Source organism: Aquarana catesbeiana, linkage group LG06, assembly GCF_042186555.1.
Source record: "Aquarana catesbeiana isolate 2022-GZ linkage group LG06, ASM4218655v1, whole genome shotgun sequence".
In the NCBI taxonomy this organism is placed as follows: Eukaryota; Metazoa; Chordata; class Amphibia; order Anura; family Ranidae; genus Aquarana; species Aquarana catesbeiana.
Genome location: NC_133329.1, coordinates 5,359,062 through 5,431,150, shown reverse-complemented (window position 1 = coordinate 5,431,150; position 72,089 = coordinate 5,359,062). Strand labels below are relative to the sequence as shown.

The 72,089-nt window shown below is 44.2% G+C and overlaps 2 protein-coding genes across 2 annotated transcripts; both read left to right on the top strand.

The window, feature by feature from the left end:
• Nucleotides 1-29,810: 29,810 nt before the first annotated feature.
• On the top strand, nucleotides 29,811-30,716 carry LOC141147427 (taste receptor type 2 member 9-like). Its single transcript, XM_073634662.1, has one exon. The coding sequence runs from the start codon at nucleotides 29,811-29,813 to the stop codon at nucleotides 30,714-30,716; it is 906 nt and encodes a 301-aa protein (XP_073490763.1).
• A 17,045-nt stretch (nucleotides 30,717-47,761) lies between these two features.
• LOC141147426 (taste receptor type 2 member 40-like) lies at nucleotides 47,762-48,667 on the top strand. Its single transcript, XM_073634661.1, has one exon. It carries the CDS (start codon nucleotides 47,762-47,764, stop codon nucleotides 48,665-48,667), a length of 906 nt encoding a protein of 301 aa, XP_073490762.1.
• Nucleotides 48,668-72,089: the final 23,422 nt, after the last annotated feature.

Below are 72,089 nucleotides of genomic sequence, written 5' to 3'. Positions count from 1 at the left end.
CAGGGGGAGCATGATTGCCAGATTGCTGTCCTTCTTGGGCACCCCCTCTGTCCGTGCTCATGTTACTGCCTTCATCGAGCTCAGTATCGTCATCAGAGCCTTCCAAACACTGGGCATCCTCCTGGAGCATGTACCCAACACTGTGGTCAAACAGTTCGAGGGAATCCTCATGAGGACATGGTGGAGCTAGGGAAGGAGTCACTGATGACATTGAGCTGAGGGAAGAGGCCGCTGCTTTGCCAGACAAAGCACCCTGGGCATGGGTGAGAGAGGATGAGGAGGATGAGGACGGCTTGGTCATCCACTCGACCAAGTCTTCCGCATGTTGCGGCTCAACACGGCCAGCTGCCGAAAAAAAGGCCAAGCGTGTCCCATGGCCACGTGCTGATGAGGATGCACCGTCTCCACGACCAGCACTAGACACAGAGCCTGCTTGCCCTCTCTTATTGGCTTGTGACTGTCTGCCTCTCCTTCTTGGCCTTCCAGACATACTAATGGACTGTAGCTGCACTAAGCTGGGATAGAACACCTGTAATTTTCTTCAAGTAGCTTTATATACTGTAACCAGACAAGCCTGCCTGTCAGTAGGAAGATAACAGGAACGGATCTAGCTGAACACTGTGAGCAGGACGCACTGTACTAAATGTAAATAGTCTAGCTGCCTGACCGTGGTACTAATAGGATCAAATAGAACACCTGTAATTTTCTTCAGGTAGCTTTATATACTGTAACCAGACAAGCCTGCCTGTCAGTAGGAAGATAACAGGAACGGATCTAGCTGAACACTGTGAGCAGGACGCACTGTACTAAATGTAAATAGTCTAGCTGCCTGACCGTGGTACTAATAGGATCAAATAGAACACCTGTAATTTTCTTCAGGTAGCTTTATATACTGTAACCAGACAAGCCTGCCTGTCAGTAGGAAGATAACAGGAACGGATCTAGCTGAACACTGTGAGCAGGACGCACTGTACTAAATGTAAATAGTCTAGCTGCCTGACCGTGGTACTAATAGGATCAAATAGAACACCTGTAATTTTCTTCAGGTAGCTTTATATACTGTAACCAGACAAGCCTGCCTGTCAGTAGGAATTTAACAGGAACGGATCTAGCTGAACACTGTGAGCAGGACGCACTGCACTAAATGTAAATAGTCTAGAAGATAACAGGAACGGATCTAGCTGAACACTGTGAGCAGGACGCACTGCACTAAATGTAAATAGTCTAGAAGATAACAGGAACGGATCTCGCTGAACACTGTGAGCAGGACGCACTGCATTAAATGTAAATAGTCTAGATAGAAGATAACAGGAACGGATCTAGCTAAACTGAATACAGTGTATATATATATATGCAAGAAAAGGGGAGAGACACATACTGAGAAGATATAAAGTGCTGCACACCCCGATTAATGTCAAAAAGAAAAAGAAGATATCCCCCGTGGGGTTTTAAAGCAGCAAAAAATTATGAAAATAATAGGTTGTTACTTGAAAGAGTTTTTTTATTAATGGAACTTGACCATAATGGTTAAAATAGGAGCTGTGCTACAGGAGATAACACAAATGAAGCTGGCACAAGTATTATACAATGATCAAGCGCTAAAATAGGGTGATAATCCTGACGCGTTTCGACCCCGTTGGGTCATCTTCAGAGGATTGAGGCGCTGTGACAAAATTTGCGTATTAGAGTTCATGGATGGGACCATAAAAATACAATATAATATATATATGTTTAACAGTATAATTACCAATCACATTGTGTTTGAGCAGTTTCTCCTGAGCTTATAGTTCTCCGACGTCTCCCCAACCGGGTCCCGACAAGAGTCCCCGGCCGTCCACCACGTCAACAGGGGAAAAGGGGGGGTTTATCGTCCATGCGTGTCTTACAAGGAGTCACACCAAGTGGATATCTCCCAAAACTGGGGAGGAGCGTGGGGGCAAGCGAGCGAGACCTGCAGCCAAAGCATCAAATAACAGACAACTGTACCATCAGTGCGTTCGGTTTAGCACGGATAGAGATATATGTATCATGTGTCATTTTTTGAAAAAAAGAGATAACTCTGTAATTTATATAATTAAATATTTGTTGGATGTTGTCTGTGCTTGGGGTCAGCAATGTATGAATATTCCTATAGTGATGATGGTAACAAAAGGGGGGGAGGGGAAGGGGTTAACAAGGGTAAGTAGGACTGCATATAGATATCAGTATATCAGAGTATGTAATATAATAGGTAAATAGTGGTATCTATGTGTTAGCCGTGAAACAAGTGACAAAGTAGGGTAAAAATATAGGAATGTAAAGAAAAAGGCGAGTGTGGGGAGAACATGTGAGGAAAGAAGGGGACGGACAGACTAGTAGGGAAAAAAAAAAAAAAAAAAAAAAAAAAAAAAAAAAAAAAAAAAAAAAACCAGGGGAAAGGAAGGGGATGGGAAAGAAAAAACGGGAAGGAGGGGGGGATGGTTAAAGGGAGAATGGGAAAAAAAAAAAGGATCAGGGAGTGAAGGAAAAAAAGCTTAAGAGGAAAAGATCCAGGGGAAAAAAGGGAACAGATAGGTGAAGTGTGAGGATAGTGCAGGTGGGGTGATGCATGTGAGTGGAAGGGAAGCATGGGGGTGGGGAAATGGGAAGGTGCAGTGCAAGGGGCCAAATAAAACAATCAAAAAGCAGTGAAAGCAAAAACATAGGCAAAAAACATAATCCAACCGTGTATAGGTGAGAGATGGGTGTGTGTGATAGTGTACTGAAAAATGCATGGGTGCTGGAAAAGGGGTCATGAGGTGTCAAGATGGGAAGAAAATGGGACAGAGGTGAGACAAAGAAACACACAAGGTGAAGTGCCATAAAGGTGGACATGTATTGAGGGTGGGTAGAATCGGATGTAAATTGTACAAGATAGTATAACTAATCACAGTGGGAAGGAATGACGTGACAGAGACCCACAATACAGGGTATGTCAGGTCCAACTCATCAATGTGTTCAGATACTGGTGATTACCTGTCTCCAGAGTATAAGTCAGTTGATCAGTCTGATGAAACAGTAGGAACTAAAAGCAGATCCCCCAATCTGCTTGGTCATTATAAATAAAGTGCTGGCCGCTGATTGGATGCCTAATTAGGCTGCAGGTGCATGCAGGCTGTCCCCACCCCTCCTCCTCCAGCAGGGATTAACCCTCCACATGTGGCTCCCCCGGCGTTCAGGAAGATAAATATCCCGGCACAGCTGTCACATCCGCCGTAATAGCGCGATGTCGCGACGTCGCACGCACGCAGCATCGCGTGCCCACAACGCCACGGCATCCGGATGTGATCCGGAACGCCGCTGGCAGGAAGTGATACACCTGAGGGTGCAGAAAGGAGGCACGGACCCTTTAATTGTGCCCCCCCTCTTTTCCTGCCAGGAAGAGACGCAACGACGAAGCCCCCATCCCCAGGACAGGTCCACGGCCCATGGGACCCACATCGGGCTCCGGAAGGGAGAGAAGCAGGGGAACAACACAATGCAGACAATATGTAACAGGATTATAGAAACCTATAAATTGCATTCTAGTGTACAAAGATCTAGAAAGCTGTGGGTGGTTGGAATGCATTCGAGGCAGCCGTAGGCTACCTCCATTGGATTTGACAAAAAAACGTACATGTGATGCTCCAGATGGTAGGGGTTGTCATTACAGCAGAATGAAAATACTAGCCAATGTATTGTAAACATATTGAGTGCGCCTGAGGGGGCACACTAAAGTGTCCAGTATTATGATAGATTAGTGAAAACAGGAAAGAATAACAGATAATTTTATCCGATCTCACCTGTTATAAAATATTAACGTGTAATTACATGGGGATAGTCCAATCATCACCTATACATATACATTGGCTCATCCTGTAAACAATGTAACACAATACTTATTCAGTAGAAACAGTCACAATAAAAGTATTACAAGAATGCACAATTCAACCAGAATCATCCCACAGCTCATATCTTAACTCGAGTGTCAAAAAGTGGGGGGAGGGGTGTTTAACCACCCAATATTCGAGAAAAGGGGAGAGACACATACTGAGAAGATATAAAGTGCTGCACACCCCGATTAATGTCAAAAAGAAAAAGAAGATATCCCCCGTGGGGTTTTAAAGCAGCAAAAAATTATGAAAATAGGTTGTTACTTGAAAGAGTTTTTTTATTAATGGAACTTGACCATAATGGTTAAAATAGGAGCTGTGCTACAGGAGATAACACAAATGAAGCTGGCACAAGTATTATACAATGATCAAGCGCTAAAATAGGGTGATAATCCTGACGCGTTTCGACCCCGTTGGGTCATCTTCAGAGGATTGAGGCGCTGTGACAAAATTTGCGTATTAGAGTTCATGGATGGGACCATAAAAATACAATATAATATATATATGTTTAACAGTATAATTACCAATCACATTGTGTTTGAGCAGTTTCTCCTGAGCTTATAGTTCTCCGACGTCTCCCCAACCGGGTCCCGACAAGAGTCCCCGGCCGTCCACCACGTCAACAGGGGAAAAGGGGGGGTTTATCGTCCATGCGTGTCTTACAAGGAGTCACACCAAGTGGATATCTCCCAAAACTGGGGAGGAGCGTGGGGGCAAGCGAGCGAGACCTGCAGCCAAAGCATCAAATAACAGACAACTGTACCATCAGTGCGTTCGATTTAGCACGGATAGAGATATATGTATCATGTGTCATTTTTTGAAAAAAAGAGATAACTCTGTAATTTATATAATTAAATATTTGTTGGATGTTGTCTGTGCTTGGGGTCAGCAATGTATGAATATTCCTATAGTGATGATGGTAACAAAAGGGGGGGAGGGGAAGGGGTTAACAAGGGTAAGTAGGACTGCATATAGATATCAGTATATCAGAGTATGTAATATAATAGGTAAATAGTGGTATCTATGTGTTAGCCGTGAAACAAGTGACAAAGTAGGGTAAAAATATAGGAATGTAAAGAAAAAGGCGAGTGTGGGGAGAACATGTGAGGAAAGAAGGGGACGGACAGACTAGTAGGGAAAAAAAAAAAAAAAAAAAAAAAAAAAAAAACCAGGGGAAAGGAAGGGGATGGGAAAGAAAAAACGGGAAGGAGGGGGGGATGGTTAAAGGGAGAATGGGAAAAAAAAAAAGGATCAGGGAGTGAAGGAAAAAAAGCTTAAGAGGAAAAGATCCAGGGGAAAAAAGGGAACAGATAGGTGAAGTGTGAGGATAGTGCAGGTGGGGTGATGCATGTGAGTGGAAGGGAAGCATGGGGGTGGGGAAATGGGAAGGTGCAGTGCAAGGGGCCAAATAAAACAATCAAAAAGCAGTGAAAGCAAAAACATAGGCAAAAAACATAATCCAACCGTGTATAGGTGAGAGATGGGTGTGTGTGATAGTGTACTGAAAAATGCATGGGTGCTGGAAAAGGGGTCATGAGGTGTCAAGATGGGAAGAAAATGGGACAGAGGTGAGACAAAGAAACACACAAGGTGAAGTGCCATAAAGGTGGACATGTATTGAGGGTGGGTAGAATCGGATGTAAATTGTACAAGATAGTATAACTAATCACAGTGGGAAGGAATGACGTGACAGAGACCCACAATACAGGGTATGTCAGGTCCAACTCATCAATGTGTTCAGATACTGGTGATTACCTGTCTCCAGAGTATAAGTCAGTTGATCAGTCTGATGAAACAGTAGGAACTAAAAGCAGATCCCCCAATCTGCTTGGTCATTATAAATAAAGTGCTGGCCGCTGATTGGATGCCTAATTAGGCTGCAGGTGCATGCAGGCTGTCCCCACCCCTCCTCCTCCAGCAGGGATTAACCCTCCACATGTGGCTCCCCCGGCGTTCAGGAAGATAAATATCCCGGCACAGCTGTCACATCCGCCGTAATAGCGCGATGTCGCGACGTCGCACGCACGCAGCATCGCGTGCCCACAACGCCACGGCATCCGGATGTGATCCGGAACGCCGCTGGCAGGAAGTGATACACCTGAGGGTGCAGAAAGGAGGCACGGACCCTTTAATTGTGCCCCCCCTCTTTTCCTGCCAGGAAGAGACGCAACGACGAAGCCCCCATCCCCAGGACAGGTCCACGGCCCATGGGACCCACATCGGGCTCAGGAAGGGAGAGAAGCAGGGGAACAACACAATGCAGACAATATGTAACAGGATTATAGAAACCTATAAATTGCATTCTAGTGTACAAAGATCTAGAAAGCTGTGGGTGGTTGGAATGCATTCGAGGCAGCCGTAGGCTACCTCCATTGGATTTGACAAAAAAACGTATATGTGATGCTCCAGATGGTAGGGGTTGTCATTACAGCAGAATGAAAATACTAGCCAATGTATTGTAAACATATTGAGTGCGCCTGAGGGGGCACACTAAAGTGTCCAGTATTATGATAGATTAGTGAAAACAGGAAAGAATAACAGATAATTTTATCCGATCTCACCTGTTATAAAATATTAACGTGTAATTACATGGGGATAGTCCAATCATCACCTATACATATACATTGGCTCATCCTGTAAACAATGTAACACAATACTTATTCAGTAGAAACAGTCACAATAAAAGTATTACAAGAATGCACAATTCAACCAGAATCATCCCACAGCTCATATCTTAACTCGAGTGTATAATACTTGTGCCAGCTTCATTTGTGTTATCTCCTGTAGCACAGCTCCTATTTTAACCATTATGGTCAAGTTCCATTAATAAAAAAACTCTTTCAAGTAACAACCTATTATTTTCATAATTTTTTGCTGCTTTAAAACCCCACGGGGGATATCTTCTTTTTCTTTTTGACATTAATCGGGGTGTGCAGCACTTTATATCTTCTCAGTATGTGTCTCTCCCCTTTTCTCGAATATTGGGTGGTTAAACACCCCTCCCCCCACTTTTTGACACTCGAGTTAAGATATGAGCTGTGGGATGATTCTGGTTGAATTGTGCATTCTTGTAATACTTTTATTGTGACTGTTTCTACTGAATAAGTATTGTGTTACATTGTTTACAGGATAAGCCAATGTATATGTATAGGTGATGATTGGACTATCCCCATGTAATTACACGTTAATATTTTATAACAGGTGAGATCGGATAAAATTATCTGTTATTCTTTCCTGTTTTCACTAATCTATCATAATACTGGACACTTTAGTGTGCCCCCTCAGGCGCACTCAATATGTTTACAATACATTGGCTAGTATTTTCATTCTGCTGTAATGACAACCCCTACCATCTGGAGCATCACATGTACGTTTTTTTGTCAAATCCAATGGAGGTAGCCTACGGCTGCCTCGAATGCATTCCAACCACCCACAGCTTTCTAGATCTTTGTACACTAGAATGCAATTTATAGGTTTCTATAATCCTGTTACATATTGTCTGCATTGTGTTGTTCCCCTGCTTCTCTCCCTTCCGGAGCCCGATGTGGGTCCCATGGGCCGTGGACCTGTCCTGGGGATGGGGGCTTCGTCGTTGCGTCTCTTCCTGGCAGGAAAAGAGGGGGGGCACAATTAAAGGGTCCGTGCCTCCTTTCTGCACCCTCGGGTGTATCACTTCCTGCCAGCGGCGTTCCGGATCACATCCGGATGCCGTGGCGTTGTGGGCACGCGATGCTGCGTGCGTGCAACGTCGCGACATCGCGCTATTACGGCGGATGTGACGGCTGTGCCGGGATATTTATCTTCCTGAACGCCGGGGGAGCCACATGTGGAGGGTTAATCCCTGCTGGAGGAGGAGGGGTGGGGACAGCCTGCATGCACCTGCAGCCTAATTAGGCATCCAATCAGCGGCCAGCACTTTATTTATAATGACCAAGCAGATTGGGGGATCTGCTTTTAGTTCCTACTGTTTCATCAGACTGATCAACTGACTTATACTCTGGAGACAGGTAATCACCAGTATCTGAACACATTGATGAGTTGGACCTGACATACCCTGTATTGTGGGTCTCTGTCACGTCATTCCTTCCCACTGTGATTAGTTATACTATCTTGTACAATTTACATCCGATTCTACCCACCCTCAATACATGTCCACCTTTATGGCACTTCACCTTGTGTGTTTCTTTGTCTCACCTCTGTCCCATTTTCTTCCCATCTTGACACCTCATGACCCCTTTTCCAGCACCCATGCATTTTTCAGTACACTATCACACACACCCATCTCTCACCTATACACGGTTGGATTATGTTTTTTGCCTATGTTTTTGCTTTCACTGCTTTTTGATTGTTTTATTTGGCCCCTTGCACTGCACCTTCCCATTTCCCCACCCCCATGCTTCCCTTCCACTCACATGCATCACCCCACCTGCACTATCCTCACACTTCACCTATCTGTTCCCTTTTTTCCCCTGGATCTTTTCCTCTTAAGCTTTTTTTCCTTCACTCCCTGATCCTTTTTTTTTTTCCCATTCTCCCTTTAACCATCCCCCCCTCCTTCCCGTTTTTTCTTTCCCATCCCCTTCCTTTCCCCTGGTTTTTTTTTTTTTTTTTTTCCCTACTAGTCTGTCCGTCCCCTTCTTTCCTCACATGTTCTCCCCACACTCGCCTTTTTCTTTACATTCCTATATTTTTACCCTACTTTGTCACTTGTTTCACGGCTAACACATAGACACCACTATTTACCTATTATATTACATACTCTGATATACTGATATCTATATGCAGTCCTACTTACCCTTGTTAACCCCTTCCCCTCCCCCCCTTTTGTTACCATCATCACTATAGGAATATTCATACATTGCTGACCCCAAGCACAGACAACATCCAACAAATATTTAATTATATAAATTACAGAGTTATCTCTTTTTTTCAAAAAATGACACATGATACATATATCTCTATCCGTGCTAAACCGAACGCACTGATGGTACAGTTGTCTGTTATTTGATGCTTTGGCTGCAGGTCTCGCTCGCTTGCCCCCACGCTCCTCCCCAGTTTTGGGAGATATCCACTTGGTGTGACTCCTTGTAAGACACGCATGGACGATAAACCCCCCCCTTTTCCCCTGTTGACGTGGTGGACGGCCGGGGACTCTTGTCGGGACCCGGTTGGGGAGACGTCGGAGAACTATAAGCTCAGGAGAAACTGCTCAAACACAATGTGATTGGTAATTATACTGTTAAACATATATATATTATATTGTATTTTTATGGTCCCATCCATGAACTCTAATACGCAAATTTTGTCACAGCGCCTCAATCCTCTGAAGATGACCCAACGGGGTCGAAACGCGTCAGGATTATCACCCTATTTTAGCGCTTGATCATTGTATAATACTTGTGCCAGCTTCATTTGTGTTATCTCCTGTAGCACAGCTCCTATTTTAACCATTATGGTCAAGTTCCATTAATAAAAAAACTCTTTCAAGTAACAACCTATTATTTTCATAATTTTTTGCTGCTTTAAAACCCCACGGGGGATATCTTCTTTTTCTTTTTGATATATATATGCAACACCTGGGATGCATATATATACACAATACACTGTAAGTGCAGCTAACTGACTGACTGTTCTGCCTAATCTATCTAACTCAAATCAAATGACACTGTCTCTCTCTCTATCTCTCAGCACACCGGAACACACACTACACAGGGCCGCCGTGCAGGCGGCCTTATATAGTGTGGGGTGTGTACTAAATCCCCTGAGCCATAATTGGCCAAAGCCACCCTGGCTTTGGCCAATTACAGCTCTCTCTACTGACGGCGCTGTGATTGGCCAAGCATGCGGGTCATAGTGCATGCTTGGCCAATCATCAGCCAGCAATGCACTGCGATGCCGCAGTGAATTATGGGCCGTGACGCGCCACACGAATTTAGCGCGAACGGCCCATAACGTTCGCAATTCGGCGAACGATCGAACAGCCGATGTTCGAGTCGAACATGGGTTCGACTCGAACACGAAGCTCATCCCTAGTACTGAGTGTATATAATAGTTAATAAGAGACATAAAGCTGCCAGTCCTGAAGAGGTTAGCTATTTCAGTATAATGGAAATGAGTCAGAGATTGTATTACACGGGTTGCTCCGTGCTTTAGATGTTAGTATTGAAATGAAATCCATCACATCAATCACGAGACGGATCTCTGAAGGCTTTTTCCATAATTCAAACTCTAAATCTATCATTCTGTCTGCTATCACTGGACGTGTCCCGTCAGCAAATTGCCATTCGGCCGGGACCACAGATTTTTTAAATGCTTAAACAGCTTGAGGTTTTTATGTAAAGAGACATGAAAGAAAACATCACTGACGTTTTACAGGTGCAGTTTTAGATGTTCAATTATTGGGTTTACTTTTATAATGTTGTAATGCTGTAATCCACACTTGTATTCTACATGTTTCGCCATGAGGCTTCTTCAGGAAAAACATGGAATCTTATTTACTAAATAGAATATACATATCAGGTAAATATTTTTACATTGTTCAAAACACAACACAAAAAATAAAAAAATAAAATACATGAAAGAAAAATATAATTAGATGTATACATCTGGGAGCACCTGGGAATGCTCCCAAATACAAGGTTCCTACCAAATGGTGCTGAGGATCTGGGACTAGGTTATGGCCTGAACAAGAGGAAGGTGTGTGAACCGCTGGCCCTAAGCATCCAACCAGTTGATGGTCGCGATCATCAACTTGTTGGATGCTTAGGGCCAGCGGTTCTCATGAGCAATCATCAACTGGTTGGATGCTTAGGGTCAGCAATTCTCATGGGTGATCATCAACTGGTTGGATGCTTAGGGCCAGTGGTTCTCATGCCTTCCTCTTGTTCAGGCCATAACATGGTCCCAGATCCTCAGCACCATGATGTAGGAACCTTGTATTTGGGAGCATTCTTAGGTCAGGTGCAGTGCTGTGTCTTGGCCTAGGCCGACTAGGCCTAGGCCTAGGGTGGCAAATTGCGGGGGGCGGCGGCCCCCCGACCCGTTCTCCCCACGTCCCACACAGATTTAGCACAGATTCAGCCTCCCGCGGCCAGCTCCAGCTCCGATACAGCCTCTTGCGGCCGGCTTGCCTTGTTATATATTGTGCACTCATCAGCACTGGCACAGTATGGGCGCGTACTTGGCCGAGGGGGAGCGACTGCCGCCCCCCCATAAAACGGACCGTGACTAACTCTGTCAACTTAACTGGTGGAGGCAGAGCCTAATGCTCCGCCTACCCACCTCCGTGCGACATCATTGCATGCAGTCCAGCTCGGGGATTCAGGACGGGTCTCTCTGGTTAACACAGGAGAAGGAGTGAGAGAGAGGAGGAGGACGACGACGATAGGAGGTAATTGATTTAAAAACTTGTATACCGTAACCCAGGCAGCTATAGTAATGAAGCCACTGTGCCCCCAAGCGCATCCACTGTGCTCCCAAATGCAGCCACTGTCCCCATCAATTGCCGCCCTGTGCCCCTCAAATGCTGTCACTGTGCCACATCAAACGCAGCCACTGTGCCCATCAATAGCTGCTACTGTGCCCCATCAAATGCAGCCACTGTGCCCATCAAACGCACCCACTGTGCCCATCAATTGCCGCCACTGTGCCATCAAACGCAGCCACTGTGCCCATCAATAGCCGCCACTGTGCCCCATCAAACGCAGCCACTGCGCCCCCATCAATTGCCACCACTGTGCCATCAAACGCAGCCACTGTGCCCATCAAACACCGCCACTGTGCCCATCAAATGCAGCCACTGTGCCAATCAAACACAGCCACTGTGCCCATAAAACGCAGCCACTGTGCCCATCAATTGTCACCACTGTGCCATCAAACGCAGCCACTCTGCCCATCAATTGCCGCCACTGTGCCATTAAATGCAGCCACTGTGCCCATCAATTGCCGCCACTGTGCCCATCAATTGCCACCACTGTGCCATCAAACGCAGCTATTCTGCCCTTCAATTGCCGCCACTGTGCCATCAAATGCCGCCACTGTGCCATCAAATGCAGCCACTGTGACCATCAAACACCGCCACTGTGCCCATCAAACCTAGCCACTGTGCCAATCAAAGGCAGCCACTGTGCCTCCAAACGCATCCACTGTGCCCCCAAATGCAGCCACTGTGCCCAATAATAGCCACTACTGTGCCCCATCAAACGCAGCCACGATGCCCCATCAAATGCCGCCACTGTGCCCATCAATTGCCGCCACTGTGCCCATCAATTGCCACCACTGTGCCCATCAAATGCAGCCACTGTGCCCATCAATTGCCACCACTGTGCCCCATCAAACGCCGCCAATGTGCTCATCAATAGCCCCCACTGTGCCCCATCAAACGCAGCCACTATGCCCCATCAAACGCAGCCACTGCGCCCATCAATAGCTGCCACTGTGCCCATCAATAGCCGCCACTGTGCCCCATCAAATGCAGCCACTGTGCCCATCAAACACAGCCACTGTGCCCATCAAACGCAGCCACTGTGCCAATCAAATGCAGCCACTGTGCCCATCAAACACAGCCACTGTGCCCATCAACTGCTACCACTGTGCTATCAAATGCAGCCACTGTGCCCATCAAACACAGCCACTGTGCTCATCAAACGCAGCCATTGTGCCAATCAAATGCAGCCACTGTGACCCATCAAACACAGCCACTATGCCCATCAATTGCTACCACTGTGCTATGAAATGCAGCCACCGGTCCTATCAATTGCCGCCACTGTGCTATCAAACGCAGCTGATGTTCCCATCAAACACCGCCACTGTGCCCATCAAACGCAGCCACTGTTTCTATCAAAGGCAGCCACTGTGCCCATCAAACGCAGCCACTGTTCCAATCAAACGCAGCCACTGTTCCATCAATAGCCGCCACTGTGCCCTATCAAACACAGCCACTGTGCCCATCAATAGCCGCCACTGTGCCCCATCAAATGCAGCCACTGTGCCCATCAAACACCGCCACTGTGCCCATCAAACTCAGCCACTGTGCCCATCAAACACCGCCACTGTGCCCATCAAACACAGCCACTGTGCCAATCAAATGCAGCCACTGTGCCCATCAAACACAGTCACTGTGCCCATCAATTTCTTTTTTTTTTTATCAAAAGTTTTTATTGCGCACAGAGTCAAAATGTATACATTACATCTGATACTGACGTGACATACAAATCATAATAGAGGCGTACATTGAACAATTTAACCTTCATTAGTAAAAAATATATTTCCGTGTTCATACATGTAGATTCCTGGGTTCGCCGTCCTTATCACTCAATCAGTATATGTGCATTTTTTAAACCAGAACAAAAAAATAAAAACAACCAGCATATTACAACCAGCAACTTCTCCCCTCCCTCCCTCACCCACCCATAAGTCTGTCTTTGGTAGAATGGTCCACAAATTAAAGTGAACCAGAAAAAAAGGAACAACCACCCTCTCATCAGCCCAAACAGAAAAATTGAGCTCACTATCATCCGTCCTTTGCCTATTCACTTTCCTGAAATAGGTAAAAAAAAAAAAAAAAAAAAAAAACCAGCCTCCCCGCAAAATATTTATCCCTTGCCTTCCAGGGTATCAGCAGAGTCAACCCATCTAAACCATACTTTTTGAAATTTTTTTGAGGCCCCCCTAGCTTCATAAGTCATTTTATACATCAAGACATCAGAGTTAATTACTTTTTTCCACATCCCCAGTGTCAGCGGTTCATCATGTATCCATCTTCTGGCAATAAGCTTTCGTACTCCAAAAAATAAAATTCTCAGAAATAATTTTATGTGTGTACTCATTTGTTCTTGTCCAAACACCCCTAGGAGACACCTTAAGGGAGAGCAAATATTTGGCAAATCAAACTGTTCCGAAATGAATTCTGTCACCTGCGACCATAATGGTCTTACCTTTACACATTCCCAAGTCATGTGTAAGAAAGTACCCTCTGCTCTCCCACACTTATGACAAATAGCCGATTCCCGTCTATGCATTCGATACAATCTAGTAGGTGTATAGTACTGTTGATGTAGGTACCGGAATTGAATCATTTTATCCGTGGAAGAGACTACGGATATTAGATATGTATCCAACACCTTCTGCCACATTTCTTCCGACAGCTCAGGGACAATTGTGACCCAACGTTCCATAGATCTAGAGGTTGTAGTCCCCACCCCTGGGCCCACCGCCCCATAATATCTAGAAATTCTTTTTTTCGGGTCCGGATCCATCAGAATCCTCTCTAAGTCAGTATTCTGAACTATAATTTCATCAGCGCCAAACTGCGCAAGCGCAGCATGGTGTAGTTGGACATACCGAAAGTACCAGTTCCTCGGTATTTCAAAATTCTCTCTCAGCTGTGCAAATGTACAGAAGCGATTGTCCTGATATATATGATGTAAGTATTTTATGCCATGTCTAGCCCAAGAGTTATGTCTGTCAGTTAGTTTCAAAAACTCTGCAAGTGTCTTATTATACCATAGGGGATTGTTCGGTGACAACCACAATGGATCATCCTTCCTACGTCTGGAGCATATATAGAACACTTTCCCCGGTAGTGCCATTACGGATCCCACCTCTCTCCCTGGTATCCCCTTCCTATACAGCATATTTTGAAGTGTTTCCTGCGAGGAGGCAACAGCAGCCTCCAACAGGGCAGTAGCATTGGGTGTTAAAGGGAAAAATCGCCAGTGCAGAAAGGATAATTGCGACGCCAGAAAGTAAGACCTCAAATCTGGTAACGCCATTCCACCCATTGTAACTGGCAGTTTTAAAATCGCCAAGGAGACTCTGGGTGCTTTAGTGCCCCAAAGAAAACCCACAATAATGGAATCTATATTTTTAAAAACCTTCAGAGTCACAAAAACCGGAGAGTTCGAGAGAATGTAAAGAAATTTCGGCAAGAAGATCATTTTAAATAAATTTATCCGTCCCAATAGGGTAATCGGTAAATTCTGCCATTTCCGCACCTTCTCCCGAAAATTTTGTATGACCGGCGTCAAGTTTTTCTCCAAGAACGTAGAGATAGGAAGCTGGATCTCGACCCCTAAATACTTAAAAGATGTGGAGAGTGGAATGGGACATTCCCTCGGGATCACCACCCCCTCATCAATAGGGAAAATGGAAGATTTTTTCCAATTAATCCGGAATCCAGAATAATCTCCAAATTCCTGAATCAATCGGAAAGCCTCTAATAATGAGGGCCCTGGATCCTGCAAGTATAACAACATGTCGTCGGCATAAAGCGAAACTCGCTCCTCAAAATTGCCCAGTTTCAGTCCCACCAATTGCGATGTGGTTCTTAGTTTGACCGCTAAAGGCTCAATTGCCAAGGCAAACAGGAGGGGCGAAAGCGGACACCCCTGCCTGGTACCTCTAAAAATAGGGAAGGAATCCGAAACTATACCATTTACCCTTAATCTTACCAGCGGGTCCGTATAGAGTAACCTCACCCAAGCAATAGAACAAGGGCCAAAACCATATGACTCAAGGAGGTGGAACAGATATGTCCACTCTACGGAGTCAAAGGCTTTTTTTGTATCCAAAGAAGCCACTACTCTAGTCCCCAAATTGTCATGGGCTATCTGAAGGTTTATAAATAGTCTCCTAATATTCATCTGTGCACAACGATCTTGTATAAAACCAGTTTGGTCAGCGTCCACTAAATTTAGTATAACAGATTGCAGTCTACCAGCTAATATTTTTGCAAGGATTTTTGTGTCCATATTCATCAGCGAGATTGGACGGTACAAATCACATTCTCGAGGGTCTTTACCTCCCTTAGGTATTAATACAATCAGGGCTTCCCTCATAGAGGGAGGGAGTCTACCATCCGATCTAGCTGTATTAAAAACTTTCAATAGGCGTGGGGCCATACTGTAACGAAAAGTATTGTACCATTCTGAGGGAAGGCCATCCAGTCCAGGTGCCTTCCTGGGCGGAAAGGAGGCAATCGCCTTCTCTACCTCCTCCACCGTAATACCCGCTTCTAGAGCAGTACTGTCTTCTTCTGTCAATCTAGGTAGTTCTACGTCAGCAATGTATTTCCCCAGTTTCTCCAGTTCCAAGGGGGCACAAGAGCTATATAGTTTTTTATAGAAACGAGCGAAAATATCCAGGATAGCGGCCGAGTCACATATTTCAATCCTAGAATCATCATACACTGCCTTAATATATACAGGGATATAGTCAGGTCTCGCCAGGTATGCCAGAAGCCTGCCATTCTTGTCTCCAAATTCGAATATACGTCTGCGTTGTGCCAAATTTAATTTTGTAGTACGATCTGTGAGGATCGTCTTGTACTCCCTTGTACTGGTTTGTAAAGTCAGTAGTCTTTCTGTAGTAGGGTCTCTAACATATTCAGCTTCCGCCAGTGTCACCTCAGTTTCTTTAAATTGTACCTCTGAGGCCAGTTGTTTTTTAAAACTTCGGACCTCCGTCATGAACACCCCTCGCAGCGTGGCCTTAAAAGCCTCCCATTGGAGAAGTGTGGATGCGGAGCCAGTATTTTCTGCCCAAAAATGTTTGATCGCCTCTGCACATTTGATTTTAATATACTCCTCTTGAAGCCAACTCGCCTCCATTCGCCATAGCCTTAAACCCGGCTTTGGTCCTAGGTTAAGTTCCAGTAGCACGGGGGAATGATCTGATATGGCTCTGGGCAAATATGAAACCCCCTGAACCAACTGCATCCCGTCTCCCTCAGTCAGGACGGTGTCTATCCTGGACAGCGTCTTGTGCGTTTCAGAGTAGCAGGAGTATTCCCGCACTCCAGATTGATGGAAACGCCAGACATCTCTGAAACCATGTGCAGACAACCATCTCGCTAAAGGAGCCGACGTGCCGGATACCGCCCCAAGTCTCTCCAGAGCAGGGTCTGCCACAGTATTGAAATCTCCTAGTATATATATCCTCCCCTCCGCTACCTCATAAACTATCCGTAGCATATCATCTAAATGAGCTAGCGAGAAAGGAGGAGGTACATATAAATTCACTATCGTTAGAAATTTATTCATCACCTGGATTACTAATACCACAAACCTCCCTTTAATATCAGTCCGAACCGCATGTATCGAAATAGGCATAGCCTTGGTAACCAAAGTGGAAACTCCCCGTGCGTACGAAGAGTAAGTAGCATGATAAGCCCCGGCAATATGTGCTCGTTTTAAGGAGAGAACCCTGGAGCCCTGTAGATGCGTTTCCTGGAATAGAATTATATGGGGCTTGTGTTTCTTAATATAATCAAAAATCAAGGAGCGCTTGAATTTAGAATTGAGGCCTCGTACGTTCCAGGCCAAAATTTTGAGACTAACCGCCATATCTATAATTGTAGTAGTAGGCGGCCCTCCCCAGTATTCCTGTCGAATCCAGCCATCCCAATGGGCTCCAGGCCTCTCCCAGTATTCGCAGCGGGCGATGCACGCAGAACATTTGAGAGAATTTCCTGTAATAACAGCAAATGTGAACCACCTCCACCAAAGACAGACTTAAACAAACCCAAAAATTACAGTTTCCAACCCTTCCCCTCCCCCCTCCCTGCACCCAGTCCCAACACACTAGGCACTTTTTTCCCATAACCACAATGAATTAGCAGCAGAGATGCAACTCAAAACTAGTCACATAAGGCAGGTTACTTGGAAGTAACAGTACTACTTAGCATTAGAAAACAATAAAAATAATAAGTCAATAAAAACTCTGTTTTCCCTAGAAAAATAGGAAAAAGAACTTTACTCCCAGCAAGAAAAACTGTTCCAGTAAATTGCAGTTTCAAGTTCCATCTGCAGACACTGTATATCTTTTTTTAACATAGGACAGCGGCAATATAAAACAAAAAAAAGAAATTTCCTCCTTCCCTTTTTTTTTTTTTTTCTCACCCTCCTTTTTTCTTTTTTGTATTTGGGCCGCTAGTATCTATAGAGAAGTCCTCCATAAAAAGAAAAAAAATTTCCAAATGGGAAAAAAGAGCTGTCCCAGAGACAGACCCAAAGGATTAACTTTCCCCCTCCCCCCCCAAGGATAACCATCAGGAAGAGATTGCATCCACAATACACAGATCTCCTGTTCCAGCAATATTTTCAGCATGAAGAAAAAAAATTTTTTTTTTTTTTAATGTTATAGCAAGGAGAAAAAAAAAGGGGGAAGGGATCAACTAGTAAGGCAGGGAGAGATATATCACAAGATACAGTCAGATAGGCAGACAGTATTCTTTCCACCCAAAAAGACAGTTGCCTCACACATTTTCATCTTCCTTAAGGCGATCTAGGAGAGGCTCTATTTCTCCGATGACCACGAGAGTCTAGCCATTCAGACGCTTCAGTAGGATTTGTGAAAAAAAGCGTTTTTCCATTCTCCACAATGCGCAGCTTAGCAGGATATATCATGCTGTAGATCAAGTTGAGATCCCTTAATCTTTTCTTTATGGGTTGAAATGAAGCTCTCTGTTTCTGAGTAACGGCAGAGAAATCAGGATATATTGATATGCGATTTCCATCAGAAGTCATCTCAGGGCCCACTCTGGCTCCCCTTAGAATATTCTCCCGGTCCCGGAAGTGAAGCACTTTTGCTATCATAGACCTGGGAGGGGCTCCCTTTGGAGGGGCCCGGCCTGGAACTGGATGGGCCCTTTCAATAGCAAACATCTTTGTAAAGGTGTCAGGTGCCATATTAGCAATCAGCCATTTCTCTAGATATTCCTCTGGGTGCTTTCCCTCCACTCCTTCTGGGAACCCCACCAGCCTTATATTGTTTCTTCGCATACGGTCTTCCATGTTGGCCATCTTTAAAGTATGTTCAGATAGGGTCTTTCTGGTCACCTGTGCTGCAGTATCTAAGGGTCTTATATTATCCTCCAAGGCAGTAACACGGCGGTCTGTAATCTGTGCCTTCTCCCTCAGTTTTTGCATATCATGTTTGATGAATGAGAACTCCACTCTTAGCTCTTCAAAATGATCTAGTAACTTTGCTTGGCCTCCCTGAATGGCCGCCATTATCTGTGACAGGGACGGTTCCTCCTCTCCCACCACCTCCCTGTCAGCTCTCGCCCAGCGATCTTTCAACCTGTCCAGCGATCTTCCCCTGTGTATCACTACCTCTCTTTGGGGCTTAGGACTCACCCTGTCCACTGCTGAGGATGAGGATGCCTGAGGCGGTGTCCCTGTGGATCTCTGCAGCGGCGGCCATTCCTCCTCCTCCTCCTGTGTTCCAGCGCCATTTTGAGAGCCCCAGGCGAATTGTGCCAGCCGCTCACCGGCGGATTTGGGGCACGGAGGGCCATATTTTACCATCCCTGAGGGTGCCTGGTGTATCCCAGCACACATCCCCAGCCGTTGGCCGAAAAAACAAGCGCCGCTGTCCCAGGATTTTATCAGGATAGTTTGTCTGCAGACGGAGCTCCGGTCAGACGCTCCTTACATGCTGCGCGCTAGCTCCGCCCTGTGCCCATCAATTTCTACCACTGTGCTATCAAATGCAGCCACTGTGGCCATCAAACACCGCCACTGTGCTCATCAAACGCAGCCACTGTGCCAATCAAATGCAGCCACTGTGCCCATCAAACACAGCCACTGTGCCCATCAATTGCTACCACTGTGCTATCAAACGCAGCCACCGTTCCCATCAATTGCCGCCACTGTGCTATCAAACGCAGCCAATGTTCCCATCAAACACCGCCACTGTGCCCATCAAATGCAGCCACTGTTTCTATCAAATGCAGCTACTGTGCCCATCAAACGCAGCCACCGTTCCAATCAAACGCAGCCACTGTTCCATCAAACGCAGCCACTGTGCCCATCAATTGCCGTCACTGTACATCAAACGCAGCCACTGTGCCCATCAATTGAAAGAGGAAGGGGTGTGGTTTACAGATGACAGGGCATGTCTTAAATAGGAAGGGGTGTGGCCTTGACAAAAAGGGGTGGGTCATATTTAAATTAGCGGGTGCATGAGTTTAGTCAGGCCTAGGGCAGCACAAAACCTAAATACACCACTGGGTGGGTGGCTGCATCCATATGTACACATCAAATTATATTTTTCTTTCATGTATTTTTTTTTGTGTGTGTTTTGAACAAACAACAAATAAAAAAAAACAAACAAATAAACTTTATATATTACAATAAATATACTGGGGCCATGCTGTCTGGGCTATGAAGATGAGTTTAATGCCGCGTACACACGGTCGGACTTTTCGACCGGACTTGTCTGACAGACGCTGACGGACCAAATCTGGCGGACAATCCGATCGTGTGTGGGCTTCACCGGACCTTCAGCGGACTTTTCCAGTCGCAAATCTTACGGACTTTAGATTTGGAACATGCTTTAAATCTTTAGGTCGTAACTCCGCCGGACCCAGAAATCCGCTCGTCTGTATGCTAGTCTGACGGACAAAAACCGACGCTAGGGCAGCTATTGGCTACTGGCTTTTAACTTCCTTATTTGTGTATGTCATCACGTACAAATCCGTCAGACTTTGGTGTGATCGTGTATAGGCAAGTCCGGTCGTTAGAAAGTCTGTTGAAATTCCGCCAAAAGTTCGTCGAAAGTCTGTCGAAAGTCTGTCGGACCGGCTGTCGGACTTTTGTAGCTGAAAAGTCTGACCATGTGTACGCCCCATAAGTCTCAGGATGGTAAACAATGGTGGAGATCAGAATGTCCATGCCCCTTGTTCTTTCCAGTTTCTTGCTTGCCCCATTGGGGCATGAGGAAAAAGCTGGTTAGTTGGTTAGTAGTGTGTCAGTAATGGCAATGCTGGTGCAGAGCCCAGTATACACGCATCTTCACCAGTATTCACGCATCTTCACCAGTATACACGCATCTTCACCAGTATACACGCATTTTCACCAGTATACACTAGGGATGAGCCGAACACCCCCCGGTTCGGTTCGCACCAGAACCTGCGAACGGACCGAAAGTTCGCACGAACGTTAGAACCCCATTGACGTCTATGGGACTCGAACGTTCGAAATCAAAAGTGCTCATTTTAAAGGCTAATTTGCATGGTATTGTCCTAAAAAGGGTTTGGGGACCCGGGTCCTACCCCAGGGGACATGTATCAATGCAAAAAAAACTTTTAAAAACGGCCGTTTTTTCGGGAGCAGTGATTTTAATAATGCTTAAAGTAAAAAAAAAAAAAGTGAAATATTCCTTTAAATATCGTACCTGAGGGGTGTCTATAGTATGCCTGTAAAGTGACGCGTGTTTCCCGTGTTTAGAACAGTCCCTGCACCAAATGTCATTTTTAAAGGAAAAAATCTCATTTAAAACTGCTTGCGGGTTTAATGTAATGTCGGGTCCTGGCAATATGGATGAAAATCAGTGAGACAAACGGCATGGGTACCCCCCAGTCCATTACCAGGCCCTTTGGGTCTTGTATGGATATTAAGGGGAACCCCGCACCCAAATTAAAATAAGGAAAGGTGTGGGGCCACCAGGCCCTATATACTCTGAACAGCAGTATACAGGCGGTGCAAACAAGACAGGGACTGTAGGTTTGTTGTTAAGTAGAATCTCTTTGTAATTTTGAACGGGTACATTTTTAACGTGTTTAGCTCCAGCCAAAAAATCTTTTTTAAGCTTTTTGGAAAACATAGGGAAGGGTTATCACCCCTGTGACATTTGTTTTGCTGTCTGTGCTCCTCTTCAGAAGATTTCACCTCACTTTTTGTCCCAGTGGATTGGAAAGCATCAGTGGAAAGGAGAAATGTTTTTCCCATATTAACTCTTACAGGAGAGAATTTCCCTTCCTAGGGGTAGATTTATTCTCACTTCCTGTTGTCTCCTTCCGTTTGCAAGTAGGAGTCGTTTGTAAGTTAGTTGTTTGAAACTAGGGTCCTGCCCTATATACTCAGCAGAAATTTGGGCCTTAGGTGTTGCTGTGGCCACAACACTGTAAGCCCTCACAGGGCCCTGCTGTGAAATATTAGATCAAGAATTGTAATTACATGCCCCTGTTGAACAGGAGCTGAAAAATTAGGCCTTAGGCACTGGTGCTGGTGCCACAACACTGCAACCCCTCACAGACACTCTAGTTGGAACACAGGAACGAGCCCTGCTCCAAAGTATTGCATCAAAAATTGTAATTACACGCCCCTGTTAAACAGCGGCAGAAAAAATGGGCTTTAGGCACTGGTGCTGGTGCCACAACACTGCAACCCCTCACAGACACTCTAGTTGGAATGCAGGAACGAGCCCTGCTGCAAAGTATTACATCAAAAATTGTAATTACACGCCCCTGTTAAACAGGGGCTGAAAAATTGTGCCTTAGGCACTGGTGGTGGCGCCCAGAACCAAAAATGTTCTTACAAGCTATCAGCGTGATGATTGAGGAGGAAGAGGATAATTACTCAGGGATAGTCACTCAGCATCAGCATAGGCAGTCTTTGAAGGGATCTGAGATTTCAAAAAAAAATATTCCGTTACATCAGCATCAGGTGCTTGGTAGCTGGTGGTGATCCAAGACTGATTCATTTTTATGAAGGTCAGTCGATCGACCGAGTCAGTGGACAGACGCACCCTGTGATCGGTTACCACGCCTCCAGCAGCACTGAATGTGCGTTCTGAAAGAACGCTGGATGCAGGACAGGCCAGTAGCTCAATTGCATACTGTGCAAGCTCTGGCCAGTGATCCATCCTCAAGACCCAGTAACCCAGAGGATTTTCGGTGGGAAAGGTGTCCAAGTCTGATCTTGCCCCTAGGTATTCCTGCACCATGTAAAACAGACGCTGGCGATGGTTGCTGGAACCGATCATACCTTGGGGCTGCGGACCAAAAAATTGTCTGAACGCATCGGTCAGACGGCCACCTTCTCCACCGCTCCTTCTTTGACTGACCGAAGCCTCAGCAACACGTTGTCCAGAAACAGGAGTTTGTAACCTCCCAGTCTCTGGGAACGCGTTGCACAGACCTTTCTGCAAGTCCGGAGTCCTCTGGGTCACTAAGGACGACATGGTCCGCAGCCACCTCCTCCCAGCCACGTACAAGTCCATGTGTTTCTTGGGACTGATCCCTTAAAGACTGCTGCTGATGCTGAGTGCCAGGATCCACCTCCATACTGACACAATCTTCCTCCTCCTCCTCCTCCTCTTCCTCCTCGTCCTCTTCCTGTGTGATCAGCGGGCACGCAGGAACACTGTCTGGATAAAGGGGGCCTTGAGAGCTAAGGAAGTCCTCCTCTTCCTATCTCTGTTCTGCCTCAAGTGCCCTGTCCATTATTCCACGCAGCGTGTGCTCCAACAGGTGAACAAGGGGGACAGTGTCACTGATGCATGCACTGTCACTGCTCACCATCCTCGTGGCCTCCTCAAATGGTGACAGGACAGTGCATGCATCCCTGATCATGGCCCACTGGCGTGGAGAAAAAAAAACAAGCTCCCCTGACCCTGTCCTGGTGCCATAGTCACACAGGTACTCATTGATGGCCCTCTGCTGCGTGTGCAGCCCCTGCAGCATGGCCAACGTTGAGTTCCACCTGGTGGGCATGTCACAGATTAGGCGGTTCTTGGGCAGGTTAAACTCCTTTTGGAGGTCTGTCAGCCGAGCACTGGCATTATATGACCGGCGGAAATGCACACAGACTTTCCTGGCCTGCCTCGGGACATCCTGTAAGCCCGGGTACCTGCCCAAGAACCGCTGCACCACCAAGTTAAGGACGTGAGCCAAACAGGGCACATGGGTCATTTGTCCCTGTCGGGGGGCAGAGAGGAGGTTGGTGCCATTGTCGCAAACCACCATTCCTGCCTTAAGTTGGAGTGGCGTCAACAACCTCTGAACCTGCCCCTGCAGAGCTGACAGAACCTCTGCCCCAGTGTGGCTCCTGTCCCCCAAGCACACCAGCTCAAGCACCGCATGGCATCTTTTGGCCTGCGTACTTGCGTAGCCCCTTGAACGACTACGGAGCACCGCTGGTTCCGAGGAAGAGGCCATGGAGGAAGAAGAAGAGGAGGGGGTGAAGGAGAGAGGTGTGTCACAATCATTAGCATTTTGGAGGCGTGGTGGCGGAACAACCTCCAACACTACTGCACCTTGTCCTGCATCCTTCCCAGCTGCCAGCAGAGTCCCCCAATGCGCCGTGAAACTTAGGTAACGTCCCTGTCCATGCCTGCTGGACCATGAGTCAGCGGTAATATGCACCTTACCGCTGACCGCCCTGTCCAGCGAGGCATGGACATTGCCTTCCACATGCTGGTAGAGAGCCGGAATCACCTTCCGTGAGAAAAAGTGGCGTTTGGGTACCTGCCACTGAGGAACCGCACATTCCACAAACTCACGGAAGGGGGCAGAGTCTACCAACTGAAAAGGCAGCAGTTGAAGTGCTAGCAATTTTGCCAAGCTAGCATTCAACCGCTGGGCATGTGGATGGCTGGGAGCAAACTTCTTTCGGCGGTGCAGCAGCTGGGGCAGGGAAATTTGCCTGGTACAATCTGACGTCGGTGTACCAAAATCAGATTGCCCACAAGTATGTGGCTGTGACACACCTAATTCTACACCTTCATTCCTCTCAGTGCAGGTCTCAGAGAGGACTGAAGGTCTAGTGGGGTTGGAAATCTCAGCTGATGAGGAGCAAGCAGAGGTCCTCTTTGTTCTTTGGTGTGGGTCTTTTAGATACGCTTGCCAACGAACTGCATGGCAGGTCAACATATGTCTGGTCAAGCATGTGGTACCCAAGCGGGAGATGTTTTGGCCACGCGAGATACGCTTGAGACATATGTTGCAAATAGCAGCGGTGCGATCTGATGCACTCGTCTCAAAAAAGGCCCACACCAAAGAACTTTTTGAATAACGTGCAGAGACTGCAGCGCCCTGCACATGTGGAGCTTTGGGGTGTGATGCAGTCAATGTGCTGCCCTTAGGCTGGCCCCTGGAGGGCATCCTGCCTCGTTGGTGATGTGCCGCCTCCTCCTCCTCCTCCTCCTCCTCTCTCCTATCAGGCACCCACGTTGAGTCAGTGACCTCATCATCCCCTCCCTCCTCATCACTGGAGCAAACCTGGCAGTATGCTGCAGCAGGGGGAGCATGACTGCCAGATTGCTGTCCTTCTTGGGCACCCCCTCTGTCCGTGCTCATGTTACTGCCTTCATCGAGCTCAGTATCATCATCAGAGCCTTCCAAACACTGGGCATCCTCCTGGAGCATGTACCCAACACTGTGGTCAAACAGTTCGAGGGACTCCTCAGGAGGACATGGTGGGGCTAGGGAAGGAGTCACTGATGACATTGAGCCGAGGGAAGAGGCCGCTGCTTTGCCAGGCAAAGTACCCTGGGCATGGGTGAGAGAGGATGAGGAGGATGAGGACGGCTTGGTCATCCACTCGACCAAGTCTTCCGCATGTTGCGGCTCAACATGGCCAGCTGCCGAAAAAAAGCCCAAGCGTGTCCCATGGCCACGTGCTGATGAGGATGCACCGTCTCCACGACCAGCACTAGACACAGAGCCTGCTTGCCCTCTCTTATTGGCTTGTGACTGTCTGCCTCTCCTTCTTGGCCTTCCAGACATACTAATGGCCTGTAGCTGCACTAAGCTGGGATATATATATATATATATATATATATATATATACTGATACTGCAGCTAGCAAAATCAACTGCCTGCCTGTAGTATGAGAACACCACCAACCTTCTACAGGTAGCTTTAGCTGAACACTGTGAGGTGGACGCACCCCACTAACTTGTAGGTTTAGCAGAACACTGTGAGCAGGATGCACCCCAATAACTTGTAGGTTTAGCTGAACACTGTGAGCAGGACGCACTGCACTAAATGTAAATAGTCTAGCTGCCTGACTGTGGTGCTAATAGGATCAAAAGAACACCAGTAATTTTCTTCAAAATACTGTAACAAGACAAGCCTGCTTGTCAGTAGGAATATAACAGGAACGGATCTAGCTGAACACTGTGAGCAGGACGCACTGCACTAAATGTTAATAGTCTAGAAGATAACAGGAACGGATCTAGCTAAACTGAATACAGTGTATATATATATATATATATATATATATATATATATATATATATATATATATATATATATATATATATATATATATATATATGCAACACCTGGGATGCATATATATACACAATACACTTTAAGTGCAGCTAAACTGACTGACTGTCCTGCCTAATCTAGCTAACTCAAATGAAATGACACTGTCTGTCTCTCTCTATTTCTCAGCACACCGGAACACACTGCACAGGGCCGCCGTGCAGACGGCCTTATATAGTGTGGGGTGTGTACTAAATCCCCTGAGCCATAATTGGCCAAAGCCTCCTTGGCTTTGGCCAATTACGGCTCTCTGTTAAGGCGTCGCTGTGATTGGCCAAGCATGCGGGTCATAGTGCATGCTTGGCCAATCATCAGCAAGCAATGCACTGCGATGCCGCAGTGAATTATGGGCCGTGACGCGCCACACGAATTTGGCGCGAACGGCCCATATCGTTCGCAATTCGACGAACGATCGAACAGCCGATGTTCGAGTCGAACATGGGTTCAACTTGAACACGAAGCTCATCCCTAGTATACACCCATCCTCGCCAGTATACACGCATCTTCACCAGTATACACCCATCTTCACCAGTATACACCCATCTTCACCAGTATACACCCATCTTCACCAGTATACATGCATTTTCACCAGTATACACCCATCTTCACCAGTATACACCCATCTTCACCAGTATACATGCATTTTCACCAGTATACACACATCTTCACACCACCATAGACACACCACTCTGCTTTTTAAGGCTGGTCTGTTCATTACAGAGGCTGGATAAGGGGGATTATTGTCCCAACAGTTGCTGGGTGCTATGTGGTTCTTTGAAGTGGGTTCAGATAACAGTTACACCGACATATATCTGTACAGAGAAAACAAAAAATGAAATTAAAAAATAAGATTGCTCCACCATGCTTTATGCCGTAAATATAGTTTTATCGTAGTGTTAAGATGGACAAGACATGGAATACAATCTGTACTTTGTTTAAAAAATAACACTAAGAAGTCTATTTATAAAAATATTAAATACATTCGCGCTAATCCACAAATGAAAAAATTGTGAAAAATGAAATAAAGTGAAAATATGACCAACTAATTAGTGAAAACCAATTTGTAATAATAGAAGTCCCGGTAAGTAATATTATACGATCAAAGTTGAGTGTTGTTCCAACAGTTCAGATCGTGGTAAAAAATATACAGTCCAAAGACCAAAAAACCCTTTCAGTGATGGTGACACCGTCCCACACCACAAAAGAAGTGACACCTCCACCACAAGAAATGCCTGCTTTGATGTGGACCTTCTATCACGGGAGGTTTTTTTTGCGGCTAATACGCAGCCAGGTCCTTTGTTTGCATAGGGAGATGTGTATATGGCCGTCCCACCATATATCAACTTCTGGGGTCACAAGTACCACAACTGATATGGCTCAATCTTTAACAGGAAAACTTTATAGATGTCCTCTGAATACTCATAATCATAGAAGTTTCCCAAAAAATATAAAGGCTCGCCATAGTGTAAAACCATAAACATTTATTAAGTATAAAAAGTAATGCACTTACATCAAGTTTGCATTGACACGCATGGGAAAAGCTCAAGCCAGCTGGCCCTAGTAAAAACGCTCGTCCTTCCAGGATCTTTGAAGTGTGGTGACGTCAGCACATCACTCCATATGACGCGTTTAGTCACAGATGACGTCGTACAGGAATAACACTCAACTTTGATCATATGATATTCCTTCCCGGGACTTCTATTTTTATGAATTTTTTTTCACTAATTAAATAAAGAAGCTGAGGGTAAAGGTGATGGACTGGCCAAGCATGTCTCCAGAACTAAAACCTATTGAGCATCTGTGGGGCATCCTTAAACAGAAGGTGGAAGAGTGCAAGATCTCTAACATCCATCCTTTCTTCGGTGTTGTCACATGAAAAGATAGAAGAAAATATTTACACAAATGTGATATATATATATATATATATATATATATATATATATATATATATATATATATATATATATATATATATATATATATATATATATATATATATATATATATATCACACAATACAGGGTTTTTTGTGACGCCTGTGCAAAACCTGGAGGCATTCGATTAGCAAAGGTTTTGCTTCTTTTTCTTTAAAAAGTCAGCTGGAGAACTGGATTTTCATTTTTTCTTAAAGTGTTACCAAACCCAGGACTCTGCAGTCACTATATCTGGTCTCTCCAGGACTCTGCAGTCACTATATCTGGTCTCCCCAGGAGCCTGCAGTCACTATATCTGGTCCCCTCAGGACTCTGCAGTCACTATATCTGATCTCCCCAGGACTCTGCAGTCACTATATCTGGTCCCCTCAGGACTCTGCAGTCACTATATCTGATCTCCCCAGGACTCTGCAGTCACTATATCTGGTCTCCCCAGGACTCTGCAGTCACTATATCTGGTCTCCCCAGGACTCTGCAGTCACTATATCTGGTCTCCCCAGGAGCCTGCAGTCACTATATCTAGTCCCCTCAGGACTCTGCAGTCACTATATCTGATCTCCCCAGGACTCTGCAGTCACTATATCTGGTCCCCTCAGGACTCTGCAGTCACTATATCTGATCTCCCCAGGACTCTGCAGTCACTATATCTGGTCTCCCCAGGACTCTGCAGTCACTATATCTGGTCTCCCCAGGACTCTGCAGTCACTATATCTGGTCTCCTCAGGACTCTGCAGTCACTATATCTGGTCTCCCCAGGACTCTGCAGTCACTATATTTGGTCTCCCCAGGGCTCTGCAGTTACTATATCTGCTCTCCCCAGGACTCTGCAGTCACTATATCTGATCTCCCCAGGACTCTGCAGTCACTATATCTGGTCTCCCCAGGACTCTGCAGTCACTATATCTGGTCTCCCCAGGACTCTGCAGTCACTATATCTGGTCTCCTCAGGACTCTGCAGTCACTATATCTGGTCTCCCCAGGACTCTGCAGTCACTATATTTGGTCTCCCCAGGGCTCTGCAGTTACTATATCTGGTCTCCCACAGTACACAGAATATGGAAATCCAATTAATTAAGTAAATATAAACTGCTAAATACCTTTTCTCATCAGCAGTATATAGCAGTCTTGTGATTTCTATCAGTGTCCTGCTGAGCACTGGTTAAAGCTTGTAGGGGGAGTTTCATTCTCCTCTGACTGTCCTATGTGGCTGCATGACCCCTGACACTCTGTCTAGACAGTGCTAATTGGCCCTGTGCTGATCACATGCACCCTCCCCAAAGATGTGCTCTCTAGCAATACACATCAAACTGAGCATGTGCAGAGTGCCTTCAGGGCTCTGCACTATCAGGAGATGGATTGGGGACTGTGAAAGAAGGGGAGGATCAGAGAAGATGGGATCACACAATCTTTTTACACAATGCAGGGGATTAACTCTTTAGGTTCCACAGTGAGTATAACAAACATGCTTTACTGTGTAACAGACTGATTTTACTGTTGTGGGTTTAGTAACACTTTACATTTGTTTTAAAATAACTTATAAATACAATTATTAAAATAAAAATGATGATTTAGATATTTAGATATTAGATAATCCCACCAATAGAATGCATCTGTCCCTCATTGATATGTTATAGTTATAATAGTCATAGTGCTGAGGGTACGTAATGGTTAAGAAGAGACAAACAGCCTCCAGTCCTGAAGTGGTGAAGTACGATGGTATAATGGAAAATTCTAGGAAATTGTTCACATGGGTTGCTCCGTGCTTTAGATGCTGGCATTAAAATAAAACTCACCACATTTATGCAAAGTCAATCATGAGACGGATCTCTGAAGACTATTTCCATAATTCCAACCTCAAATGTATCATTCTGTCTGCTATCACTGGACGTGTCTCGTCATCTCTGTCCGGAGATCACACCAAACCTCAACATGATGTCTCCGTACTCTATATCTATTTTAGTCTGTTCAGTCTTGGGACTCAGCTTGGCAATCCCTTCTAACATTTGTATTGTGATGGGTAACCTGGACATCATCAGAAAGAAAGGGAAGTTGAGTCCCACCGATGTAATCTTTCTGGTTAAGGGAATTGTGAATATTCTTCTCCAGTGTGTGATGAGTCTACAGGGAATGTTCTTTGTCTTTTCTCTGGAAACCTTTTATATTAGACAAGTATTTGGGTTTATGAACACATCAATTTACTTCCTAACATATTACAACTTCTGGTTGACCGCCTGGCTCTCGGCTCATTACTGTACCAGCATCACCAATCTCAGCTATGGGTTCTTCATCTGGTTAAAGAGAATTGTGTCCAATTTCCTGGGTCAACTTCTATTCCTGACAGCACTTGGTGTGTTCATTGTGAGTGCCCCGGGCTCCTGGATTGTGTTTGAAGAAAGTATCCAGTCTTCTGAGAACAGTACAGAAGCCTCTGTTATTGGGTTCCATAAATTGCTTTCCTATTTTGTGCCTGCAAACACCCTAGGCTGCATTCTACCATTCTGCCTTAGTCTTCTGTGCCTGGTCCTCACTTTCAACTTTCTGCTCAAACATGTCTGGAGGGTGAAGAATAATGACTCTGGATCAACACGTCCAAATCTTCAGGCTCATGTCACTGCACTGAGGACAATCTTCTTCTTACTTCTCATTTTCACCTTATTTTGCGTGTCTCGAGTGCTTATATTTCCTCAAAATTCATTACTGTTAAGAGTCAGTTTGTGCTTACAAATATTTTCTCCATCGGTGGAGGCTGCCATCATCTTCCAGGCCAGCAACAAGCTGAGATGGATCATTCTGAGAAGATTCTGGAGAAAAAGCAGGAGGAACACAGAGACTTAAAATGTAGAGGGCCCTCAACGTTAATGTCTAAATATTAACAATAACCTCTTTGAATAGAAATGTATGTGGTAGCGATCATCTTAAAGTGTCAGATGGAGTGTAGAAGGGTTATAACCCCCAACATGTTTGAGTGTGTGTTTGTGACTGGTCCTGCCTTGTTGGTTCTGTTCCATCTCTTTGGAAATCTACCAGACAATGGAGTTTGATTTACTAAAACTGGAGAGTGCAAAATCTTGTGGGGCTCTTTTTTTTTGTTTGTCAAAGCTTAATTGAACAGGTTGAAGTTAGAAGTTGATTGGCTAACATGCACTAGATTTTGCACTCTCCAATTTTAGTAAATCAGCCCCACGGTCTTACTGATATTTCTGCTGTTTAACATCTACAATGTTTCAGTATCTTGAGATCGTGTCTTTATCTAATGACTTCATTGTTCAATGTTCCCCTGAAATGTCCTTCTAGTTATATGGTTTTCATAGTTCAATCATCTACCATACATCATACATACACACTGTTTTGTCCATTTTTTTTTTTTTTTGTTTAGAGTCCTCCAATCATTTTCTAACTGGGGGATCTATTAAGGGGATTGAGCCGAACTCTGGACCATGACTTCTGGAGGATCAGTGATTGCCATTTATTTCATTCTGTTTTTTTTTTTTTTGCTATTTTATAAAATGAATCATTAAGGTGTAAGAGGAACGAGAGTGCCACATCAGTTTGAACAGTCATGAAAACACATGAAATATGTTTATGTGACCCAGAAATGCCAATGTGTTTTGGGTACATATTATTAGTAGTAAGTGTATCAGCATTCTGGACTAGGGTTGTAAGAAGGAGATAAAACTTCCAGATGAACTGTCTCTTAGTTGGGTATCCGGTCATTGACTGGGAAGTTTGTTCTCCTTCCTACAATCCTAGTCCAGAACGCTGATACACTTATTACCATAACACAAACCCCACAAAGGGGGGATTGTTGCGCCCCAGAAACACATTGGGGTTTTCTATGTTGAATAAACAATTTTATTGATCTGTTCAACTGTTGTGGTGCTCTCAATGTTCCTCCTCCTTATTGCTAAGTCTAGAGATCCCTGGGGGTACCCCAACTGATGAAGAACAGCCTCCAATGACCCCATCTATGTCCACAGATCATATAACACATTTTTTTCGGCTATATGCAAGGCACATATACACTATATTGCCAAAAATTTGGGACGCCTGCCTTTAAACACACATGAACTTTAATGGCATCCCAGTCTTAGTCCGTAGGGTTCAATATTGGGTTGGCTCCACCCTTTGCAGCTATAACAGCTTCACCTCTTCTGGGAAGGCCATCCACAAGGTTTAGGAGGGTGTCTATGGGAATGTTTGACCATTCTTCCAGAAGAGCATTTGTGAGGTTAGGCACTGATGTTGGACGAGAAGACCTGGCTCGCAGTCTCCGCTCTACTTCATCCCAAAGGTGTTGTATCAGGTTGGGGTCAGGACTCTGTGCAGGCCAGTCAAGTTCCTCCATCCCAAACTCGCTCATCCCTGTCTTTATGGGACTGCTACATACTCATGCTGCCTCTTTGCCTAACTTTCACCCGTGTTCCAGAAAGCTCTACTAGTTTCTAGAAGGAGAAGTCTAAGCGAACTTTAACAGCACCAAAACACAGGAGCAGCCCTAACTAATGCATTGCAGCATTCTGTTAAGCAGATCCACTGAAGATAGATTTGCCTCTAGCCCCACCGTTAGGCGGAAGAGCAAATTACACTAGTCTAACTATTTACCTCCTAGCACCTAAACTAGAAGGGTGCTACACCAGCATATGGTGCATTCACATATTTCATTATTCGTAATGTTAGGCCTTCTCTGCACTTTCTCCAGTTCCATGATATCCTTTTTGAGAACTGGAGCCCAAAACTGAACTGCATATTCCAGATGAGGTCTTTCCAGGTGGGTGGGCGCACCCATTAGTACACATCAAATTATATTTTTCTTTCACGTTCTATTTTTTTTGTGTGTTTCAAGCAATGTAACAATATTTACCCGATATGTATGTTCTATTTAGTAGATAAGATTCCACGCTTTTCCTGAAGAAGCTTCACGGCGAAACATGTAGAATATAAGAGTGGATTACAGCATTACAACATCAAAACGTGTCCCTTTCTACCTAAACGGATGCGGATGTATTGTATATAATGCTATTTTAAACTTTTTGTATTACAATAAATATACTTTTTTTTTATTTAATGTGTTTACCATATATCTTCCAATATAAGTGCACCTTCAAAGTCCCATATCTCCCAAATTTTGCCTTCTTATGTATATTTTAGGGGATGGTGGTGCCATATATCTTTTATAATAGATTCTGGAGTTGATCACATATACCTTTTGCATTTAATTGTATAATGTGTCAATGCTTATATAGCAAAAATACAGAATTACACCTGGAATCAGTATATGGTTCTAAAAAAAAAAAAAATGAAGGTAAAGAGTTAAATAAGTGGAAAAAAACAAATAAATACATAAATAATAATAATTAATGATGATATGGATCCAGGAGTTACACATTTTTACAAATTCTGGAAACCTGCAAGGCTAGAGATGAGCGAACCGCCCTGAGTTTGGATCGAGCTTTTAGGCAAACTTCGAAGAAGTTTGGATGCCAAACCCAAACCTTACTGAAGTCAATGGGAGCCAAATCTGTCAAATTGAAAAGTAACTCACTGTCATTTCTGGGCTGATAGGCAAAGGATGTAAAAAAAATAGCAAGGGGACTTGCACTGCCCTGGGGAACATGTACAAATGAAAAAAAAAAAATGAATTCCATTTGGCCAGGAGCTATGATTTTGTTGAATAATTAAAGTGAAATATTAGGGGTGTACGGGGAATCAATAGGAAACTAGATGATTTTAAGGGAAATAGAGTAAGGACTATGAATGTGTAAGTAAGGTTTCAATATAGGATGTGTAACTGTTGACCTTCTTCCCTTAGGGTTTTTTTTTTTGGGGGGGTGTTGTTTTTTCTTTTGTTTCTGTTTTATTTTTGATGTGTGTAATGTTTTGTATCATGTTTGATGGAACGACTACGCCGTCTATGTATGAATTTGTGAATGCCTGTATAATAATTTTCAATAAATTTAGATTGAAATAAAGTGAAAAATTAAAAGTGTCCAGCTCCATTCTTGGGGAGAGGGGGGGTGTCCTAATCCTGCCTGTGAAGGGACATCTCTGTAATGTACAGAATGTGCTGCAGCAGCTCTGATATTTACAAAGGAAAAAAGGTTCTAAATTTGCAGCAAATGGCATTGCATTGTCAACTTTAATTTTTTTTTTAAAAAGTTTTAAAAAAGCACACAGACCCCTTAAAGGGTCATATTGTGTAATTTGGGAGGACCTTTAGCGGAGTTTGTGTGCTTTTGTTTTTTGGCCGGAAATTTAAGCGGACTTGTTTTTCTTTGTAAGTGAACATCCGACAGCAAGTATAGAAGTCCAGAGTGTTCCAAGTATAGAAGTCCAGAGTGTTCCAAGTATGGAAGTGTAGAGTCCTCCAAAATTTACGCCAGACCCTGTGAGTATGGTGTGAACTAGGGTTGCACCGATACCAGTATCAGTATCTGTATCGGTGCCAATGTCGAGTATTTTCACAAGTATCGGAACTTGTGCAAATGCACCGATACCTCAAACCGATACTTTCAGGCTCAGTTCTTTGAGCTGTCGGTGGGTCTCCTCTGTTGACAGCTGAAGTGTAAAAGAAGTCCGGTAATTGGAGCTGTCCAAAAAAAAAAAACAACTGGCAATGTTTATTAACAACATTGCTCAGCCCTGGAACATTAAAATAAAAAGAAACATTGTTTCTTTTTGTATCTTTCTGTTTCTTTATCTGCAGATCAAAGGGATGAACAAATGTTCCTCTGTTTAACCCCTTATAAACCCTTCATTTACTCTAATCAGCCTTAATTAACCCCTATTCTCCTCCATTTAATTATTATTTGCCTGATTTTTTTTTTTTAAATGATAAATGATTGAAACTTTTTTTTTTGTTTGCTTTGTTAGTGAATATTTTTACACATATATATTAACATATATTTATACATTTACATTGAAAAAGCACAAAATAAAAAAAAAATAAAAAAATTTTTAAATTTATAAATAACTTTTCAATGCTTTGTACCATTGCAGACAGCTGAAGTGAAAACAAAATAGTTGCGGTAGGTATCAGTAATCGCGGTAGGTATCGGTAATTGCGGTAGGTATCAGTAATTGCGGTAGGTATCGGTAATTGCGGTAGGTATCAGTAATCGCGGTAGGTATCGGTAATTGCGGTAGGTATCAGTAATCGCGGTAGGTATCGGTAATTGCGGTAGGTATCAGTAATCGCGGTAGGTATCGGTAATTGCGGTAGGTATCAGTAATCGCGGTAGGTATCGGTAATTGCGGTAGGTATCAGTAATCGCGGTAGGTATCGGTAATTGCGGTAGGTATCAGTAATTGCGGTAGGTATCGGTAATTGTAGTAGGTATCAGTTGCTGGAGATATTGGTATCGGCGAGTACTAAAAAAGTATCGGTACTCGTACTCGTTGTAAAAAAAAATGGTATCGGTACATCCCCAGTATGAACTTTAAGAGGGTATCTCAAGCAAAAAAAAATGCATGAGGTCCCTCGGGAAATCCATACTAGATGCTTAAATCCTCATAACCCTTGTCAGATAGTTGTGGGGGTGTCTGCAGGTATAAGGAAACCCTCCCTTCTACTTCCTCTCCCCGCTCCTTCCTCCCCCGTCACCCAGTTTTTACCATCCCCCATATTCATTGTTGGAAACCCTCAACCCATTTATTTACTTTCCCCTGTTTTTAGATATAACTGCCAATCCTACCTTTATCATCCAAAACCCCATCAATGTATAGAAGCGTCCTTCCTTGTCAGGGGGATGAGGAGTCAACCCCTATGGGCTCCCCAGGCTTCACTCCCATCGAGCCGGTCATTGACCTTTTACAGGTGCAGTTTTAGATATTCAATTATGTTTTTTTTTTTTTTTAGTACATATTTCAAATTTAGGAACTAGTTACATTATAGATTATATGGGCACTTTGTTATAGGTGCTTGTTCTGTTCCTCTCTCTCTCTCTCTCTCTCTCTCTCTCTCTCTCTCTCTCTCTCTCTCTCTCTCTCTCTCTCTCTCTCTCTCTCTCTCTCCTTCCCACAATGTGCCATAGTGCATATAAGAAGCTTTATTGGAATGTATTTTGTAGATTTGTTAACTGATCATTAAAAGAGATGTAAATTCGATGTGATATCATTTATGAACATTGTTGAAATACACAATGAACGTATATATTTTCCTTGGTATATGTTTTATATATGCATTTTTTGTGTTAATAATATGTTTCATTACAGTATATAGATAATCTGTGATATAATCCGAGGCCCTGATGAAGCGGGTTATCCCGCGAAACGCGTAGGCCATGTACCCGGATTTTCCAGTTGGGATAACAACACCCTGGACAACCTTACTGTAAATGTTTTTAGAACTTTTTTACAATCAGTTATGTGTATGTATAGAATAACGATATGTTTATATTTTACATAAATGTCTATGATTTGAGTTTTCATTAGACCTTGCACCCTGTAAAGTCCCACCACTTTTTGTTCTAATATGGTACCTTGTCAGATGGTTGCAGGGATGTCTGCAGGTGTAGGGATCGGAATCTGGGCCCCAAGATTCCAGCCTCCTATATACATGATTATAAATATGGTGGACCCTACTCATTCCCCCCCCCAAAAAAAATGTAATCTAGAAATAAAGACACCAAAACATCTGACAAGTCAGTTATTAAAAAAATGAAATTCCCTAAAAAGCCCCTCATTGTAAATCCATTTCTAATTTGTGATGCCTGCCACTGCTGACCTCCTGAAAAAACAAAAACTGACAGCCCACCGCACACGACTGATCCCCAATGATAACACTTTCCAAATGGCAGCTTCCAGAGCTGTCATCAGCTATATAAGGGAAGGGGGCGGTAATAGTGATGACATCATTACCTAAATATGGCCATGTGACCATATGCTAAGGATGCAGCCACTGTTTCCTTCCCAACCATTGACAGCCAGGATAGTGGTGTGTAGAGATGGGCCAAACACCCCCACTGTTCGGTTCACAGAAGAACTCCTAAACAGGAGAAACAGCGAACTCCATTGAAGTCTATAAAATCAAAAGTGCCCATTTTGAAGGCTTATATGCAAGTAATTGGCCATCAAATGAGTATGGGAGTCTGGGTAATGCCCTGGGGGCCATGTTGCACCAATTTGAGATGTCCCAAGGGGGGCGGTGCCACCAGGTGATGTCGCCAGATGTCCCCGCCTTTACCTATATAGGAATTGTCAAACAGAGGAGGAGGTATTTGCCGGTTGGCCGGCAATAAAGGCGGAGCCCCCTTCCCAAAACACCCCCCCATGTTGAGGGCATGGGGCCTGGTATGGTTCAGAAGGGGGGGCGCTCACTCATCCCTCCTTTCCCCATCAACATGGGGACACAGTGTTTTGGGGGGACACCAAAGCACCCTTCCAATGTTAAGGGCATGTGGTCTAGTACGGTTCAGGAGGGGAGGGCACTTTATCATCCCCCCCTTTTCCTGTGGCCTGCCATGTTGTGTGCTCATATAAGGGTCTGGTATGGATTTTGGGGGAGACCCCCACAACATTTTTTTTTTTACATTTTGGCATGGGGATTCCCTTAATATCCATAACAGACCTGAAGGGCCTGGTATGGATTTTAGGGGGGGCCCCTATGCCATTTTTTTTTATTTTGTTGCGGGGTTCCCTTAATATTCATACCAGACCCAAAGGGCCTGGTAATGGACTGGGGGGAACCCACACAATTTTTTTCAATGATTTTTATCTATATTTCCGGGATCTGGCAATACATTACAGCTGCAAGCAGTTTTAAATGACATTTGTTCCTTTAGAAATGCAACTTTGCTGTGGTATTGTTATAAACATGGGAAAGATGCTTTTCTTTACAGGCAGACTAAGGGGATCCCTCAGGCATGATATTTAAAAGAATATTTTATTTTTGGAGCCTCTCCAAATCCGCTTTAGTGAATAGATAATCCCTCCTCCAGCAGGCCAATACTTACATTAGTGTGTAAAAGTTTTAGGCAGATGTGAAGAAATGCTGTAAAGTAAGATTGCTTAAAAAAAAAAAAAAATATATATATATATATATATATATATATATATATATATATATATATATATATATATATATATATATATATATAATTTTTATTTATAAAAAATAATATATATAAATATTATTATATATTTTATATTTTATTATTATATATAAAGTATTTCGTTTTTTATCAATTCACAAAATGCTTTTGCACAGTAATATATAATTACTATTTTCAAGTCCCTTAAATATGTATTTAAAAAGCTGCATAGTCCATTTTATGTTTTCAATATCATTGGTGGTTAATGTGATATTTCATTTAATGGACCCTATTTTAACCTTTATATGAAATACTACAAGGTCGGTAGATTACAAATTGAAAAGAGTTAATGAAGGATTTCTAAAGACTTGGACCTCCTTCAATGCACAAGCAGGCAAGTTACCTTTGGATGGAATATAACTGTTTCTAGTCTCCCTGACAGCGGAGTGGTGACTCCCCCACCCTCTAACTGAGAGTTCTGCAGCTTCATTCAGAGAGAGACAGTCTGAAGGCAAGCGTCTTCTGCTGTGGCATCTCTACTAATTTTGTGATGTGGATGAACTCTGCATTGAATGTTTATTTATCCACTTGCCGACCGCCTCACGTCTATATACGTCAACAGAGCGGCACGGGCAGGCAAAATCACGTACCTGATACGTGATGCCTTCCCGCGGGTGGGGGGTCCGATCGGACCCCCCCCCCCTGTGCCAGCGGCGGTCGGCATTTGTCTGGCAGTGATCAGAGATGAGGGGGAGGCCATCCGATCGTGGCCCCCCCCCTCGCGATCACTCCCAGCCAATGAGAAACATCCCCTGCCTGTGTATAGTACACACAGGCAGAGGATGTGATGTCATCTCTCCTCGGCTTGGCAGTTTCCGTTCCGACGCCGAGGAGAGAAGACATCCGAGTAAGTGTAAAACACTACACAACACAGTAGAACATGCCAGGCACACTAAACACCCCCGATCCCCCCCCCCGATCGCCCCCCGATCCCCCCCCAATCACCACCCCCCCTGTCACAAACTGACACCAAGCTGTTTTTTTTTTCCTGATTACTGATTGGTGTCAGTTTGTGACAGTTAGAAGTGGTAGGGCAGTTAGTATTAGCCCCCTGTAGGTCTAGGGTACCCCCCTAACCCCCCCTAATAAAGTTTTAACCCCTTGATCACCCCCCGTCACCAGTGTCGCTAAGCAATCATTTTTCTGATCGCTGTATTAGTGTCGCTGGTGACGCTAGTTAGTGAGGTTCGCCGTCAGCATTTTATAGCGACAGGGACCCCCATATACTACCTAATAAATGTTTTAACCCCTTGATTGCCCCCTAGTTAACCCTTTCACCACTGATCACTGTATAACCGTTACGGGTGACGTGGTTAGTTTGTTTATTTTTTATAGTGTCAGGGCACCCGCCATTTATTACCGAATAAAGGTTTAGCCCCCCGATCGCCCGGCGGTGATATGCGTCGCCCCAGGCAGCGTCAGATTAGCGCCAGTACCGCTAACACCCACGCACGCGGCATACGCCTCCCTTAGTGGTATAGTATCTAAACGGATCAATATCTGATCCGATCAGATCTATACTGGCGTCCCCAGCAGTTTAGGGTTCCCAAAAACGCAGTGTTAGCGGGATCAGCCCAGATACCTGCTAGCACCTGCATTTTGCCCCTCCGCCCGGCTCGGCCCACCCAAGTGCAGTATCGATCGATCACTGTCACTTACAAAACACTAAACGCATAACTGCAGCGTTCGCAGAGTCAGGCCTGATCCCTGCGATCGCTAACAGTTTTTTGGTAGCGTTTTGGTGAACTGGCAAGCACCAGCGGCCTTTTACACCCCGGTCGTAGTCAAACCAGCACTGCAGTAACACTTGGTGACGTGGCGAGTCCCATAAGTGCAGTTCAAGCTGGTGAGGTGGCAAGCACAAGTAGTGTCCCGCTGCCACCAAGAAGACAAACACAGGCCCGTCGTGCCCATAGTGCCCTTCCTGCTGCATTCGCCAATCTTAATTGGGAACCCACCGCTTCTGCAGCGCCCGTACTTCCCCCATTCACATCCCCAACCAAATGCAGTCGGCTGCATGAGAGGCATTTTCTTTATGTCCTCCCGAGTACCCCTACCCAACAAACCCCCCCAAAAAAGATGTCGTGTCTGCAGCAAGCGCGGATATAGGCGTGACACCCGCTATTATTGTCCCTCCTGTCCTGACAATCCTGGTCTTTGCATTGGTGAATGTTTTGAACGCTACCATTCACTAGTTGAGTATTAGCGTAGGGTACAGCATTGCACAGACTAGGCACACTTTCACAGGGTCTCCCAAGATGCCATCGCATTTTGAGAGACCCGAACCTGGAACCGGTTACCGTTATAAAAGTTAGTTACAAAAAAAGTGTAAAAAAAAAAAAAAAAAAAACACAAACAAAAATAAAAAAAAATAAATAGTTGTCGTTTTATTGTTCTCTCTCTCTCTATTCTCTCTCTCTATTGTTCTGCTCTTTTTTACTGTATTCTATTCTGCAATGTTTTATTGTTATTATGTTTTATCATGTTTGCTTTTCAGGTATGCAATTTTTTATACTTTACCGTTTACTGTGCTTTATTGTTAACCATTTTTTGTCTTCAGGTACGCCATTCACGACTTTGAGTGGTTATACCAGAATGATGCCTGCAGGTTTAGGTATCATCTTGGTATCATTCTTTTCAGCCAGCGGTCGGCTTTCATGTAAAAGCAATCCTAGCGGCTAATTAGCCTCTAGACTGCTTTTACAAGCAGTGGGAGGGAATGCCCCCCCCCACCGTCTTCCGTGTTTTTCTCTGGCTCTCCTGTCTCAACAGGGAACCTGAGAATGCAGCCGGTGATTCAGCCAGCTGACCATAGAGCTGATCAGAGACCAGAGTGGCTCCAAACATCTCTATGGCCTAAGAAACCGGAAGCTACGAGCATTTTATGACTTAGATTTCGCCGGATGTAAACAGCACCATTGGGAAATTGGGAAAGCATTTTATCACACCGATCTTGGTGTGGTCAGATGCTTTGAGGGCAGAGGAGAAATCTAGGGTCTAATAGACCCCAATTTTTTCAAAAAAGAGTACCTGTCACTACCTATTGCTATCATAGGGGATATTTACATTCCCTGAGATAACAATAAAAATGATTAAAAAAAATGAAAGGAACAGTTTAAAAATAAGATAAAAAAGCAAAAAAATAATAAAGAAAAAAAAAAAAAAAAAAAAAAAGCACCCCTGTCCCCCCTGCTCTCGCGCTAAGGCGAACGCAAGCGTTGGTCTGGCGTCAAATGTAAACAGCAATTGCACCATGCATGTGAGGTATCACCGCGAAGGTCAGATCGAGGGCAGTAATTTTAGCAGTAGACCTCCTCTGTAAATCTAAAGTGGTAACCTGTAAAGGCTTTTAAAGGCTTTTAAAAATGTATTTATTTTGTTGCCACTGCACGTTTGTGCGCAATTGTAAAGCATGTCATGTTTGGTATCCATGTACTCGGCCTAAGATCATCTTTTTTATTTCATCAAACATTTGGGCAATATAGTGTGTTTTAGTGCATTAAAATTTAAAAAAGTGTGTTTTTTCCACAAAAAATGCGTTTGAAAAATCGCTGCGCAAATACTGTGTGAAAAAAAAAATGAAACACCCACCATTTTAATCTGTAGGGCATTTGCTTTAAAAAAATTGTAAAAAGTGCTCTGGTCAGGAAGGGGGGTAAATCCTTCCGGGGCTGAAGTGGTTATAAAACAAAATCTTTAAATGAAGTCAGAAGAAAATATACCAAACAATATTAAATCCAATCAACATAAAAAAAGGAAATTGATCCAAAATTATCAGATTTTCCTTGAATCCCAATCCTATGCTTCTTGCTTGATTTAACCACTTCCCTTCCAGCAACATACCCGTACATCCCTGGACTTCTGGTGGTTGTAATGGGATGATATGCAGCTGCAGGCATCATCCTGGTATCATTTTTTAGAGCTGGCAGTTGGCTCTCTTGTAAAAGCAACTGGAGCGGCTCACCAGCCTCTCAATTGCTATCACAAGTAGAAAATAATACATTGGTTGTGGGACTTTACATGAGGCAACTCACAAAGTAAACATAATTTTACTTTGACACCAATGATCCCTGTATTGGTGTCAATGGTCACCAAAAATGGTCACTTAGGGTCAGATGTGTCTGCCGCAATGTCACATATTAGCTATAACCCCACTATTGTTTTTTGCAGCCAGAGGCTGGCTTTCTCCAAAAACAGCAGGAGGGAACGGTCCCCACCAGTGTTTCTCGGGCTTACCGTCGTCTCCACCGGTTTCTAGGCTACAGAGCGGCAAACCAGTCATCTGCAGTGAGGCTATTTGTATACTAAGCCCAGCGAGCGGTGAGCCGGATATTGATGTGTATCTTCCATTGCCGGACTTCTTCGGGAAGGTCTAGCATTGAGGCTACAGAGCGGCAAACTGGTCATCTGCAGTGAGGCTATTTGTATACCGAGCCCAGCGAGCGGTGAGCCAGATATTGATGCATAGGTGGCTGTACTGAGGGGGTTTTTATATGCTCAGACGGGTTTTTATATGCTCTGACGTGTCTGTTCATGTGAGTAATTGTGTAAATAGTGCAGCGCTACTGACTTCCAAGTGACTATATATATATATATATATATATATATATATATATATATATATATATAAATTTCTGTAGTTTCTTGATTGCTGTGTACAAATATTCCACCGCTGTGCTTCTACCACACTTCTTATGTATTATAATCTGTGCACACCTCCACCAGCTGTTATGCCGGCTCACCTCAACAATCAGCCAAACAAACTCTGAATGAAAGCTCCCTCCTTTCTCTCCACTTCCATATCAGTTCTCCATCTCCAGCCTGTTTATACAACTCACAGACGAGATATTTCCCCTCGGGATATGGTTCGTGTTCATGCAAATACAAATGCAAGAAACATAGTGCTCCCCTTTTCAATCATTTATTAAAAAAATCCCCCTTAAAATATTGCACTTACAAGAATATAAAAGGTACAATTGCTTATCACAATGTTAGAAGACGTCCGCTCGCTCACCACTCCGATGGTGTGACGTCACGGGGCTCGGCTCCTCCCCTCTACACGCGTATCGCCTATGGTTTGGCTTTCTCAATAAATGGGCGGGCCGCCTTGCCCGAGCCCTTATATGCACTTTTTGTCTCCACAGTAACCTACCAAGCTTTCCCCGATAGTTAGAGCGACTATAGGACTGCCCACTTCCCGTGGACCACGGAAACTATATTTCTACTACACCCGACTCCAAGTGTTAGAGAGCGCCATTACCACCCCGATCCTATGGAATTTTGAACCGCCCCATCCCAAGACGGATAACCCTGTGGGGACTAACCTGTATTCACACTCTATAGGACTGCCATATGGATCGCTCAGTTACAATCTATCCAAGAGATACATTCTACATCGACTAAATTCAAGATAGACAGCCTATACCCTTCCTTTACTGGCCATTTTTATTACTTTATATATATTTATTTTTCTGTACCAACGACCAATCTACCCTTTTTATGCCATTTACACCTTTTCTTCTTATTTTTCCTTATATACCTCATATTTTATATAAAACATTTATATTCTATAGATATTATCTATTTATAAAACCTTATTAAAATTAATAAACTTAAAATAATACCACTATGGACCAGGACTGATTTTATTCTATTATATCTCTTAAAACATTACTATGTAGAAAAAAGTTATTATTTATTTAAATTCATTATTTAATCCCTTCTCCATATTTAAAAAATACCTCTTTTTTATTTTTTAAAAAAATGTACTTTCTTTATGTTTCAAATAAATCTGTTCATTAAATACCAATCCAATTCCCCTTACACTTTACATATTTAATAAATGTAATGGAAATAAAAATTATATATAAAATTATTATATTTTCTAAATGATTATCTTTCTCTACCAAAAGATTTTTATCTCCATTATTTCATTAATGCCACTGTTGAAACACCAAACCTAGTTCTTATTCCTCCTTATTAATTCATTATCACGTCCTTAATTTCCTTGTGACATACTGTATAGCACTGCTTATACTTTTAGCTTTCTCAACCATTAAAAATAAAGCAATTCAGGTCAAAGTCTATGTTGAGTCCCCTGGGTGCCAAAATCTTGGTTTTATATACCCAGGCCGACTCACGTTGACTTAATGCTTGTCAGAGCTGGGCTCAGCCCTTCCTTTTCTGAGCTGGCCGCTCAGCTGTTGGCTAATTGCCAGCTCCCATCTCTCTCCACAATTACTCAGCTGTTGTTGATATCCTGCTCGTCAGTCCTGCCTACTTGAGCCGTCCAGTCCAGAGGAGCTCTGCTTTCGTCTGGTCAACATCACAAGAAACATCTCCTGCGCTCCTGTTTAAAGACTGGCTTTTGCTGACATCCCTTCTGGCTCTGGCTCCGGATCCTGCTTGCTGTTCCACTACTTTGACCCCTGACTTCTGGCTTGGCTGACTATCCGTTACTGAACTTTGGCTATGTTTTGACTTTGTTTGTTTTTTTTACTTTTATTATTAAACAAGTGTGATTTAACTGTACTTCTGTCTTGGTCTGATTTCATGGTTTCTGACAGTAGGCGAAGGCCGTGAATTCAGAAGTTGCACTCAATCCACTTGTTGGTAATATTTTTTCCAGATTGGATGAACTGGATCACCATATGGATCAGTTTGCCATGGCCTTACAAACACTCCTGAGTCACACGGCTCACCTTGAATCTCTCACTGTGGCCACCCCAATACAACCTGTGTTGCAGGCCAACCCTGCTGCTTCTCCAGTCTCTGTGCAGGCACCCACCTCGAGTATTACCTCTATAAGAGGTTTGTCTGGTTCTGCTCTACTTCCCCAGCAATTTGGGGGTGATCCAGTCCAATGTAGAGGGTTTCTCAACCAGGTTGAGATATACTTTGAGATGCTGCCCCAGGCGTTTCCCACGGACAGAAGCAAAGTAGGTTTCGTGATATCATTGCTTTCTGAGAGAGCCTTGGCCTGAGCAAACCCTCTATGGGAGATGCAAAAACCCATTTTCCTGAGTTATCCTGAATTGTGGCTTTGTTTAAAAGGGTATTTGACGTTTCCGCACACTCCGCTTCTGCTGCTAAGTGCCTCATGTCCATTGAACAGAGTACGAGAACTGTTGCCGACTACACCATTGAATTCCGTACTCTGGCAGCAGAGGTTGCGTGGAACAATGAGGCCCTCATGGCTGCTTTTTCTCATGGTCTCTCAGATTCCATCAAGAATGAGATAGCATCTGTTTTTTCCTTTCACGATGAGCGACAGGCAGTGCTGACAGCTGTCAGGTATGAATTATAAGAGGGAACGTCGCGCCAAATTTTAAATAAAAAAATGGCGTGGGTTCCCCCCAGGGGCATACCAGGCCCTTAGGCGTGGGGGTCCCCCCAAGATACGTACCAGACCCTTATCCGAGCAGCCCGGCTGGTCAGGAAAGGGGGTGGGCACGACCGAGCGCCCCCCTCCTGAACTGTACCAGGCCGTATGCCCTCAACAAGGGGGGTGGGTGCTTTGGGGCAGGGGGGCGCCTTGCGGGCCCCCCCACTCTAAAGCACCTTGTCCCCATGTTGATGAGGATAAGGGCCTCTTCCCGACAACCCTGAGAGCTTATCGGAATCCGGGAGCCCCATTTAATAAGGGGGCCCCCAGCTCCCAGCCCCCCACCCTATTTGAATGAGTATGGGGTACATCGTACCCCTACCCATTCACCTGGGGGAAAAGTGTCAATAAAAAAAAAGCACACTACACTGGTTTTAAAAGTAATTTATTAGGCAGCTCTGGGGGTCTTCTTCCGACTTCGGGCGTCTTCTTCCGACTTCTCTGCTCTCTCTGGCCTCTTCTCCTGGTGTCCGGTTCTTCTCACACTCTCTGGCCTCTTCTCCCGGTGTCCAGTTCTCTGCCGGGCTACTCCGCTATCTTCTGCCGCTCTTTTGCTAGCGGTGGCCCAGTCTTCACCGCCTTGTTCCTTCTTCTCTTCTTCCGATGTTGACACGACGCTGTCTCCCGCTGTAATGCTGTGTGAGTAGTGCGCGATGACTTATATAGGCATGGGGCATGGTCACCGGGTGCTTTCACCTGGTGACCCAGCCCCTTATGATGTCACAGTCCCATCATGCCCCACAAAACAGTTTTCCTTTCCCGATGAGCGAGCCAGCTCGGCGCTGGCTCCTGCGACTGGGCTTGCAAGTGTCAAATCTCGCTGATAACAGCGGAGATATTAACACAATATCGCGGTCACCTACTGTACAGGCTCTATTCGACTCTGGGGCTGCAGGCCTGTTCATTGATGCTGCCTTTATATTGAAGCACTCGATTCTGCTGCAGCTGCATGACACTCCACTTGCCATTGAGGCTCTTGACGGGAGACCTCTACAGCCTGCCCATGTGACTCATGAGACAGTTCCATTGTCCATGGCCATAGGGGCTCTTCACCATGAGATAAATTAATTATTGGTTATTCTTGGTTACAGAGGCACAAACCCTCTTTTGATTGGCCCCATGCTGAGGTTCTCTCCTGGTCACCACAATGCAGTGAGACATGCTTCCAGAAGGTAGCCAAGGTCCTGTGCACCTCTTCACTCTCCTACCTGCCGGAGGAGTATCTCGATTTTAGCAATGTCTTTGACAAAGGTCAAGCCGGTAGTTTGCCTCCACACCGGCCGTATGGTTGCGCAATTGACCTTCAACCTGGTGCCATACCTCCTCATGGCCGGGTTTACCCTTTGTCGGTCTTGAAGGATAAGACCATGGAGGAGTATGTTTCAGATGCACTTTCTCAAGCTTTCATCCGCAAATCCTCCTGTTGGTGCTGGTTTCTTCTTTGTGAAGAAGAAGAAGAGCGGTGAACTGGGACCTTGTATTGATTAAAGGGGTCTCAATCGTTTCGCGATTAGGAATGCCTATCCGATTCTGTTGATTACGGAGTTATTTGACCACCTCAAGGGAGCAACGGTTTTAAGGAGGGCGACGAGTGGAAAACTGCTTTTAACACCAGAACAGACCATTATGGAGAGCCACCACACAGATGTCTGTTGTGTGCTTCAGAAACTAAGAGAAGAACAATCTCTATTGTAAACTGTCATTTCTTCAGTGTTGTCACACTGAAAAGATAGAATAAAATATTAACAAAAATGTGAGGGGTGTACTCACTTTTATATATGACAAAATACAGGGTTGTTTGTGACACCTGTGCAAAACCTGGAGGCATTCGAACAGCAAATGTTTTGCTTCTTTTTCATTTTAAAAAGTCAGCTGGAGAACTGGATTTTTTCTTAAAAGTGTTACTAAACCCAGGACTCTGCAGTCACTATATCTGGTCTCCCCAGGACTCTGCAGTCACTATATCTGTTCTCCCCAGGACTCTGCAGTCACTATATCTGTTCTCCCCAGGACTCTGTGGGATTTAGTAACACTTGAAATTTGTTTTAAAATAACTTATAAATACAATTATTAAAATAAAAATGATGATTTAGATATTTAGATAATCCCACCAATAGAATGCATCTGTCCCTCATTGATATTTTATAGTTATAATAGTCATAGTGCTGAGGGTACGTAATGGTTAAGAAGAGACAAACAATATAATGGAAAATTCTAATTGTTTACATGGGTTGCTCCGTGCTTTAGATGTCGGCATTAAAATAAAACTCACCACATTTATGCAAAGTCAGTCATGAGACGGATCTCTGAAGACTATTTCCATAATTTCAACCTTGAATGTATCATTCTGTCTGCTATCACTGGACGTGTCTCGTCATCTCTGTCCGGAGATCACACCAAACCTCAACATGATGTCTCCGGACTCTGTATCTATTGTAGTCTGTTCAGTCTTGGGACTCAGCTTGGCAATCCCTTCTAACACTTGTATTGTGATGGGTAACCTGGACATCATCAGAAAGAAAGGGAAGTTGAGTCCCACCGATGTGATCTTTCTGGCTAAGGGAATTGTGAATATTCTCCTCCAGTGTGTGCTGAGCCTACAGGGAATGTTCTTTGTCTTTTCTCTGGAAACCTTTTATATTAGACAAGTATTTGTGTTTATAAACACATCAATTTACTTCCTAACATATTACAATTTCTGGTTGACCTTCTGGCTCTCGGCTCATTACTGTACCAGCATCACCAATCTCAGCTATGGGTTCTTCATCAGGTTAAAGAGAATTGTGTCAAATTTCCTGAGTCAACTTCTATTCCTGACAGCACTTGGGATGTTCATTGTGAGTGTCCCGGGCTTCTGGATTGTGTTTGAAGAAAGTATCCAGTCTTCTGAGAACAGTACAGAAGCCTCTGTTATTGGGTTCCATAAATTGTTTTCCTATTTTGTGCCTGCAAACACCCTAGGCTGCATTCTACCATTCTGCCTTAGTCTTCTGTGCCTGGTCCTCACTTTCAACTTTCTGCTCAAACATGTCTGGAGGGTGAAGAATAATGACTCTGGATCAACACATCCAAATCTTCAGGCTCATGTCACTGCACTGAGGACAATCTTTTTCCTACTTCTCATTTTCACCTTATTCTGCATGTCTCGAGTGCTTATGTTTCTTCAAAATTCATTACTGTTAATAGTCAGTTTGTGCTTACAACTATTGTCTCCATCGGTTGAGGCTGCCATCATTTTCCAGGCCAGCAACAAGCTGAGATGGATCATTCTGAGAAGATTCTGGAGAAAAATCAGGAGGAACACAGAGACTTAAACTGTAGAGGGCCCTCAACGTTAATGTCTAAATATTAACGATAATCCTCTTTGAATAGAAATGTCTGTGAAAGCGATCATATTAAAGTGTCAGATGGAGTGTAGAAGGGTGATATCCCCCAACATGTTTAAAATATTTGTGTGAGTGTGTGTTTGTGACTGGTCCTGCCTTGTTGGTTCTGTTCCATCTCTTTGGAAATCTACCAGACAATAGGGGTTGATTTACTAAAACTGGAGAGTGCAAAATCTTGTGTAGCTCTGCACATAAACCAGTTTTTTTTTTTTTGTTTGTCAAAGCTTAATTGAACAATATGAAGTTAGAAGCTGATTGGATAACATGAACCCGATTTTGCACTCTCCAATTTTAGTAAATCAACCTCACGATCTTACTGATATTTCTGCTGTTCAACATCTACAATGTTTCAGTATCTTGAGATCGTGTCTTTATCTAATGCCTTCATTGTTCAATGTTCCTCTGAAATGTCCTTCTAGTTATATGGTTTTCATAGTTCAATCATCTACCATACATCACACATACACACTTTTTTGTCCAATTTTTTTGTTTGTTTAGAGTCCTCCAAACATTTTCTAACAGGGGGATCTATTAAGGGGATTGAGCTGAACACATTCAAACTCTGGACCATGACTTCTGAAGGATCAGTGATTGCCATCTTTTTCATTTTGTTTTTTGTTTTGTTTTTTTTTTTTGTTTTTTTTTTGCTATTCTATGAAATGAATCATTAAGGTGTAAGAGGAACGAGAGTGCCACATCAGTTTGAATAGCCTAGTAAATATGTTTATGTGACCCAGAAATGCCAATGTGTTTTGAGGAACATATCATTAGTAGTAAGTGTATCAGCATTCTGGACTAGGGTTGTAAGAAGGAGATAAAACTTCCAGATGAACTGTCTCTTAGTTGGGTACCCGGTCATTGACTGGGAAGTTTGTTCTCCTTCATACAACCCTAGTCCAGAACGCTGATACACTTACTACCATAACACAAGCCCCGACAAAGGGGGGATTGTTGAGCCCCAGAAACACATTGGGGTTTTCTATGTTGAATAAACAATTTTATTGAACTGTTCAAACTGTTGTGGTGCTCTCAATGTTCCTCCTCCTTAGTGCTAAGTCTAGAGATCCCTGGGGGTACCCCAACTGATGAAGAACAGCCTCTAATGACCCAATCCATGTCCACAGATCATATAACACATTTTTTTTCGGCTATATGCAAGGCACATATACACTATATTGCCAAAAATTTGGGACGCCTGCCTTTACGCGCATATGAACTTTAATGGCATCCCAGTCTTAGTCCGTAGGGTTCAATACTGAGCTGGCTCCGCCCTTTGCAGCTATAACAGCTTCAACTCTTCTGGGAAGGCTGTCTACAAGGTTTAGGAGTGTGTCTATGGGAATGTTTGACCGTTCTTCCAGAAGAGCATTTGTGAGATTAGGCACTGATGTTGGACGAGAAGACCCGGCTCGCAGTCTGCACTCTCCTTCATCCCAAAGGTGTTGTATCAGGTTGGGGTCAGGACTCTGTGCAGGCAAGTCAAGTTCCTCCACCCCAAACTCGCTCATCCATGTCTTTATGGGACTGCTACATACTCAAGCTGCCTCTTTGCCTAACTTCCACCCGTGTTCCAGAAAGATCTACTAGTTTCTAGAAGGAGAAATCCAAGAGAATTTTAACAGCACCAAAACAAAGGAGCAGCCCTAACTAATGCATAGTAGCATTCTGTTAAGCAGATCCACTGAAGATCGATTTGCCTCTAGCCCCACTGAAGAGCAAATTACACTAGTCTAACTATTTACAACCTGGCACCTAAACTAGAAGGGTGCTACACCAGTATATGGTGCATTCACATAGTTCATTATTCGCAATGTTAGGCCTTATCTGTACTTTCTCCAGTTCCCCGATATCCTTTGTGAGAATTGGAGCCCAAAACTGAACTGCATATTCCAGTTGAGGTCTTACTAATGATTTGTACCGGGGCAAAATTATATCTCTTGTAGCTTGGCATTGCATGCTATTATTAAGCTTATGATCTACCAGAACATCCAGATCCTTCTCCACCACTGACTGCCCCAGAAGTACTCCCCTAGTATGTAAAGTGCATATTTTTAGCCCCCAAGTGCAGAACTTCACATTTATCATCATTAAACCTCATCTGCCACATAGTTGCCCAATTAGACAGAGCATTGAGGTCAGCTTGTAAGTTGAAGACATCCTGTAAGGACGTTATTCCACTCCATAGCTTGGTCCCATTTGCAAAGACAGAAATCTCAGATCCGATACCATTTATAACAATATTAAAAAGTAAGGGTCCTAATAATAAATCTTAGGGTACCCCACAAATAACACTGAACCTTGGGGTACACCACTGATAACACTGAAGCTTTTGGTACACCACTAATAATACTGAACCTTGGGCTGTCCCACTAATAACACTGGACCTTGGGGTACACCACTGATAACACTGAACTTTGGGGTACTCAACTAATAGCACTGACCCTTGGGGTACACCACTGATAACACTGAACCTTGGGATACACCACTGATAACCTTAGACCATTCAGAGTAAGAATCATTAACCATTACCAGTTTTATATCCATTTACAAACTGATTTTTCCAAGCCTGTAGATTTTATCTTACCCATGAGCCATGTGTGGGGAACTGTGTCAAAAGCTTTTGCAAAATCCAGGTATACCACATCCACAGCCACCCCTCTGTCCAAGTATACCACATCCACAGCCACCCCTCTGTCCAAGTATACCACGTCCACAGCCACCGCTCTGTCCAAGTATACCGCGTCCACAGCCACCCCTCTGTCCAAGTATACCACGTCCACAGCCACCGCTCTGTCCAAGTATATCACGTCCACAGCCACCGCTCTGTCCAAGTATATCACGTCCACAGCCACCGCTCTGTCCAAGTATACCACGTCCACAGCCACCCCTCTGTCCAAGTATACCGCGTCCACAGCCACCCCTCTGTCCAAGTATACCACGTCCACAGCCACCGCTCTGTCCAAGTATACCGCGTCCACAGCCACCCCTCTGTCCAAGTATACCACGTCCACAGCCACCCCTCTGTCCAAGTATACCACGTCCACAGCCACCGCTCTGTCCAAGTATACCGCGTCCACAGCCACCCCTCTGTCCAAGTATACCACGTCCACAGCCACCCCTCTGTCCAAGTATACCACGTCCACAGCCACCCCTCTGTCCAAGTATACCACATCCACAGCCACCCCTCTCTCCAAGTATACCACGTCCACAGCCACCCCTCTTTCCAAGTATACCACAGCCACCCCTCTGTCCAAGGTTGGGAGCATAAAATTGTCCAAAATGTCTTGGTATGCTAACACCAAAAGAGTTTCCTTCACTGGAAATAAGGGGCCAAGCCCAACCCCTGGAAAACAACCCCACACTATAGTTCCCCCTCCCCCACACCATAATCCCTCCTCCATCAAACTTTACACTTGACACAATGCAATCAGGCAGGTGCCATTCTCCTGACATCCACCAAACCCAGACACGTCCATTGGATTGCCAGAACACACCTCCACTTCTCTCGTGTCCAGTGCCTGACCTCACAAATGCTCTTCTGGAAGAATGGTCAAACATTCCCATAGACACCCTCCTAAACCTTGTGGACGGCCTTCCCAGAAGAGGTGAAGCTGTTATAACTGCAAAGGGTGGAGCCAACTCAATATTGAACCCTCCGGACCAAGACTGGGATGCTATTAAAGTTCATGTGTGTGTAAAGGCAGGTGTCCCAATACTTTTGGGAATATAGAGTAAATATACTAGAAGGAGCCGATCACCAAGGGAAATGAACATAAAAGACAAAATACAGGAATATTTGTGACACTTGTGTGAAGCCCGGAGACATTTTTGCAGAAAATATTTTGCTCCTTTTTCTTTTTAAATAATAGTCTGGAGAACTGGATTTAAAATTTTACATTTGTTTTAAAAAGACTTAGAAAATAAAGTTTAAAATAAAATATTAAAAAAGGATTGTTTTTATGAGATAATTCCACCAAGAGAAAACGTTGTCTGTCCCTCAATTATATTTCAAATTTATAGTCATAATAATCATAGTACTGAGTGTATATAATAGTCATAGTACTAAGTGTATATAATAATCATAGTACTGAGTGTATATAATAATCATAGTACTGAGTGTATATAATAATCATAGTACTGAGTGTATATAATAGTCATAGTACTGAGTGTATATAATAATCATAGTACTGAGTGTATATAATAGTCATAGTACTGAGTGTATATAATAATCATAGTACTGAGTGTATATAATAGTCATAGTACAGAGTGTATATAATAGTCATAGTACTGAGTGTATATAATAATCATAGTACTGAGTGTATATAATAGTCATAGTACCGAGTGTATATAATAATCATAGTACTGAGTGTATATAATAATCATAGTACTGAGTGTATATAATAGTCATAGTACAGAGTGTATATAATAGTCATAGTACTGAGTGTATATAATAATCATAGTACTGAGTGTATATAATAGTCATAGTACTGAGTGTATATAATAATCATAGTACTGAGTGTATATAATAATCATAGTACTGAGTGTATATAATAATCATAGTACTGAGTGTATATAATAATCATAGTACCGAGTGTATATAATAATCATAGTACTGAGTGTATATAATAGTCATAGTACTGAGTGTATATAATAGTCATAGTACTGAGTGTATATAATAATCATAGTACTGAGTGTATATAATAGTCATAATACTGAGTGTATATAATAATCATAGTACTGAGTGTATATAATAGTCATAGTACTGAGTGTATATAATAGTCATAGTACTGAGTGTATATAATAATCATAGTACTGAGTGTATATAATAGTCATAGTACTGAGTGTATATAATAATCATAGTACTGAGTGTATATAATAGTCATAGTACTGAGTGTATATAATAATCATAGTACTGAGTGTATATAATAATCATAGTACTGAGTGTATATAATAATCATAGTACTGAGTGTATATAATAGTCATAATACTGAGTGTATATAATAATCATAGTACTGAGTGTATATAATAGTCATAATACTGAGTGTATATAATAACCATAGTACTGAGTGTATATAATAGTCATAGTACTGAGTGTATATAATAATCATAGTACTGAGTGTATATAATAATCATAGTACTGAGTGTATATAATAATCATAGTACTGAGTGTATATAATAGTCATAATACTGAGTGTATATAATAATCATAGTACTGAGTGTATATAATAATCATAGTACTGAGTGTATATAATAATCATAGTACTGAGTGTATATAATAATCATAGTACTGAGTGTATATAATAATCATAGTACTGAGTGTATATAATAATCATAGTACTGAGTGTATATAATAATCATAGTACTGAGTGTATATAATAATCATAGTACTGAGTGTATATAATAATCATAGTACTGAGTGTATATAATAATCATAGTACTGAGTGTATATAATAATCATAGTACTGAGTGTATATAATAATCATAGTACTGAGTGTATATAATAATCATAGTACTGAGTGTATATAATAATCATAGTACTGAGTGTATATAATAGTCATAATACTGAGTGTATATAATAATCATAGTACTGAGTGTATATAATAGTCATAGTACTGAGTGTATATAATAATCATAGTACTGAGTGTATATAATAATCATAGTACTGAGTGTATATAATAATCATAGTACTGAGTGTATATAATAATCATAGTACTGAGTGTATATAATAATCATAGTACTGAGTGTATATAATAGTCATAATACTGAGTGTATATAATAATCATAGTACTGAGTGTATATAATAGTCATAGTACTGAGTGTATATAATAATCATAGTACTGAGTGTATATAATAATCATAGTACTGAGTGTATATAATAATCATAGTACTGAGTGTATATAATATTCATAGTACTGAGTGTATATAATAGTCATAGTACTGAGTGTATATAATAATCATAGTACTGAGTGTATATAATAATCATAGTACTGAGTGTATATAATAATCATAGTACTGAGTGTATATAATAGTCATAGTACTGAGTGTATATAATAGATAGCAAATAAATAAATGTAGTGATATGTGTAAAATTATAAATGTAAAGTGAAAATCTTTAAAATAAATAAATCCTACATATAAATGAATAGTCCATAAAATGAAAAAATGAAGAAATAAAACATGAAAAACTCTTCTTGTGATCAGTGTATACACACAAGTCCACCACAGTGATTGTTCGTCCTCAAAAGACATGCACACCACCACCAGTAAAAATGCGCACTCACCTCCCAGAGGAGTCAAAACTCATATGCGGATCTCCCCATGAGCTCTTTGCTCTCACTTCCTCTTCCCAATCATTGGTGGGTAATCCAGATGGCTCTTTTCTTCATGGTAATTCAGCTCATTAATATCCAAAGAAACGGATCATCTCCCAGCTTGGCTCAAAGATTCCATGAGTTCAGGACATGTAAAGTATGAAGACCATAGTGTTCTCAGTTAGGGTTGAGCCGAACACCTCCCCGGTTCGTTTCGCACCAGAACCTGCGAACGGTCCGAAACTTCGCACTAACTTTAGAACCCCATTGAAGTCTATGGGACTCAAACGTTCAAAATCAAAAGTGCTCATTTTAACCACTTCAGCCCCGGAAGGTTTTACCCCCTTCCTGACCAGAGCACTTTTTACAATTCGGCACTGCGTCGCTTTAACTGCTAATTGCGCGGTCATGCAATGCTGTACCCAAACGAAATTTGCGTCCTTTTCTTCCCACAAATAGAGCTTTCTTTTGATGGTATTTGATCACCTCTGCCGTTTTTATTTTTTGCGCTATACACGGAAAAAGACCGAAAATTTTGAAAAAAAATGATATTTTCTACTTTTTGTTCTAAAAAAAATCCAATAAACTCAATTTTAGTCATACATTTAGGCCAAAATGTATTCGGCCACATGTCTTTGGTAGAAAAAATGTCAATAAGTGTATATTTATTGGTTTGCGCAAAAGTTATAGCGTCTACAAACTAGGGTACATTTTCTGGAATTTACACAGCTTTTATTTTATGACTGCCTATGTCATTTCATGAGGTGCTAAAATGGCAGGGCAGTACAAAACCCCCCCAAATGACCCCATTTTGGAAAGTAGACACCCCAAGGAAATTGCTGAGAGGCATGTTGAACCCATTGAATATTTATTTTTTTTGTCCCAAGTGATTGAATAATGACAAAAAAAAAAAAAAAAAAAAAAAATTACAAAAAGTTGTCACTAAATGATATATTGCTCACACAGGCCATGCGCATATGTGGAATTGCACCCCAAAATACATTTAGCTGCTTCTCCTGAGTACGGGGATACCACATGTGTGGGACTTTTTGGGAGCCTAGCCGCGTACGGGGCCCCAAAAACCAAGCACCGCCTTCAGGATTTCAAAGGGCATAAATTTTTGATTTCACTCCTCACTACCTATCACAGTTTTGAAGGCCATAAAATGCCAAGATGGCACAAACCCCCCCCAAATGACCCCATTTTGGAAAGTAGACACCCCAAGCTATTTGCTGAGAGGCATGTTGAGTCCATGGAATATTTTATTTTTTGACACAAGTTGCGGGAATGTGACAATTTTTTTTTTTTTTTGCACAAAGTTGTCACTAAATGATATATTGCTCACACAGGCCATGGGCATATGTGGAATTGCACCCCAAAATACATTCTGCTGATTCTCCTGAGTATGGGGATACCACATGTGTGGGACTGTTTGGGAGCCTAGCCGCGTACAGGGCCCCGAAAACCCAGCACCGCCTTCAGGATTTCTAAGGGCGTAAAGTTGTGATTTCACTCCTCACTACCTATCACATTTTTGAAGGCCATAAAATGCCCAGATGGCACAAACCCCCCCCAAATGACCCCATTTTGGAAAGTAGACACCCCAAGCTATTTGCTGAGAGGCATGATGAGTCCATGGAATATTTTATATTTTGACACAAGTTGCGGGAAAGTGACAATTTTTTTTTTTTTTTTTTTGCACAAAGTTGTCACAAAATGATATATTGCTCAAACATGCCATGGGCATATGTGGAATTACACCCCAAAATACATTCTGCTGCTTCTCCTGAGTACGGGGATACCACATGTGTGGGACTTTTTGGGAGCCTAGCCGCATACGGAGCCCCGAAAACCAAGCACCGCCTTCAGGATTTCTAAGGGCATAAATTTTTGATTTCACTCCTCACTACCTATCACAGTTTTGAAGGCCATAAAATGCCAAGATGGCACAAAACCCCCCCAAATGACCCCATTTTGGAAAGTAGACACCCCAAGCTATTTGCTGAGAGGCATGGTGAGTATTTTGCAGCTCTCATTTGTTTTTGAAAATGAAGAAAGACAAGAAAAACATATTTTTTTTTTTCTTTTTTCAAATTTCAAAAGTTTGTGACAAAAAGTGAGGTCTGCAAAATACTCACTATACCTCTCAGCAAATAGCTTTGGGTGTCTATTTTCCAAAATGGGGTCATTTGGGGGGGGGTTGTGCCATCTGGGCATTACATGGCCTCCGAAACTGTGATAGGCAGTGAAGAGTGAAATCAAAAATTTACGCCCTTAGAAAGCCTGAAGGCGGTGATTGGTTTTCGGGGTCCCATACGTGGCTAGGCTCCCAAAAAGTCTCACACATGTGGTATCCCCATACTCAGGAGAAGCAACAGAATGCATTTTGGGGTGTAATTTCACATATTCCCATGGCATGTTTGAGCAATATATCATTTAGTGACAACTTTGTACAAAAAAAAAAAAAAAAAATTGTCTTTTTCCCGCAACTTGTGTCACAATATAAAATATTCCATGGACTCGACATGCCTCTCAGCAAATAGCTTGGGGTGTCTACTTTCCAAAATGGGGTCATTTGGGGGGGGTTTGAACTGTCCTGGCATTTTATGCACAACATTTAGAAGCTTATGTCACACATCACCCACTCTTCTAACCACTTGAAGACAAAGCCCTTTCTGACACTTTTTGTTTACATGAAAAAATTATTTTTTTTTGCAAGAAAATTACTTTGAACCCCCAAACATTATATATTTTTTTAAAGCAAATGCCCTACAGATTAAAATGGTGGGTGTTTCATTTTTTTTTTTTCACACAGTATTTGCGCAGCGATTTTTCAAACGCATTTTTTGGGGAAAAAACACACTTTTTAAAATTTGAATGCACTAAAACACACTATATTGCCCAAATGTTTGATGAAATAAAAAAGATGATCTTAGGCCGAGTACATGGATACCAAACATGACATGCTTTAAAATTGCGCACAAACGTGCAGTGGCGACAAACTAAATACATTTTTAAAAGCCTTTAAAAGCCTTTACAGGTTACCACTTTAGATTTACAGAGGAGGTCTACTGCTAAAATTACTGCCCTCGATCTGACCTTCGCGGTGATACCTCACATGCATGGGGCAATTGCTGTTTAAATTTGACGCCAGACCGACGCTTGCGTTCGCCTTTGCGCGGGAGCAGGGGGGGACAGGGGTGCTTTTTTTTTTTTTTTTTTTTTCTTTATTAATTTTTTAATTTTTTTTTCTTATTTTTAAACTGTTCCTTTCATTTTTATTTTTTTTTTAATCATTTTTATTGTTATCTCAGGGAATGTAAATATCCCCTATGATAGCAATAGGTAGTGACAGGTACTCTTTTTTGAAAAAATTGGGGTCTATTAGACCCTAGATCTCTCCTCTGCCCTCAAAGCATCTGACCACACCAAGATCGGTGTGATAAAATGCTTTCCCAATTTCCCAATGGCGCTGTTTACATCCGGCGAAATCTAAGTCATGAAATGCTCGTAGCTTCCGGTTTCTTAGGCCATAGAGATGATTGGAGCCATTCTGGTCTCTGATCAGCTCTATGGTCAGCTGGCCGAATCACCGGCTGCATTCTCAGGTTCCCTGTTGGGCCAGGAGAGCCAGAGAAAAACATGGAAGACGGTGGGGGGGGGGGGATCCCTCCCACTGCTTGTAAAAGCAGTCTAGAGGCTAATTAGCCGCTAGGATTGCTTTTACATGAAAGCCGACCGCTGGCTGAAAAGAATGATACCAAGATGATACCTAAACCTGCAGGCATCATTCTGGTATAACCACTCAAAGTCCAGCAACATACCAGTACGTTGCTGGTCCTTGTATTGTAAACTTTTTTTTCATGCAGCCTGTGGGCTGAACGAAAAAAAGATATTGATCAGTGGGTATGCCCACCATTAGAATACCTCCCTTCATCCGCCCACTTCTAATGATGGGCATACATGCACCATTTATATATGCCGAAGCATGGGGGCATCCTCCCGCAAAAGGCAGGAGCAAATTGCTCCTCCACCCACTGCTGCCCCCACGCTTCGGCATATATGCTGAAGTATGTAACTGTGGTGGTGAAATCACCTCCGACAGCGCTGGAGTCACGGCTTTATATATCGTGGGAGCAAACGCTGTTGCTGTCAAGATAAATAAATCCGCGCTGCAACTGAATGGCGTACCTGCTAAGCAAATGATGGTTAACAAAAAAACAAAGTAACATTACAGTATAACAGTAATACTTACCATACCTGCAAAGCAAATACAAAAAAAACCATAGTAAAAAATAAAACATTTAACGCAACCTGTGCCTACCTAAAATATATATATGCCGAAGCATGGGGGCATCCTCCCGCAAAAGGCAGGAGCAAATTGCTCCTCCACCCACTGCTGCCCCCACGCTTCGGCATATATGCTGAAGTATGTAACTGTGGTGGTGAAATCACCTCCGACAGCGCTGGAGTCACGGCTTTATATATCGTGGGAGCAAACGCTGTTGCTGTCAAGATAAATAAATCCGCTCTGCAGCTGAATGGCGTACCTGAAAACAAAAAAGTGGTTAACAATAAAAAAACAAAGTATAAAAAACATTGCAGTATAGAATGCAGAACAATAGAGAGAGAATAGAGAGAGAGAACAATAAAACGACAACTATTTTTGGTTTTTTTTATTTTATATTTTTTTTGTATTTTTATTTTTGTATTTTTTTTTTTATTTTTTTTTTTTTTTAACACTTTTTTTAGTAACTTTAACTTTTAACTGTAACTGTACCAGGTTTGGGTCTCTCAAAATGCGATGGCATCTTGGGAGACCCTGTGTTAGTGTGCCTAGTCTGTGCCGTGCTGAACCCTATGCTAATACTCCACTAGTGTATGGTAGCGTTCAAAACATTCACCAATGCATAGACCAGGATTGTCAGGACAGGATGGACAATAATAGCGGGTGTCACGCCTAAATCCGCGCTTGCTGCAGACACGACATCTTTTTTGGGGGGCTCGTTGGGTAGGGGTACTCTGGAGGACATAAGGAAAATGCCTCCCATGCAGCCGGCTTACTGCATCTGGTTGGGGAAGGTGAGGTGGAGCACCGTCTGGATACAGAAGGGCTCTGACGATCTCTTCCTGGAATTTAAGGAAGGATCCAGTCCATCCTGAAGCTCTGTATAGCACATGAGCATTCAGCAAAGCCAATTGAAATAAATAAACAGACACTTTTTTGTACCAGCGTCTGGCCTTACGGGCAATTAGGTACGGCGCCAACAACTGGTCGTTGAGGTCCACCCCTCCCATATTAAGGTTGTATTCGTGGACACAGAGGGGTTTCTCCACAACACCAGTCGCCGTAGTAATTTGGGTCGTCGTGTCTGCATGAAGGGAGGTGAGAACGAAAACATTCTTCTTATCCCTCCACTTCATAGCGAGCAAATTATTATACTTCAAGCAGGCTCTCTCCCCCAGCCTAAGACGGGACTCTACAAGCCGCTGGGGAAAGCCCCGGCGATTAGGTCGCACGGTGCCACATGCTCCAATCTGATGATCAAACAAGTGACTAAAAAGTGGCACACTCGTATAATAATTGTCCACGTACAAGTGGTACCCCTTTCCGAATAAGGGTGACACCAAGTCCCACACTATCTTGCCAGCGCTTCCTATGTAGTCAGGGCAGTTGATCGGCTCTACGTGACTATCTTTGCCCTCGTAAACCATAAATCTACATGTATAGCCTGTGGCCCTGTCACAGAGCTTATACATCTTGACCCCGTATCTGGCACGCTTGCTGGGAAGGTACTGTTTGAAGGACAAGCGGCCAGAAAACTTAATCAGGGACTCATCAACGCAGACAACTTGATGGGGGGTAAACAAGTCTGCAAAACGTTGGTTGAAGTGGTTTACGAGGGGCCGAATTTTGTAGAGCCGATCGTATGCAGGGTCTCCACGAGGACGACAGAGTTCATTGTCGTTGAAGTGCATGAACCGCAAAATCTGCTCGTATCGTGCCCTGGCCATGGAGGCAGAGAACACGGGCATATGGTGAATTGGGTCAGTGGACCAATATGACCGCAACTCACTCTTTTTGGTTATGCCCATGAGGAGCGAAAGGCCCAGAAAGATCTTAAATTCGGAGACCGTAATTGGTCTCCAATCTCTGGCAAGGGAGGACTGGGGAATAGTGGCGATGTGTTGACCAGCGTACAAATTGCTTTGGTCCACAATAGATCTATAGAGATCTTCGGTGAAAAACAGCGAATAAAAATCCAGTGGCGTAAAGTCAACTGTTTCCACCTGAATTCCGGGTTGGCCAGTGAAAGGGGGAAGTACGGGTGCTGCAGAAGTGGTGGGTTCCCAATTCGGATTGGCGAATGCAGCAGGAAGGGCACTATGGGCACGACGGGCCTGTGTTCGTCTTCTTGGTGGCAGCGGGACGCTACTTGTGCTTGCCACCTCACCAGCTTGAACTGCACTTATGGGACTCGCCACGTCACCACGTGATACTGCAGTGCTGGATGTACGACCAGGGTGTACTAGGCCGCTGGTGCTTGCCAGTTCACCAGAAGGAGTAGCGGCACTAGTACTTCTCTGCTCCATACGAGAGCCCTGCGGTTCTTGCACTTCAAGGACAGAAGAAGTTCGGGGTCTGGTACGCCTGACCCTAGCAGGGACCACAACTCCGTCGTCAGAGCTATCTGTCATGGAGCCGCTGTCCTCTACAGGTTCGTATTCTGAGCCTGAACTTGACAGATGAGTGACTTCCTCTTCACTATCTGTCATACTCAGAATCCTGTAGGCCTCTTCACTAGTGTACCTTCGATTTGCCATTTTGGCCTCTAAATTTAGGGGTACACTAGTGAGACTCACAGGCAAAAAAGCTCCTGACTGTTAGCGACTGATTCAAAACGCTACCAAAAAACTGTTAGCGATCGCAGTGATCAGGCCTGACTCTGCGAACGCTGCAGTTATGTGTGCTTAGTGTTTTGTAAGTGACAGTTATCGATCGATACTGCACTTGGGTGGGCTGGGCTGGGCTGGGCCGAGGAGCAAAACGCAGGTGCTAGCAGGTATCTGGGCTGATCCCGCTAACACTGCGTTTCAGGGAACCCTAAACTGCTGGGGAGTATAGATCTGATCGGATCAGATATCGATCCGTTCAGATACTATAGCACTAAGGGAGGTGTATGCTGCGTGCGTGGGTTTTAGCGGTACTGGCGCTAACCTGACGCTGCCTGGGGCGACGCAGACCTTATCAGATCCTAAAAACTTAACTTATATCACCGCCGGGCAATTAGGGGGTTAAACCTTTATAAGGTAATAAACGGCGGGTGCCCTAAAACTATAATAAACTATAATAAACTGTAATAAACTACAAAAAACAAACTAGCTAACCAGCGTCACCCGTAACACTTATACGGTGATCGCTGGTGAAAGGGTTAACTAGGGGGCAATCAAGGGGTTAAAACCTTTAGCAGGTAGTATATGGGGGTCCCTGTCGCTATAAAACACTGACAGCGAACCTATATACTTACCTCCCTAACTAGCGTCACCTGTGTCACTAATACAGCGATCAGAAAAACGATCGCTTAGCGACACTGGCGACGGGGGGTAATCAAGGGGTTAACTTTTATTAGGGGGGGGTTAGGGGGGTACCCTGGACCTAAAGGGGGGTACCCTAGACCTAAAGGGGGCTAACCTAACTGCCCTAACACTTGTAACTGACACAAACTGACACCAATGCAAAAAAAAAAAAAACTGCTATTGGTGACAGAGTGACAGGGGGTACAGGGGGGTGATCGGGGGGTGATCGGGGGGTGACAGGGGGGTGAAATGTGTGCCTGCGTGTTCTACTGTAAGTGTAGTGTTGGTGCACTTACTTGGATGTCTTCTCTCCTCTGCGTCGGATCAAAAAGACCGACTCGAGGAGAGATGACATCACTTCCTTTCCCTCTGTTTACATTACAGAGGGAAAGGAAGCGTTTCCATTCGCTGGGAGCGATCGGGAGGGGGTGGCCAACAATGGATGGCCTCCCCCTCACCTCTCATCGCCCGCGAACGAGAGCCGACCGCCTATGGCACCGGGGGGGGGTCCGATCGGACCCCCCACCCGCGGGAGGCAGATCACGTACAGGTACGTGATTCTGCCTGCCCGTGCCATTCTGCCGCCGTATATATGCGTTAGGCGGTCGGCAAGTGGTTAAAGGCTTATATGCAAGTTATTGTCATAAAAAGTGTTTGGGGACCCGGGTCCTGCCCCAGGGGACATGGATCAATGCAAAAAAAAGTTTTAAAAACGGCCGTTTTTTCGGGAGCAGTGATTTTAATAATGCTTAAAGTGAAACAATAAAAGTGTAATATCCCTTTAAATTTCATACCTGGGGGGTGTCTATAGTATGCCTGTAAAGGGGCGCATGTTTCCTGTGTTTAGAACAGTCTGACAGCAAAATGACATTTCAAAGGAAAAAAAGTCATTTAAAACTACTAGCGGCTATTAATGAATTGTCGGTCCAACAATACACATAAAAGTTCTGTCATGAAGATCCTGCCAGTAACCGGCGTCCCAGGCGCACGGGAACTCGGCCACGGGTCCCATTGCGGATGCGCGTGCGTTCACGGGTGCGGTCACGCACGGGCACGCGCGCGCACTCCCGCTGGTGTCAGGCGGGCTATTTAAACCTGCCTGTCACACTCCATCCCCGCTGTCTGCTCTACAGCGTTCTGTGAGTGTTACCTGATCTGATCTGTGTATCCTGTTATCTGACCCGGCTTCCTGTTTGACGATCCTGCTATCTGCCTGCACCAGACCCTCTTGGCTTGCCTGACCATCCCTCTGCATTACCCCTGGTACCTCTGCTGTCCGACCGTTACTGACCACCGGCTTGTTGACCCTCCACTGTGTACATCAGCTTCCAGTTTCTTCAGAAATCGCCATAAGTTCAGAGCCTTCCGCAACTCCTGCGAACTATTTTTTGCTCTTCAGCCACGTACCTTTTCCCTGGAAGCTACAAAGGTGGGCTACGTAATTTCTTTACTCTCTGGTGACCCCCAAACCTGGGCCCATCGCCTCTTAGAGCAAAAGGACATATCCCTGACCAACCTCTCCACTTTCTTTGACGCACTGGGTCAGTTATATGATGACCCCCAGCTATCTGTAACTGCAGAGGAGGCTCTACACACCCTTCAACAAGGTCGCAGAGCAGCAGAGGACTATGTGGCTGAATTCAGAAAGTGGAGTGCGGATACTAATTGGAACGATGCGGCTCTCCGTTATCAATTTCTGTTGGGACTTTCTGATCCTCTGAAAGATGAACTGGCCAGGGTAGGTACACCACAGATTTTAAATGCTTTAATCGATCTAGCCATCCAGATCGATCGATGCCTACGAGAGCGCAGGTCTGAGAAAGCTATGGGGTCTTCTCGTCCAACTTGGGTTACCCCAAAAGTTCCTCATCATCCATCATCAACACCACCTACCTCCACGTTCAACTTACCTGAGCCAATGCAATTAGGTGTCCTGCGGCCTTCGCTCACCCCAGAGGAACGACAACGTCGTCGAGCAAATAACTTATGCCTGTATTGTGGGGAACCCAGGCACTATGTCAGGAACTGTCCCCTTAAACTCCGTAAATGTTTATCCCTATCTACTGACTATGTGACATCTCTGGTTAAAAATACCACTCATCTTGCTCTTCCTCTTCTGCTACAGCTTCCAGGGAAGGATCTACAAATCACCGCCATTATTGACTCAGGAGCTTGCAGCTGTTTCATGGATTCTTGTTTTGCCACCCAACACCAAATACCTTTGTAACCTAAAGCCCATGGACTTTCTATCCATCTAGCTGATGGGACTGCTATCAAGTCTGGGCCTGTCACCCAAGAGACTATGCCAATTCCCATTTTCATTTCCAACGTCCATCAGGAACAGCTACGCCTGGACATTATCGCTTCACCCCTGTTTCCCATAATTCTCAGCATGCCATGTTACAGGCCCATAATCCGGACATAAATTGGATCACGGGTGAGGTGACCTTTCCCTCTCCTTACTGCCAACAGTTCTGCAGAACCCAGAACATCCAGGAGAACCCTACTCTGTTATGCCTAGATACAGATCCTAGTTTACATCAATCCATTCCTTCTGCCTATCATGATTTCCTGGACGTATTTAGTAAACAGAGGGCAGAGGTGTTACCCCCTCACCGGGCCTATGACTGTCCCATTGAGTTACTTCCCGGTGCTGAAATTCCTTTTGGAAGAATATTTCCCTTAACTGAGGTAGAGCAAGGGGCATTGAAGGAATACATTGACGAAAACCTCAAAAGAGGCTTCATTTGTCCATCCACATCCCCCGCAGGTGCAGGCATCTTCTTCGTGCAGAAAAAAGATAAAACCCTCAGGCCGTGTGTGGATTACCGCGAACTAAATAAAATTACTGTGAAGAATCGGTACCCTCTTCTCTTAGTACCAGAGCTGTTTCAGAGACTATGAACGGCCACCATATTCACCAAACTTGATCTCCGTGGGGCCTACAATTTAGTTCGTATTAGGGATGGAGACGAATGGAAGACCGCTTTTCGTACCCGTTATGGACATTTTGAGTACCTTGTGATGCCTTTCGGCCTGTGTAATGCCCCTGCCACCTTTCAATACTTTATTAATGATGTGTTACGTGACTTTCTAGACCTGTTTGTCATCGTCTATTTAGACGACATATTGATTTTCTCTTGTTCCCTTGAATCCCATCGCAGGCACATCAGGAGTGTATTGGGCCGACTTCGACAACACGGTCTATATGCAAAGGCTGAAAAATGTGAATTCGAAGAGGAAAGTATTCCATTTTTAGGGTTAGTCATTTCCAGTAAGGGCATTAAAATGGACCCCCAGAAGGCTGTTCTAGATTGGCCAGTCCCGACAGACAAGAAAGGAATCCAGCGATTCGTTGGATTCGCTAATTTTTACCGTAAATTTATTAAAGGGTTCTCAGCCATCATTGCACCCATCACACAGCTAACCAAACAAGGTACACGCTTCCATTGGTCGGCCGAGGCTCAAAAGGCTTTTGAGATTCTCAAGGGCCTTTTTACCTCCGCCTCTGTACTAAAGCATCCAGATTCCTCTCTGCCATTTATTCTAGAAGTGGATGCATCTGAAATTGCTGTAGGGGCAGTATTATCCCAAAGACAGGGAACCAAGGCCCTGCTGCATCCTGTGGCTTTCTTTTCTCGTAAATTGTCCACGGCAGAGAGAAATTATGATGTAGGTGACAGAGAGTTGTTGGCAATCAAGTCAGCATTGGAGGAGTGGCGCTATCTGTTGGAGGGTGCCGCTCATCCAGTCTTAATCTTTACAGATCATAAGAACCTGGAGTATTTGAGGTCTGCAAAAAGGTTGAAACCACGTCAGGCCAGGTGGGCTCTCTTTTTCTCCAGGTTCTCCTTTCATGTCACCTACCGTCCTGGCTCCAAGAATACCAAACCTGACGCCCTGTCTAGAATGTTTCACAAACCTCAAGAGATTTCCCCTCCGGACACCATTTTGTCTCCGGGGAATTTTCTTCTACTTCAGGGAAACCTGCTTTCCCAGATTAAACAGGCCTCCGCAGGAATGGAATCTTCCATTGGGACAGAGCTCCAGGTTAAGGATGGGTTATTGTGGCATGAGAGTAGGATCTTTATACCTGAGACACTACGAGTTCCACTACTAGAGCTTTGTCACGATCATGCGCTGGCTGGGCATTTCGGTGTAGCTAAGACTACTGATTTGGTTCAGCGCACCTTCTGGTGGCCTCAGCTACGCAAAGATTGTAAAGAGTTTGTAGAGTCCTGTACCACCTGCATTAGGAACAAAGGGCACAAAACAAAGGCATGGGGTCTACTAAAACCCTTGCCTGTCCCAGATAGACCCTGGAAAATGCTCTCTATAGATTTTATTGTAGAACTACCCCCGGCCGGGGGCTTCACTTCAATCTTTGTCATAGTGGACCGGTTGTCGAAGATGGCGCACTTTGTTCCAATGAAGGGCACCCCTTCAGCTACAGAAACAGCACAAGCATTCATTAAAGAGGTCGTCAGGCTCCATGGGGTACCAGTTAATATCGTTTCAGATCGAGGGGTACAATTTACCTCTCGATTCTGGAGGGCTTTGTGTAAAACCTTGGACATTGAACTCTCATTTTCATCGGCTTATCACCCCCAGACTAACGGGCAAACAGAAAGAACAAACCAGACCCTTGAACAATATTTGCGCTGTTTTTCTTCCTTTGCCCAAGATAATTGGATTTCTGTTTTACCATTGGCCGAGTTCGCTTATAATAATTCTATTCATTCTGCTATCAAGCAGACTCCGTTTTTTGCGAATTATGGTTTCCACCCCTCATTTTTACCTAATTCTCTCCCAGAATGCACAGTACCCGCAGTGCAGGAGAAATTGGATTTCTTTACCTCTAACAACCAAGTTTTACAGGACACCATGACCAGAACCCAGGAGTACAACAAAGCAACCTTCGATAAAAAGAGGCGAGGTGAGCTCTTACTTGCACCTGGGGATCAGGTATGGTTGTCCACCATAAACCTCAGGTTGGCCTGCCCTTCCAAGAAACTGGGTCCCAAATTTCTTGGTCCGTTCCCTGTTAAACGGAGAATTAATGAAGTTGCATATGAACTTGAACTCCCGGACTCACTAAAGGTACATCCAGTTTTTCACGTGTCCTTGCTGAAACCATCTATTACCAACCCATTTCCAGGTCGAAGTACGGATCCTCCTGATCCAAACCTGGTAGATGGGGAGGAGGAATTTGAGGTGGAGGCTATCATGGACCACAGGAGAAGAGGTAACCAAAATCAATTCTTAATAAAGTGGAAAGAGTTTGGCCCAGAGGAGAATTCTTGGGAACCAGAGGATAATATTTATGCTGAAGACCTGTTACAAGCCTTTAAAACAGCCCATCCAGAGAAATTTTTTCAAAGGGGCATCCGGAGGCTGCCCCTTGGGGGGAGGCAATGTCATGAAGATCCTGCCAGTAACCGGCGTCCCAGGCGCACGGGAACCCGGCCACGGGTTCCATTGCACATGCGCACGCATCTGCCTGCACCAAAACCTTTTGGCTTGCCTGACCATCCCTCTGCATTACCCCTGGTACCTCTGCTGTCCGACCGTTACTGACCACCGGCTTGTTGACCCTCCACTGTGTACATCAGCTTCCAGTCTGCTGTTGTTCCTGGTTTCAGTCCAGCTTCCAGTCTGCTATTACCCGCTGTTGTTCCTGGTTCCAGTCCAGCGTTCCAGGCTATCCTCTGCTGTGTTCCAGTCCAGCGTTCCAGGCTATCTTTTGCTGTGTTCCAGTCCAGCGTTCCAGGCTATCTTCTGCTGTGTTCCAGTCCAGCGTTCCAGGCTATCTTCTGCTGTGTTCCAGTCCAGCTTCCAGTCTGCTATTACCTGCTGTTGTTCCTGGTTCCAGTCCAGCCTCCAGTCTGCTATTACCTGCTGTTGTTCCTGGTTCCAGTCCAGCGCTCCAGGCTATCCTCTGCTGTGTTCCAGTCCAGCGTTCCAGGCTATCTTCTGCTGTGTTCCAGTCCAGCTTCCAGTCTGCTATTACCTGCTGTTGTTCCTGGTTCCAGTCCAGCCTCCAGTCTGCTATTACCTGCTGTTGTTCCTGGTTCCAGTCCAGCGCTCCAGGCTATCCTCTGCTGTGTTCCAGTCCAGTGTTCCAGGCTATTACCTGCTGTTGTTCCTGGTTCCAGTCCAGCATTCCAGTCTCTGTTTTCAGTCTACTCTTCAGGTTCCTGACTCCAGAGGGTGCCACCACTACTGTCTTTCAGCAACCGTTGATCCTGCCAGGCACCCATACCACTCTTCACTCCTGGCCCTCTGTCTCCATTCCAGGGGAACGGGAGTGGGAGCTGTAAGGGAGGTCTTTCTCTGCACTTCAGGCTCACAACCCACCAGGTACGTGACAAGTTTATTGATAAAAAAGGCATGGGATATCCCCACAGGGGAACCCCGAACCAAAATTTTAAAAAAAAATGGCGTGGGGGTCCCCCTAAATTCCATACCAGGCCCTTCAGGTCTGGTATGGATATTAAGGGGAACGCCAAATTTAAAAAAAAAATGCATGGGGGTGCCCCTCAAAATCCATATCAGATCCTTCAGGACTGGTATGGATTTTAAGGGGAACCCCATGCCAAAATTTTAAAAAAATGGTGTCGGGTCCCCCCAAAAATCCATACCAGACCCTTATCCGAGCATGCAACCTGGTAGGCTGCAGGAAAAGAGGGGGGCCACCCGGTGACGTCACGGGGAAACCCATAGGGAAGTTCACGTCAAGACCCCGTGCGTCAGAGGGGGCGGGGTCACCGGGTGGCCCTGCCCTCCATTATTTAAGAAGTGTCAGAAGACGAGAAGCGTCACACAGCGGAAGCCTCCCATCATGGATGCGGAGTGGCCCACGAACGAAGAAGGGAAGAAGACACTGCGGAGGAAGATGCCGGATGAGAACACCAGAGGAAGAACCAGAAGAAGAAGAAGATGGAGGAAGAAACCGAAGGAAGATAGAAGATAGAAGAAAGAAAAAAGAATATGGAAAAAAGAAGACTTTAAATAAAGGAATTGTCAAAAACTGTCTCTTGTCATTTTTAACATTTTTGACCCTTTTTTTGTGAAATGGTAGGGGTACTTTTGTACCCCCTTACGATTTCACACAGGGGGGGCAGCATCTGGGGGTCCCCTTGTTAAAGGGGGCTTCCAGATTCCAATAAGCCCCCCGCCCACAGACTCCCACAACCAAGGGTTGTGGGGATGAGGCCCTTGTCCCCATCAACATGGGAACAAGGTGCTTTGGGGGGACCCCAAAGCACCCTCCCAATGTTAAGGGCATGAGAACTGGTACGGTTCAGGAGGGGGGGCGCTCTCTCTCCCCCCCTCTTTTCCTGCGGCCTGCCAGGTTGCGTGCTCGGATAAGGGTCTGGTATGGATTTTTGGGGTGACCCAACGCCATTTTTTTAAAAAATTTTGGTGCTGGGTCCCCCTTAAAATCTTACCAGACCTGAAGGGCCTGGTATGGAATTTAGGGGGACCCCCACGCCATTTTTTTTAAATTTTGGTTTGGGGTTCCCCTGTGGGGAAATCTCATGCCATTTTTGTCAGTGAACTTTTATGTGTATTGTCGGACCGGCAATTCATTAATAGCCGCGAGTAGTTTTAAATGACTTTTGTTCCTTTGAAATGTCATTTTGCTGTTAGTTCTAAACATGGGAAACATGTGCCCCTTTACAGGAATACTGTAGACACCCCCCCAGGTACGAAATTTAAAGGAATATTACACTTTTATTGTTTCACATTAAGCATTATTAAAATCACTGCTCCCAAAAAAACGGCCGTTGTTATAATTTTTTTTGCATTGATCCATGTCCCCTGGGGCAAGACCCAGGTCCCCAAACACTTGTTATGACAATAACTTGCATATAAGCCCTTAAAATTAGCACTTTTAATTATTCATGTTCGAATCCCATATACTTTAACGGTGTTCGCATGTTCAAACAAATTTTTTGCCTGTTCGCATGTTCTGGTCCGAACCGAACAGGGGGGTGTTCTGCTCATCCCTAGTGGTGGTAGTGGTGCTGGTGCTACAACACTGAAAGTCCTCACAGTTACTCTTGGTGGGTGCTGGAATGGGCCCTGCTGTGAAATATTAGATCAAGAATTGTAATTATATGCCCCTGTTAAACAGGGGCTGTAAAATTGGGCCTTAGGCACTGGTGCTGGTGCCACAACACTGCAACCCCTCACAGATACTCTAGTTGGAGCGCAGGAGCGAGCCCTGCTGCAATTAATTGCATCAAAAATTGTAATTACACGCCCCTGTTAAACAGGGGCTGAAAAATTGGGCCTTAGGCACTGGTGGCGACTCCCAGAACCAAAAATATTCTTACAAGCTATCAGCATGATCATTGAGGAGAAAGAGGATAGTCACTCAGCATAACAGGATAGTCACTCAGCATCAGCATAGGCAGTCCTGAAGGGATCTGACATTTCAAAAAAATGTATTTGGTTACATCAGCATCAGGTGTTTGGTAGCTGGTGATCCAAGACTGATTCATTTTTTCTGAAGGTCAGTCGATCGACCGAGTCGGTGGACAGGCGCACCCTGTGATCGGTTACAAAGCCTCCAGCAGCACTGAATGTGCGTTCCGAAAGAACGCTGGATGCAGGACAGGCCAGTAGCTCAATTGCATACTGTGCAAGCTCTGGCCAGTGATCCATCCTCAAGACCCAGTAACTCAGAGGATTTTTGGTGGGAAAGGTGTTCAAGTCAGATCTTGCCCCTAGGTATTCCTGCACCATGTAAAACAGACGCTGGCGATGATTGCTGGAACCGATCATACCTTGGGGCTGCGGACTAAAAAATAATCTGAACGCATCGGTCAGATGGCCACCTTCTCCACCGTTCCTTCTTTGACTGACCAAAGCCTCAGCAACAAGTTGTCCAGGAACAGGAGTTTATAACCTCCCAGTCTCTGGGAACACATTGCACAGACTTTTCTGCAAGGCCTCCCGAAGATGTTTTATCCTCTGCTCCCTCTGCGATGGCAAGATAAGGTCTGCAACATTACTCTTGTAACGTGGATCAAGGAGGATTGCCAGCCAGTAACGATCCCTCTACTTGATACCACGAATACGAGGATCCTTCCGCAGGCTTTGCAGGATCAGGGAGGCCATGCAGCGTAGGTTTGCTGAGGCATTCGGTCCAAAGTCCTCTGGGTCACTAAGGACGACATGATCCGCAGCCACCTCCTCCCAGCCACGTACAAGTCCATGGGTTTCTTGGGACTGTAAATGATCCCTTAAAAACTGCTGCTGATGCTGAGTGCCAGGCTCCACCTCCAGGCTGACACAATCCTCCTCCTCCTCATCCTCTTCCTGTGTGATTGGCGGGCACACAGGAACACTGTCTGGATAAAGGGGGCCTTAAGAGCTAAGGAAGTCCTCCTCTTTCTGCCTCTGTTCTGCCTCAAGTGCCCTGTCCATTATTCCACGCAGTGTGTGCTCCA

Bases quoted from the DNA above. Each gene is read 5' to 3' on its own strand.
- LOC141147427 (XM_073634662.1), top strand. From the start codon at position 29,811: ATGATGTCTCCGTACTCTATATCTATTTTAGTCTGTTCAGTCTTGGGA.
- LOC141147426 (XM_073634661.1), top strand. From the start codon at position 47,762: ATGATGTCTCCGGACTCTGTATCTATTGTAGTCTGTTCAGTCTTGGGA.